At 47.8% G+C, this 70,521-nt stretch overlaps 2 protein-coding genes across 2 annotated transcripts; one reads left to right on the top strand and one right to left on the bottom strand.

The window, feature by feature from the left end:
• Positions 1 to 19,246: 19,246 nt before the first annotated feature.
• SYN2 (synapsin II) lies at positions 19,247 to 70,169 on the top strand. The gene is made up of 13 exons (XM_055557697.1): positions 19,247 to 19,308; positions 20,846 to 20,903; positions 22,179 to 22,270; positions 24,654 to 24,810; positions 29,745 to 29,834; positions 40,597 to 40,659; positions 41,092 to 41,234; positions 46,835 to 46,909; positions 47,386 to 47,488; positions 48,802 to 48,951; positions 62,544 to 62,604; positions 66,487 to 66,736; positions 69,220 to 70,169. Exons 1-13 carry the CDS (start codon positions 19,247 to 19,249, stop codon positions 69,353 to 69,355), a joined length of 1,440 nt encoding a protein of 479 aa, XP_055413672.1. The 3' UTR covers positions 69,356 to 70,169.
• On the bottom strand, positions 27,310 to 38,929 carry TIMP4 (TIMP metallopeptidase inhibitor 4). The gene is made up of 5 exons (XM_055558761.1): positions 38,275 to 38,929; positions 36,818 to 36,915; positions 36,283 to 36,397; positions 32,892 to 33,016; positions 27,310 to 32,273 (listed from the first exon to the last, which is right to left on the bottom strand). Exons 1-5 carry the CDS (start codon positions 38,411 to 38,413, stop codon positions 32,076 to 32,078), a joined length of 675 nt encoding a protein of 224 aa, XP_055414736.1. The 5' UTR covers positions 38,414 to 38,929; the 3' UTR covers positions 27,310 to 32,075.
• Positions 70,170 to 70,521: the final 352 nt, after the last annotated feature.

The raw sequence follows: 70,521 nt of genomic DNA, 5'->3' as shown, positions 1-70,521 counted from the left end.
GTAACAACATTCTAATACATACCTGAACTTGCAGGAAAGTAAGGGACTCTCCGCGTCTGAAAATGAAGACAAACTGAGCTGCCAGTGTGCCAGATGATGCTGTATCGGGCCTCTTGAGATATCTGTGTTGGTAACCTTGGAACTTGGATTTAAATACACACACAGGAAGAGAAAATGAAGACTTGAGTCTTCATAAGGCGAGCATTAAAGCTGAAACCCACAAGTGAGATGGGACTTTCAGTAACATGGTGGTTAGAAAAAAAATCTCCTTAATACATAGACACAAGAAAATTGTCTTTCTCAGCCTAGTCTCTGAGAAGAAAAAAAGTCTCTCTCAGAATTCAAAATGATAGGTCTGTCTGAAGTTGGGTTCAGAGTTTATATTTCTACTACCTATGTGATATGGATCCTGAAAGTTGATTAATTAACATAAAAATTATACTCAGCCAGTGATATACCCTGAGGTACCTAGCAGAATAAAACAAAAAACCCTCTTAAGGTGATAAAAGATCTAAAACTATAAGATGATTTTTTAATATGTAAAATTAATATATTTAAACAATTAAGAACAAATAAAAAATTAAAAATATGAGTTTAGAAATGGATACCATGAATAATGGGGCTTCCCAGGTGACTCAGATGGTAAAGAATCTGCCTGCAATGCAAGAGATCCGAGTTTGATCCCTGGGTTGAGAAGATACCCTGGATAAGGGAACGGCAACCCACTCTAGTATTCATGTTTGGAGAACCCCATGGACAGAGGAGCCTGGCGGGCTATAGTCCATGAGGTCACAAAGAGTCGGACATGACTAAGCAAATAATACACACACACCATGAATAATATAAGGTAGATATGACAAGTAGAGTTTAAACAGGAGATTAGACACTGCTAAAGAGAAAAACTGGTAAACTGGAAGATAAGGTAGAAATAACCCACAGTGCCTCTCAAGGAGAAAAAGAAAAGAAAAATATGAAAGCAAAATTAAGAGACATGGAGGATAGAATGAGAAGATGTAATACGTGTCTAATAATAGTTCTAGAAAGAGAGAATAGAAAGAATGGAAAAGAGACAATACTCAGAGGTAATGGTTGAAATTTTTCCAAAACTGATGAAAGACCTCAGTTAGGAAGCACATTGAGTTCCAAAGGATAAATAGAAATAAAGCCAATTCTAGACATACTGTGGTGAAATTGCATGGCAGCGAAGATTAAAAGTAGGTATTAAGAACATCCAAAGATAAAAGAGATATCCTACAGGAAATCACAATTGAGCCAAGAAGAGTGGCAAAATAAACAAAAGAATAATGCCCTCAAAAGCTTAGAGAAAAAAGAAATCCCACCCAATCTAGTCTTTTCCATCTAGTTAGACCTTTGTTCAAGAGTGAGGGTAAAATAGAGACTATTTTAGACAGATAAAGATATCAAATTTACATCTCAGAGATAATTTCTAAAAGGACTAATAAAAATGGATATTCTTCATGAAGCAGGAAATTGAGGACTTCCCTGCTGATCCAGTGGCTAAGTCTCCACAGGGGTCTAGGTTCGATCCCTGGTCAGGGAACTAGATCCCACATGCCTTGCATCCATCAATGAAGATCAAAGATCCCAAATGCCACAACCAAAGACCTGGCACAGCCACATAAGTAAAAGAACAAATAAATAAATATTTAAACAAAAGAAGAAGCAGGAAATTGAGGAAATTGAACACAAAAGGAAGTAGTGACATGAAAAAAACAATAGAGACTAGAGAAATAGGTAAAGTGAAAGAAAGTGAAAGTCACTCAGTCATGTCTGACTCTTTACGGCCCCAGGGACTGTACAGTCCATGGAATTCTCCAGGCCAGAATACTGGAGTGGGTAGCCTTTTCCTTCTCCAGGGGAATCTTCCCAACCCAGGGATTGAACCCAGGTCTCCTGCATTGCAGGTGGATTCTTTACCAACTGAGCTATCAGGGAAGCCCAGAGAAATAGGTATACATGTGAGTAAATCTAAAACAAATGAAAATAGAAAAAATGACAGTACAGAATAACAACAAAAATAATGATTAATTTAGAGAGCATGGAAATAAGGTGAAATTAAGATATTAGGCAATAATATGTGACAGGGAGTAAAGGGAGTAAAGAGAGAAGAACTGTGATCAGTCTTGAAATACACTAAAACTTGGGAGGACAGTAAAGCTACTGATTAAATTTAAACTTGATAAATAAAATGTGCATGTTTAAAAAAAAAAGTTGGTGGTAACCACACCAAGGATAGAAATAAAATGTGTAATTGCCAGACAATTAAAGGAAAAAGACTTGCACAAAGGACCCCATTTAAAAGTAAGATGAACTCTGCATAATTTATAACATTCAGAATAACCTAAGTATCCATCATTGTGAAAAAAGATAAGTAAATTGTGATATAGTCAAACAATGATAATAAATGAGCCAAGGTTTTATGTATTACCATGAAAACATGTCATAATTATAAGGTTAACTGGAAAATGGCCACTTATAGGCAGATATAGAATAGCACAACTTATATAAGGTCCTCAAATAAATGTTGTCCCATCAGCTGCCTGAAAAGGAAAACAAAACAAAAGAAACTTGAAAAGTAGTAATTTTTCTGTTGACCCCTTGTTATGAATGTTATCGTATAGATTCTTGCATTGGGATGGGGGGTGGGGTTTAATGACCTAGTTTTATATTTCCTACACATAAATAATAGAGAGACAGGCTTTTAAGTCTTTAAGTCATTCAAGTGAACATAGACACATATCAGAACTGTTGACATGAAGAGGGAAACTACTTTTGGCCTCAGGATTTCCTCTTTATCCTGGAAAAAAATCCCCAAAGTATAATACAAAATCAAGAACCTGGGAAATAACATTTAAGTAGATATCTCTCTTCCAGAGTATGTGTCTTAAGATTTCTGTTTCATCATTCCCAAGATTCCAAATTGTTAGCTTCACGGGTCTTCAGAGGGCCCTCTCCTGGTTATTGGCAAACCAGGAAGCAAGGAACTGGCTCCATCCTACCTTTCAACCTTATCCTCACAGCCCTTCTGGCATATGTATATCCTGATTATACCATCACAACGCCACCACTTAGCAGAGCTTTGTGAATTACACTTTCATGCTGCAATACTTTTGTTTAAGTCACTTTTCTTTTTGAAGTGTCCTTTCCACATCACATATTGAAATTCTACCAACTCCCAGACTGTCAGAGCCTAAAAATGCCTTTAGAAACTGTGCTTAAAGGAGGGGCAAGAGAAGGGAAGGGGATCAAGAGGTACTGGCTAGGAGGTGTAAAATAAATAAGATATAAAACTATAATATTATAACTTTAAATAGAATATAATCTATAAAAATATTGAATTACTGTGTGGTACACCCCAAACTAATATAACATTGTAAATCAACTATACTTCAATTTAAAAAAAGAAAGAAACCATGGGGTTCAGTTCAGTTCAGTCACTTAGTTGTATCCGACTCTTTGTGACCCCATGAATCGCAGCACGCCAGGCCTCCCTGTCCATCACCAACTCCCAGAGTTCACTCAAACTCATGTGCATTGAGTCAGTGATGCCATCCAGCCATCTCATCCTCTGTTGTCCCCTTCTCCTCCTGCCCCAATCCCTCCCAGCATCAGGGTCTTTTCCAATGAGTCAGCTCTTCGCATTAGGTGGCCAAAGTATTAGAGTTTCAGCCTCAGCATCAGTCCTTCCAGTGAACACCCAGGACTGATCTCCTTCAGAATGGACTGGTTGGATCTCCTTGCAGTCCAAGGGACCTGCAAGAGTCTTTTCCAAAACACCACAGTTCAAAAGCATCCATTCTTCAGCGCTCAGCTTTCTTCACAGTCCAACTCTCACATCCATACATGACCACTGGAAAAACCATAGCCTTGACTAGACGGACCTTTGTTGTCAAAGTAATACCTCTGCTTTTGAATATGCTATCTAGGTTGGTCATAACTTTCCTTCCAGGTAGTAAGCATCTTTTAATTTCATGGCTGCAGTCAGCAACTGCAGTGATTTTGGAGCCCCCCAAAATAAAGTCTGACAGTGTTTGCACTGTTTCCCCATCAATTACATATGAAGAAAATACAATTCAGATGAATTCCTAAGCTACACAAAATTTCTGTTATTCACCCTGTAATAAAAATTTATCACTTCTTTCTCTGTACTATAACACAAACAGAAAGTCACAAATGTGGAATGTCTGGGACTTTATTTGTCCTAAATTAGCAATTGAAGTTTAAGTATTATAATTCTAAAAGAGCACAAGAAATTTTCATTTTTAATTGTGGTAAAGTACATGTAATGTAAAAATTACCATTTTAACCATTTTTAATGTACAGTTTAGTACTATTAAGCATATTCATGTTGTTACGCAATCAACTTCCAGAACTCTTTCATCTTGCAAAACAAAATCTTTATATCCATCAATCACCAAGTCCCCACTGAGCATAAGAAATTATAAAGAGGTGTTTCTTCCTGTAAGATGTGATAAAAGAAATAAAAGAGCTTTAACATATGTATGTCTTAACTAAAAAGCAAAACTGAAAGTTCAGTTTCAAGAACTGTAGATTTTTTTCTTGAATGCCACTGTGGGAAAAAAGAAGGGGATTAATACTTACAATGGTTGATTATTAGTGAGAAGGTTACTAACCTGTACCTAAAGATGTTGGTTGTCTCTACTATCCTGTATTCATTTTCCATTTTTTAGGCTATATTTTTATTACAAAAATTATACTTCCCAAGAAGCCATTTAAAAATAGTAATAGGAATTGTTACTCTTAATTGCTTTTATTACAAATTTTTATTTTGAAACTAAAATAGAAAAGCATGCATGAAAATCTAAATCCTCTTTAAAGTATTTAAAAATCTAAATTCTCTTTTTATGGTTTTTAAAATAATTCCATATTTTAGAAGTAGTGTGAAACAATGATTAAGATCTGCTCTGGAGTCAGTTTGCCTGATCTCAAATCCTGAATCCAACCATTAAGTAGTTATATGTCCTTGAACAAGTTAATTATTCTCTGTGCCTCGGTTATCTTATCTGTACGATTAGGAGATAATGCTAACTGTCTTATATAACTGATATGAGGGTTAATTGAATAAGGTGAGTAAAGTCACTAGTCAGTAATTAGTGCTTCAGTTCAGTTCAGTCACTCAGTCATGTCAGACTCTTTGCGATGCCATCAACTGTGCAGCACACTAGGCTTCCCTGCTGCTGCTGCTGCTGCTGCTAAGTCACTTCAGTCGTGTCCGACTCTGTGTGACCCCATAGACGGCAGCCCACCAGGCTGCCCCGTCCCTGGGATTCTCCAGGCAAGAACACTGGAGTGGGTTGCCATTTCCTTCTCCAGTGCATGAAAGTGAAAAGTGAAAGTGAAGTCACTCAGTTGTGTCTGACTCTTAGCCTACCGGGCTCCTCCATCCATGGGATTGCCCAGGCAAGAGTACTGGAGCGGGGTGCCATTGCCCAGGCTTCCCTGTCCATCACCAACTCCCGGAGCTCGCTCTAACTCATATCCATCGAGTCGGTGATGCCATCCAACCATCTCATCATCTGTTGTCCCCTTCTCCTCCTGCCTTCAATCTTTCCCAGCATCAAGGTCTTTTCCAATGAGTCAGTTCTTCGTATCAGGTGGACAAAGTATTTGAGCTTAGCTGGTATCAATTTTACTATAGTTGATATAATTCTGATACTTGGACTTTGGGATAAATAATCTCCTGTACTTCTGTTAACACTGTTTTAATTCTTTGTGGCAGAGCTGGGTAAAGTCTGGGTCTATAGTCTTTCATTCTCCTACTCTTCACCCACTGCTTTGCATACTGCTGGAAAAATAGTAGGTACCCACGTTGATAAATTGTTGTTAAATGAATAAATGATGAAAATATTTTTAAAGGTTTATAGAATATATTTCATTATAAAAACTGGATGGTAGACTATTTCAAAGGAATGTATGGAGACACTAAGGATACAATTATTGGTTTTTAAAACTATCCTTTGGGCTTGTTGAATGTGAGGGCCATGTATCCTCAGTGACTCATTGGAGGTGGTTGAGAGGATGGACAAATTCATTGCAGAGGAGAGAGCCTGGAGAGTACCTTTATAGTAATACTTCGATACTAAGGCATGAGCTCCTGTCCAAATCCACCCTGAGCTAAACTTGGTATAACAAAAAGAGCTCTGTTGCGACGAGATCAGAGTTCCCACCGGGTTCCCACTCATGACCTTGGCCCATCTTTCCCCTTAAGCCTCAGTTTCTTCACCTATAAAAATGAGAATGTAGCATCTGAGGTCTGTTTCTCCATTCAAAGCACCTCTGCTTCCATGTTACTAAACCCTGGTGCACCTGGGAGCCCGTGGCATGTGTCTTCCAGGACAGTGACAGTTCTCCCAGCCTGCCAAAATTCAGTCGTCAGTGCCCATTCTGGTGAATAATATCTCCTCCTGAATTGGTGCCAGTTGGAAAATTGTAGAATGGAATGTGCCACCTGGGCTTGAATTTGGAAATCCGAAGTGTTGCTGCCTTGAGGTACAAGGATGTTTCTGCCCAGCCACAGTGGTGAGTAGGCTGACAATACCAGTCGTGGCAGTTTGCACTTGGACTGAGAAAAGAGGGTCAAGTCTCCTTTGCTAGTGAGAGCAGAATGAAGAGAAAGCTGTGTTCTTATTTCCTTCAATCTGCTGTGTGAACTGTGCACCGGTGATGTAGTATCACAGACAGAATTAATGCATCAGCAAAGTGATAAAAATTAAAACTTTATTATGCTTCTGTGATGCTTGAAGTAAAAGTGAAAGTGTTAGTCGCTCAGTTGTGTCCGACTCTTTGCAATCCCATGGACTGTAACCGACCAGGTTCCTCTGTCCATGGGGTTTCCCAGGCACTGGAGTGGGTTGCCATTTCCTTCTTCAGGGGATCTTCCCAGATCGAACCTGCATTTCCTGTGTGTCCTACATTGACAGGCAGATTCTTTACCGTCTGAGCCACCAGGGAAGCCCTCTCTAATGCTTGGCTGTTTATATTCTTTATTGTACTTGATCTCACAAGCACTTGGAATGGAAATCAAGTCCTCAAATTCTATAATATCCTATAAACGACCATATTTCTGTCTATATTTATAAATGCCTGAGCAGCATTCAGTGAATTCATTTTGTTGAAATGCTCTTCATTTCAAAGAACTCACACAGGCACATTGTTTAACCCAGGGATTTTTACCAAAAAAAAGGGAAGAAAAGGATATAAAATGTGTGAATGGGTGCTGTGCTAGTTACTTAACATATTAATTAATTCTTTCAACAAATATTACTGGGCTCCTAACATGTACCAGGCATTATAATAGAGCTGGACAGATGACTGACACTGCAGTTATCACACCAGCAAGATCTCTGCTCTCAGAAAAGTTACATTTTGGTTGGGGAGATGAGTAATAAATAGTCAAGGTGATTTTAAAATAACATCATCTGTGATGAGGAACTAAAGAGCCTCTTGATGAAGGTGAAAGAGGAAAGTGAAAAAGCTGGCTTAAAACTCAACATTCAAAAACTAAGATCATGGCATCCAGTCCATAGGTAGGGAAAAAATGTAAACAGTGACAGACTTTATGTTCTTGGGCTCTAAAATCACTGCAGATGGTAACTGCAGTGATGAAATTAAAAGATACTTACTCCTTGGAAGCAGAGCTATGACAAACCTAGACAGCATATTAAAAAGCAGAGACATCACTTGGTTGACAAAGGTCTGTCTAGTCAAAGCTATGGTTTTTCCAGTAGTCATGAACTGATGTGAGAGTTGGACCATAAAGAAGGCTGAGCCCCAGAAATTTATGTTTTTGAACTGTGGTGTTAGAGAAGACTCTTGAGAGTCCCTTGGACTACAAGGAGATCCAACCAGTCAATCCTAAAGGAAATCAGTCCTGAATATTCATTGGAAGGACTGATGCTGAAGCTGAAACTCCAATACTTTGGCCACCTGATGCAAAGAGCTGACTCATTGGAAAAGACCCTGATGCTGAGAAAGATTGAAGACAGAAGGAGAAGAGGGTGGCAGAGGATGAGATGGTTGGATGGCATCACTGACTCAATGGACATGAGCTTGAGCAAACTCCAGGAGATAGTGAAGGACAGGGAAGCCTGGCGTGCTGCAGTCCATGGGGTCTCAAAGAGTCGGATATGACTTAGCAACTGAAAAACAACTACAAAACAAGCTTTAGGATACATGGTATAATAATTCATAAAATTTGTACCAGAAAAGAAAATGGAAGCCTCTCCATCCAATTTTCTTCAGTCAAGGATAACCTTGACAATAATTTGCATCAGAGCAGTGAGAAAATTATATTTGTCTCAGTGCACTTAAAAATCTAGATGCATTCACTCTTTGTAATGGTTAACTAATTGCATCCAGTTAGGTATTAAAAAGCACAATATATGATAAAGTAATATTTATTCCTGGACCCAAAGTAGAAAGTCTATGATTGCTTTACAGATGAACACTCCCAAACATTTATGGTAGCGATAATACAAGTTCCACAAAAATTCTTATTTCCCAACTCCCTCCATGAAGCCAGAATTATTACTCTGACACCAAAGACACCACAAAAAGTAGAAAACCACAACCCCAAATCCTCAATAAACATAGTTGCAACAATTCTTAACAGCATTTTAGCAAATTGGATTTCATGATACATAAAAAGGATCATGTGTCATGACCCAATGCAGTTCCTCCCAGAACTCAAGTTTCATGTAACATTTGAATATCAATCAGTGTGTCTCACCATACAGCAAATGTAAAAAGAAAAGCACAGCCTTTGAGATTACCTTCTTCTCTTTCCACTTTTTCTCCTCCTCTTCCTTCCTCTTCCTCTTCCCATTCTTCTTTGTCTTCTTTGGCAGGAATTCCTAGCAGATTTCAAGTTTTCCAATACAGTATTGCTTACTCTCATGCTGTCCATCAGCTCTCCAGAACTCATTCACCTCGCATAATTGGAACTCTGAACTCTTTGATCGACATCTCTTCATTCCCCCCATACCCCCAGCCCCTGACAACCCCCATTCTATCCTCTGCTCTCAGTCTGACTATTTTAGATGCCACATGTGAGATCACGCAGTGTTTATCTTTGTGTGTCTGCCTTATTTCGCTTAGCGTACTGTCCTCCAGGTTCATCCACGTTGCAGCAAATGGCAGTATTTCCCTTTTTTAAAAAATGGCTGGATCAGTATATCACATTTTCTTTATCCATTTGTTTGTTGGTGGGCATTTAGTTTGCTTCCATATACTGGATACTCTGAGAAAAGGGTGATTTCTAAATGGACCAACACACAGAAGCGGTAGTTTGACAGGAGGTGGTTGGGAAACTGTGAATGGCAGATTGGCCTACTGGTGGCATTCAGTGTGTGAACGACAGTGGGACAGGGCAGCTGCATGTGTTCATGCAGGGTGTTGACTGACAAGGGCATCTGACCAAGGAGACGGGTGAAACGCACATTCTACCTGCCAAGCTGCGTACCCTGAAGCAGGAGTGTCCAACTGGAGGAAGGAATGCCTTTTCCTAATTCACGCAGACTCTGGGGCCATCTTGCAGGAGGGAAACACTGAGAGATTAGTTTAGCATAGAAGAATGGGGCCAGATCAGGAAAGGACCCGTCTGTGTATCTAGAAATGGATGGCTTTGATGGTAGTGGTGATCATGGGTATAAGTTTTGACCTGACACTAGAGTTAAACCTGGGTATTTCTCAAGGCCAGGATCCCTGTTTTTCTGGCATAAAAATAATCACATCTTTCAAAATTATATTTGCTTGAAGATTTCTCCAGAGCATACATTAGTACCGACCTACTTTAATATCAAATCAGCCTGATTTAATTTTATAAGCTAGTCAGGACTGTCCTATGACTCCAAAGCATTCTGTTCTGTAGCTCCACTGTAATTACAGACAAATGCATCTAATCTTCCCATCACGTGTTGTCCTGAGTTACAGGATTCTGTTCCTCCCCCCGCACCAGTGTTTGATAATCTTGTTATCTTGTGATACTGCGTCATTTAATTATCCCCTAAAATAGAGATCTTCAGAAAATCTGCTCAGAGAAAGTGATTTTCTGTTCCCAACTGGTCACAGCTGGTGTGTTTACTCAGGAATTAGTCATTTTCAGAACTTGGCTTTTTTTCCTGAAGGGATCTCATCTGCCATCTAAGTCGGTTAAAGCCTTCCTGCACGTCTCTGGAGGGAATTTTATAAACTCCAGAGAAGAACTCAATAGGTGTCCTCAGAGATCTACAAGCCCAGGACTCTTGTCAGACTGAGCATGGTTACTCTGTCTCTGCTATTAACCTCCAAATGTCTATCTGTATTCATTTCAATAACTCCATAAACGTCTCCTGAGCATCTACAGTGTGTCCAAGAGTCGGACAGGCATTGAGGCCACAAAAATGAGTGGAGCACAGTTCCCATGGATGTCCAGGGGATTTCCCTGGCAGTCCAGTGGTTAAGATTCCATGTTTCTACTTCAGGGGGCATGGGTTTGATCCCTGGTCAGAGCACTAAGATCCTGCATGCTGTGCTGCACAGCCAATATAAATAAATCTTGGGCTTCCCAGGTGGCATTAGTGGTAAAGAACCCACCTGCCAATGCAGGAGATCTAAGAGTCGCAGGTTCAATCCCTGGGTTGGGAAGATCCCCTGGAGGAGGGCATGGCAACCCATGCCGGTATTCTTGCCTGAAGAGGAGGAGCCTGGCGGGCCACAGTCCATAGGGCTGCAAAGAGTTGAATATGACTGAAGCTACGTAGCATGCACAATTCCCATATAAAGGAATATATAGTTTCTAAACTTGATCATCCCAAGTGCTGAAATTTAATTTTATTAGCTCTGCCTCCTACTAACTGCTGCTTTTAAGCAAGTCACTTCATTTACCTGATCTTCATTTTCCTACAAAACCAATAACATTGAAATGAGTTCCTGTAAGGCATGAAATATTGGGAGATTACTTTGGTTGTCTGGGATAAATGATGCATATAGTATGTCATCTCTCAAGGTCTCTTTCCCTCCTTTAGACCCTTCTGTCCCCTTTGGACCTTTACAGACTGAAGAAGATTCATTCTATCAGCCCTTCCTAAAACCAGAGACTTTTCATTTTGTTTTCTTTTTCTCTGGGCCATTTCTACTTCCCTCATGTCATTTGTGTTTAGACAAGTGGACCTGATATGCCGTATCACAAATATGAAAGTACTGTGACTTGTACAAGATGAAGTCAGCGTAAAAGAAACCCTTTATGCTGAGTTTCCAATAAACTTTCTAATGATGATCAACATTTTTTTTTACCTTTCAATCTCTGTCTTTCTGTGTTTTTCTCTTATATCTCATAGGACCAGTGTCTTAAGGAAACAGTTTTCTGTTATTTCAGGTTCTTTTTTTGAATCGTAGTTGAACACTCATGATCCCCTGATAAAATCATTTTCCACTGAATATGTTTTCTTACACTTAGTCACATTAAAACTCCTCTGCCACTTTACTGCCCACGTCCACATCTTCTTTCACTTTATCCCTAATCGACTTGGCATTTTAATCCCTGGAAGAGCTGAATGCCATCTGCAAACTTGGCAATGCATTCTTTCCCAGATCATTTATATGATTGTTAACGAAGACACCATGCAGCTTGCTTTCCATCTAGGAAGTTGCAGAGATTTTGATTTAACTACTTAATCACTGAGTTAATAATAATACCAAGGACCAGCCGCAGAACATTGCCTTTATCCAGAAAACTATTCACTTTTTCCTATTTTTTTCTTATTCCTAAACCAATTATCCATAACAGAAGTTTTTCCATGTACTAAAAGAGTTTTATGACTTATGAATTAGAATACAAATCCAAATTGGATTTAAGAACCCCTTTCCCTGGGACGGGAAGATCCCCTGGATAAGGAAATGGCAACCCACTCCAGTATTCTTGCCTGGAGAATCCCATGGACAGAGGAGCCTGGTGGGCTACAGTCCACGGGGTCGCAAAGAGTTGGACACGACTGAGCGACTTCACTTTCACTTTCAGTTTACCAACTAAGTGACTTCCCTGGTGGCTTAGATGGTAAAGTGTCTGCCTACAATGTGGGAGACCCAGGTTCAGTCCCTGGGTCCAGAAGATCCCCTGGAGAAGGAAATGGCAACACACTCCAGTATTCTTGCCTGCAAAATCCCATGGACAGAGGAACCTGGTAGGCTACAGTCCATGGGGTCGCAAAGAGTCAGACATGACTGAGCGACTGACTGAGCGACTTCACTTTCTTTTCTTTCTTTACCACCTATTTTACTTCTCATTTATGTCTTTGTTCCAGAACATCTGTATGAGGTGTCTGTCCTGTACCACTTTCTGTCACATAATTAAATCCTATTTCTTAACATCAGTGTTGTTTGCCAGCTGGCTTCTAAGTTCCTAGGCCTAATCAATCAGATGCCCCATTGAGTGGCCTGATGAGTGTTGTGCAGTAGCTGTTGGTTTGCCGTGTACCAGGAAGACAGCAAATCTTGACATCTCATTACTGCGGCTGCTTCCCAAATGATCTGGAGCCCTGGTTGGCTCCCTCCCATCTCTTCTGCGTCCCAGACAATGTGGCCTCTCAGATCGTAGGCACATCTGATCATGTCACCTCTGCTTAAAAGCTTTGGCAGTGTCTTGGGAGATAGTTGTGAAAACTAGAATATAGACTCAGAAAAGACACTTAATATTCAAGTTTTCCCAACTGTCTCCCAAGACACTGCCAAAGATTGTAAGCAGAGAGGTGACACAATCAGATGTGCGTAAGATCTGAGAAGCTGTGTTGTCTCAGAGACCCCGGTTCGATTCTTGGGTCGGGAAGATCCCCTGGAGAAAGGATAGGCTACCCACTCAAGTATTTTTGGGCTTCTCTTGTGGCTCAGACCATAAAGAATCCACCTGCAATGAAGGAGACCAGAGTTCCTGGGTTGGAAAGATCCCCTGGAGAAGGAAATGGCAATACACTCCAGTATTCTTGCCTAGAGAATCCCCATGGACAGAGGTGGGCTACAGTCCATGGGGTCGCAAAGAGACAGATACAACTAAGTGACGAAGCACAGAGATGCTTTAAATTATTATTAATTATTAAATACTGATTGTTATTTAAAAAGTTGTTACCCTAGGATAGGCAAATCTATTAAAAAAAAAAAAAAAGTAAATTAGATGTGACCAGAGACTGTGGAGTTGGGAAGGGGTGAGGGATGGACAGTTACTGCTTAATGGCAGCAGAGTTTCTATTTTGGATGATGAAAACATTTTGGAAATAGTGATTTTGGTTGCACAACACTGAATACACTCAATGCCACTAATTGTACACTTGAAAATGGTCAAGATGGCAAATTTTGTTATGTATATGTATTTTGCCACAGGGGAAAAAAAAAGTTTTTAAGCCATTACCAGTTAGAGATATTACTTAAAACTTTGCAAGAAAAATAACATGATATTTGGGATTTGTCTTAAAACACTTAAACAGAGAGTTCCCTGGTGGTCCAGTGGTCAAGACTCCAAACTTCCACTGCAGAGAGCGTGGGTTCAATCCCTGACCTGGGAACTAAGATCCCACCCGCTGCACTGCACAGACAAAATATTAAGAACAAACAAAGGTACTCAAACAGGAGTCCCGACAGCAACAGTCAAGGTGATAAATGGAAAAACTGGCCAAATGTTAGTTACCGAAGATAGAATTTTCCATAATAAAAAAATTTTTTTTTATTTTATATACAGAATTTTTAAAAAGGTCTTTTGGAGGCTAGCTCTTACATCCTAACTTCTCAGCCTGAAGTCTAAAGTCCTTTGATGGCCTTCCCTTTTTCAAGGAGCCTCAAGTCTTGCTGCTCAGCCTGCCTGCCCTGCCCCCAGGCAGCTAGGCACTGCAGAGCTCTGTGCGCAGGCAACCACTGTGCTCTCTCCTTGTATGGCAAATTCCTCCTCATTCTTTAAGACTCAGCTGCATCCTGGAGCCTTCCCAGGCTCCTGCAGGCAAAGAGAACTCCTCCTTCAGGTTCCCACAGCGCCTTGTCTACACCCCTGTGACCGCTGGCTTATACCACGTATTATCATCTTTTATTCATTCTTCTGTTCTCCGCTAACCTGCAAGCTTCATGAAAATAGAGGAAACTTCCTTTTCACTGTACATCTTCCTGAGCTATGTGAAGCTTTCATTGCTGTTGTGTTAGTTGTGTGCACTAAATATTTTTAAAGGAAAAGATTGGAAGGTGGGGATGTGAATATTCATTATAAATCTTAAAAGTTGAAAGGGTCCTTAGCGATTACCCATAGGAATATTGGTCTCTTTCTAGACTGTGCTTTCTCTACTTGGCAACTACTGATGCGTTTTTACATTTCCAGTACCTACCACTGGGTGTTCAGTGCATTGTTGCTGAATTTACTCACAGATCACATCCTTTCTTTCTACAGATGGCAGAAAGCCAACTCTCTAGCTTGGGGTGTGTGGACACACACTTTTTAGAAGAAACGGTGAATTTTCAGACATGGTTTGTCAGGGCAGCAAATAAGCACCTGAAGGGCTGTCACTGGGCCAGAGGAGTTGACTCAGTGGGTGGCTGCGCTGGGAGCGAGGCACGTCTGCAGTACACTTGCTGCCAGGGGGTGGCGGCAGGCACTCACAGACTCTCCAAGATGGGCAGGCCTGATTCACCCTTTGAGTGTAGGGTGGGAGATGGCCTCCTCTACTATTCCTAGTTTATTTTCTAACTTCTTGATGCCTTCAGATACTTGGCCAAAAGAATAGGGCCCGAGTTAGAGACAGTAAGAGCCAGAAACTAAGCGTCCTGTTAGAGGTAAACGTCCAGATCAGCGCCGGGCGCTACTAGGCACACTTTGTTTTAGTTGCTCAGTTGTGTCCTGCTCTTTTGCGACCCCATGGACTGTAGCGCACCTGGCTCCTCTGTCCAGGGATATTCCAGGCAAGAACACTGGGGTGGGTTGCCATTTCCTTCTCCAGGGGATCTTCCTGACCCAGAGATTGAACCCGTGTCCCCTGCAATGACAGGCAGATTCTTTACCACTGAGCCACCTGGGAAGCCCCTAGGTACTTCATTAGTGCTCTCATCTTCTAGCTTGAAGTTTTGATCCCTGTAAGAAGTTTAGGCACCCTGGGGGGATTTACACTCCAGACTGTTTTCAGGTCCTTTAGTTCCAGTGTGGATGGAAACTGAGAACAGATTTTCATGTGGGGAAGAAGAGGGAAGAAAGAACATGACACCCTGGGACGTGCACATGCGAGAAGAAAAGGAGGAAACGGCTGGACCTGTAGAGGCACAGTCCACTCAGTCCTGAGGCGGCCTGTTCTGGCTTTCTACATCTCTCCAGCCAACACCATCACTCCTAACATCTCCAGTGAAGAAACAAGCCCTGATTGTGAATAAGGAGGAGTTGGAAGGAGTTGGAAATCTATAGATAGGACGATTCTATTTGTACAGGCCTTAACTCAGAGCACATAATACGACAAAAGAACATAATCAATATTTAAAATCCAAGATGATGAAAAATCCAGGTTTGTATTCATATTCCTTGCTTTGAAGTATTGCTCTATAATCTAGTGGTCTGAGGCTGGAGTTGGGGAGTGATGACACAGGTTATTAGATAACTGAGTTTGAAAGGTAATATCAGATGATGAGGCCATGAGCCAAATATCATGAGTAGATGATAAATGAGACAAAAGTTCAGAAGAGAAAGAATCCTGTTGGCTGTGGTGAGATAGCAATAATCCCTGGTGTGTGAATGTTTGTTGCATTTTGCCAATTGTCAATCCTAAAAGAAATCAATCCTGAATATTCACTGGAAGTACTGATGCTGAAGCTGAAGCTCCAATACTTTGGCCAACTGATGTGAAGAGCCGACTCATTGCAAAAGACCCTGATGTTGGGAAAGACTAAGGGCAGGAGGAAAAGGGGGCGACAGAGGATGAGATGGTTGGATAGCATCATCAACTCAATGGACATGAGTTTGAGCAAACTCCAGGAGATAGTGAAGGACAGGGAAGCCTGGCTTGTTGCAGTCCATGAGGTCTCAAAGAGTCGGCCATGACCGAGCGACTGAACAACAACAACTTTATATTTGCATAATATTTCAGAGTTTCCAAAACACTTTCATGTCATTTATTTTTATCTGGCTTCATTAAATCTTCACAACAGCCTGGTATTATTAAATGAGGTAAAATACATAGAATATTTGGGGCTTCTTAGAATAGTGGTTAGTATGTAGTGAATGTTTACTAATATTATGAAAATCATTATTAGCCCTATTTTATACTTGACAAATCTGAGGCTCAGAAAGGCTATTACTTGCCCAAGGTCACACAGCTGAGAAGTGGTAGAACTAGGCCTGAACTCAACTCCTGTTTCTAAACCTTTCTCCATTTTCCCATGCGCAAAGAGGGAGTATTTAAGCCGGGCTTGCCAAAGTTGGGCCAAGTTTTGAGGTGGCCTTAGCGGAATCATCTCTGATGAGGTCTCCTCAGCCTCATGAGCCCTAGTTGGCTGGTGGATGGGAATTCCTGAGTGTGTTCTGTGCCTTGAGTAAGAAGAGTTAAATCTAGAAGCCTCTACTCATTTTAGCAGTGAGGGGAGATGGTTCATTGCCTCGTCCCTCAAGGAAGCTGCAGGCCATTAAACTCACATAGATCCTCAGCTGGTAGGCTTGTTAAGAAAATGTGACAATAGGGGGAAATTGACAACCCAGGCACCATAGATATTTTTAGTCTGTGCTTCAAGGATGTACATCTTGGTTTCTGTTTAGATTGAGCACAAGGGAGTGAACTGGATTGATTTGACAAGACTGGCAGTCAGAAAGTCCTTACTGAGACCCTTCTCTTTGCCCAACTTAAGCAAGGGACTGAGGGGAGTAATTAAGGGAGGTGAAGTAACTTTCCCAGATGCTCAAACACTGTGGAGTGTGGTACAATCTTTTTCTCGGGTGGGAGGCAGTGCGCTGACAGCAGTAAACTTTCTATTCCCTGCACAGCACTTCTGCAGTAAATTATCCTTCTGTGTGCAATGCGGTGACTGCAGTTACCAACACTGTATCATACACTTGAAATGTGCTAAGAGAGTAGATCTGAAGTGTTCTCAGTGCACGCTCACGGACACACACACACACACACAGGGTGATAATGTGAGGTGATGGGTGTGACAGTTAACCCGATTGTGGTTATCCCATTTCACAAAGCATACATATATCAAGTCATCACGGTGAACACTGAAAATATTACAATTTTATTTGTCAATTATTCCTTAGTAAAGCTGGAAAAAATAATCTTATGAGTATAGTTTTAATTGTCAGCCATTGTAGCTCTGTTTGTAATAGCAAAAACAGTCCAAACACTGGAAATGGAATTGAACTATTACAAAGAAAGAAGTCTTATCAATATGTGCTGAAAGCATATCACTAAGATTTGTTGTTTTTTTTTAATTGAAGTCGAACTCACTTGCAATATTAGTTTCATGCATACAACATATTAATTCAGTATTTTTTTCAATTATACTCTCTACAAAGTTATTATAAGGTAGTAAGTGAAAAGATATCCCACATTCATGGATTGGAAGAATTAATATTTTAAAATATATATGCTACCCCAAAGGACTGATATATTTTTAACTGCAATAAAAAAATTATGGGGCAAGAAAGAAGAATGTATATAGCATGATGCCATGTGTATGTTCGAAGCATACATGAAGGCAAATATATGCATACATTTCCCCACACTGGAAGGATATACTTGCAAGGGGTAATGAGGGGTATGTGTGATAAGAGGAATGGGAGGGGAAAAATGTGTTTTTCATCTTATACTTTTAAGTTCTTTTGAAAATAGAGTTTTTGGTTTAGCCATCTGACATACTTTTTTTTTTTTTCTCATTTAAGCCACTTACCAGAAGTCACAGAACCAAAAAAGTGCACAGCTAGGATTCCCACCTGAACTGTGATTCTAGGCCCTGTGATCCAGAGCCCTCTGGATCCTAGCACACTGATTCCTAACAGTGCTCTCTTAGGATCAGGAAGTAATTCTGTCACTTGTTTGTAAATTACAAAAAATTTTCCACGAAGACACCTGGGAGAATGTGCTCATCCTCAAGAAGGCTCTGTTGCCTGCCACCTTGGCTGCCACCAATGCCTGCTCCATTGCCTGCCACCTTGGCTTCTGTTCTGTAGGACGTGGCACAGCCAAGAGAGGTCAGTGACCTGGAGCCAGGAAACACAAACTGAGATTTCCAACAGGGCAAATTACCTTCAGGAAAAGACATTAAGATAATTGGAGAGGTGGGGGTGGGGAGAAGGCCTGAAAACAGGGTCATTAGCCAACTTGGTCAACGGGCAGGTGCAGGAAGTGGCAGATAAACACAGCCAGAATCTATAATTATACCTTCAATATCAATGTTCAAAACCCACAAAATAAATGAGTGAATTTAAAAACTTGGCAGCATCTAAGTACCTAGATATAAACTACTGGTGTTAGGCTTAGCTCCTGTGAACTTCTCTGTGATTTCGAGCATATTATTTAGCTGCTCTGGCTTTCTTTCCCCATTAGTCAAATGGACAGCACAGTCTATCCTGGCCACTTCACAGAGTTGTAAGGAACAAATAAGGCAAGACACTTGCTTTGAAAATGCAAACGTCATACCAAATGAGAGGTTATTGTCTATGCCTCTGGGATATACCTCACAGAAGGAGACCTCTTTTCTCATTAAACTTTTTTTTAATTGGATCTCAAGTTCTGTGACAGATTTTTTTTCAAGTTGTTTCCATTAAATAGTACTGATTTTTAAAAACTAATAACTTAAAACTGCCACACACAAAACAAATGGTCCACAAAACATTTATTCTCCTTTCCTGCTGAAGGGTTTACGATGCATTGTTATCATTAACCAGTCTTTTACTATTAAACTGAAATGACCAAATGAGACGAGCAGTTCTGAGACCGTTCGTCCACCACTGGTTAAGACTGGGGTGGCAGGTATTTAGAGATGGGAAGCTGGGAGGAAGCATCAGGAAAGCATTGCTGGTAGCAAGGTAGACACAGCTCACCAACACAAGCGAGGACCCTCATGGGATCATTTTTTATTCCAGTTACTTCTGTTTAGAGTTGTGGACAAAGACCTACAGAGTCCACAAGATCCCCAGAGCAGTGATAGAGCAGTGCGTAGACTATTACTTAAACCCACAAATAAGATGTGCTACATGCCCTTTGCCTGAGGGGCTTGCTGAGCTATGAATATTGAGCGGGACTCTGGAAGCAAGCTGATGAAGCACAGTAAGGAACTGGGGCAGAGGTAGGGAGATGAACTTCGGTGATCCAGTTCTAGGATGGCTGAGTGCCTCTGAGGAGCAATTTGAGGGTAGCCAGGGACTTGGACAGGACAAATGACAACTTCCTGGAACAGACTGTTCCAGGACCAGAGAGGAAAGGAAATAGCCTGGCCCCATCCTGGGCAGTTCACAGGAACTGAGGCGGGAAGTATTTGAAATGGAACTAGCGCTCACAACTTCACGCGCTTTCTCAGTGGAAGAAGGAAAATGGGACAAGAAACTTGTGACGCAGCATACACGTCAAGTCACTTTTCCTAATGGTGGGAATGAAGATGGCAAGAATGAACGAGCAGAGGGAGATAGTGCTGTGCAGGGCCGACAACTCTGGGCTCAGACTAGCGCGTCACTCACTTGCTGTATGACCTTGAATACGCCAGTTTTTCCTCTGAGTCTCGGTTTCCTCATCTCAAAAATGAATGCCCTTCTTCCCATCTCAAAAGTAGTTATGAGAGTTAAATGAGATGTTTTTGAAAGCAACTAACATATAATTCCTAGAATATGATTCCTAGTAAATGTTAGTTTAGCCCTTTGTTTCGGAGAGGGACTTTAGAAAACCTCCAGTGAGACGTGCTGATTTGAAATTTCAAGCACTGGGAAAGCAAGGCCAACCTAGGTACGGGGTGGAAAGGCCCTTTTGACAGATGGAGAAGCAGCCTAAAAAGTCAGATAAGAAACTCTCATGAGAGGAAGGGTAGGTGAAGGGCAGAGTAGCACTGGCTATAAATACAAGCACAAACTCAGTCCTCTTACCAGCAGCTGGACTGTGAGGTTCCTCTGGCTTGTGACAAAAGGGGAAGACAATAAGTACGGTTTATCTAGGCTTGACTCATCCCCTTGACTGTTCAGAAACACAGGAGAGGTTTTGTGTTCAATTACAGTACTTTTCCGAAGCCTCTCCACCCCCCGCCCCACTATTTTTCTGGTATAATTAACTCTGCTTCATTCATTGACTGTCCTTTCCTCCTTGTTTTATTGGTTATATTTGCTTTTTAAATTATCAATTACCTCAAATCCTTTCTGGAAGTATGGGTATGAAGGGGTAAAATAGTTTTAGTTTCTTCAGAAACTAAAATTCCAAGGGTGGAAACCAACTAGAAAACCAGAGTGAAACGCAGGATGGGGATAAAGATAAGGAGACTACAGTGAGGCATAAACTGACCTGGTTTTTACCAGGAGTCTCACCAGGGAAATCCTACTCCTGGACTTCTCTTGTAGCCAAAACATGACAGCAACTGTTTTCATAGAAGCGGACAGCCTGAGAGTGAGAGGCCTTTTGGTTTATTTTAGAGAGGAAAGGCCATGGTTTGCCTGGAGGCTCTCTCATGGTGATCTGGTAGCAGGCTAAGGTCTAACACTGACCCAAGTCTCTTGACTCTCATTCTGGGATTCTGTGTGCCGTGGGCCTCCTCATCTTTGTGAGAGTGAATTTCTGATGACAAACACCTGTACAAAACTAATAGGTGTGGGTTTGTTTGTTTGTTTGTTTTCCTTTTTTTCCAGGGCCAAGTGCTTTCGGGGCAAAAAAGTCCTTGGAGATTATGATATCAAAGTGGAACAGGTAACCACCCTGGAGCCCAGGATTGCATCTGCATCATCGTGGGGCCCTCTTGACACTCTGGAGTGAACCATCTGGTGCTGCCAAGTGAAAAGATCAGGATCTATCACTAGCTTCTAGGCTCTCTACCTCCTCCCCCTACCCTTTCCAGGATTTCTCTCTCTATGAGACCTGGTCTTGAAGCCTGCATCTTTCAACTCCCCTGACTTCTCTTCGTGGCTCTGGGGTCTCTAGGGAGGCAAGCAGTGTAGCTCTTAGGGCCTCTGGGGGTACAAGGTCCTCGGGCTGAGGAACACTGTAGAGGAGCGTCTTCTGAGGACACGGCCACACCTCCACTGTGGTGGCAGGGTCTTGCTTGGTAGATACATGTCTGCCACTCAGGTGTGCAGCCTCCAGTGAGGCCTCCTCTGTGCCCAAGGCTGCACTTCAGAGAGAACTAAACAAAGAACACCTCCTGATTTTAATGCAGTGAAGTCCTGAAAGGCTCATTTTTTTTATCTTCCCGTACCCTTTGCTTCATGATAAATAGAGATTAGGTCCATTTGAGTTGGGGGGAGGGGGGATGTCCAGTTTACACAGAGCATGTATTTTCTATGTAACGATAGAAGCTACTCATCATTCCTTACACAGTGTGCTGGGATTTACAGATTTACTCTTTCTATCCATTGCTGCATTCAGTTCTTAAAATAACTTGTTAGGCAAAGTTGATAAAAATTATTTCCATCTTATCGATGGGAGAAACTGTCCACCAGGAGAGAATAAGTAACTTGCCTGAACATCTTATGCATCTCATTGGGCCAGAGCAGTACCAAAACCCGATTTCCTAAATGAAAACTTAGTGCTTTTGTGTTGAGACTGAGAAAGGGCATATTTGCCTCAGTTTGCATTCCTGCTCTGCAGAGAGGCAGCACAAAAGATGCTGGGTGGGGGGTCGGAAGCCCTGAGTTTTGCTCCTGTCTCGGCCAACAGTAAGCTTTGTTTGTCCAGAAAAGTCACTTAACTGCTCCTTTGGTAAATAAGGATAATTATTTCTGTCCCTCCTGCCTCATAGAATGGCTATGACAGTAGATGGGATCAGTTTGGGAAAATGCTTTGCAAACTGTAAATACATGTTTGGTGGAAAAGATACTGCTGCTGCTGCTTTATGGGGGGCGCCTCTCAGAGTCAGGACTGTAGGGCTCACTCCCCTACTGCTAATTTTATTTAGTTATGTTCTATCATAGTAAGAAACACATAAGGTGAAATCCATGCTCTTAATCCCCTCCTGTTATTTTCCAGGCGGAATTTTCAGAGCTCAACCTGGTGGCCCATGCGGATGGTACCTATGCCGTGGATATGCAGGTGCTCCGGAATGGCACAAAGGTGGTCCGGTAAGGTCCTTTCTGTCTTCAGGGTCACTGCCACCGTCTCTGGCGTGCCGTGTGTAGTGTACCGACCTTGATGACGTGCTGTGTGGCGGTGGTGGAAGGAGGCAGAGAACGCTGGCTCTGGCCCTTAGAGATGTCTTAGTTCCATGGTAAAGGAAGCTCCGTGGACGCAGAGCTCACTTTGCAGTCACTGGATGGTTCCGGTCAGAGGTGTTGGAGGACTCCAGCCCCACTTCAGCCAGTGCCGCTCTGGACTTTTTATCTCTCAGTGTATTTCCCCTGGAAAACACGGTTCCATTGCTTTAAAAGAAAAGGGCCCGGGGAGGTGGAGGGGGGGGGAGTTTAAAAGTCTCTGCTCTGCTCCAGCCTCCCATTTTACATGGATTTGCTTCCATTCACTCAGTGAGTTGGCAGCAGAGCCCTGTATACTATGTGAATTCTCTTAACGCCCTTCCCAGTGTTCTTCTATACTCCAAATTTCTGGGAACTCCTACGTCTTGATAGGAAAGCCTGGGTCAGAGGGATATTGACTGTGAGTGGAAGAAAATTTGTAATTACAAAGCACTTAAGCTGCAGGTGAGGTGCTAGGTGACATGTAGACGTCATCAATTGTAATACAACAATTCTGTGTGGGAGGTGATGAAGATTCCAGGTGAGGGAGCATGGTTTCCACATTGTTATTCTTTCCCAGGACTCAGCGTGGTCTCAGGGTTCCAGGCATTAGGGTCTTGCTCCAGGAAGAGTCCTTACTTCACCCTTTTCCCTTTTTCAACCTGCACTGCCCTGACCCCGAGGCCACCAGCATCCAACCGGACCTGGTCTGTGACAGGGAAGGCAGAACTCAGATGTCTGGAGCCAAATGTCAGGAAGTGTGAGCTCATCCATCCTGGAGACTGAGGAAGACAGAAAAGAGCTGCCCACCCATGGTTGGGGAGCACTCAGGAAGCTTCTGCTAGAGACAATGGTGGGCTCCCCCAGCTGCAAGTGGAGTAGGTCACGGGGATCCATGACACAAATGGGTGGCAACAAGAGGGCCCGTATCAGCGTGCTGGGAGGGATCTGGCAAAATCAAGGCAGGCCTTTCCCATCACCAGTGTGGGGACCCGGCGCTGACTGCAAGCTTGGAGCTCAGTTTCAGTAACCGGGATATAAGGTTTGGTCTCAGGCATATAGATGGAGCCAGTTTCCCAGAACTCGGGTGCAAGGAGGTTGGCACACACGCCATCTGACTTGATGCTCACTCTCCTGAGTGACTGAGGAGGGGTCCTCCCACCTCTACTTTGAAAGACTGATCTCTGAGCCCAGGTGGGGCTGGAGCAGTAGGCGGGAATTGGGTGGGTCCCAGGGCAGAGAACCAGGTCCATCACTGCACATGTGTGAAATGGCCGAGGCCTGGAACCTTGAGGGGAGATGCTGCCACAGAACCAACTGTCTGGGAAGGTGAGGTTCCTCAGGAGTCAGGGCATGAAGTCGGGGCCCTGATCCTGTGGACCTCTGCTGTCTGGAGGTGAAACACAGGGAGCCTTCCTGTGCCTGGGAACACACTGTACTCTCAGCTTCCTGTAGCCAGTTGCTCAACCTCAGCTCTGTGGAAACATTCGTGCCCCTCCCTAAATCTGCTTTGGAGGAATAAAACTGGGGTGTCTGGCATCTGCTCTCAGCCAGCCTGGACCCTGGCTCACCTGGGGAGCTGCTGAGGGCATGGCATCTTTAAAGAGCAGCTTGAGGAGTCAGAGCCAGACGCTGAGGTCAGGGATCTTTGGGGCAGGGCAGTGAAGTCAACCAAGTGTGGTATCTTCAGAGTCTGCTGGGACCCCCTCGGGGTGCCAACTCCAGAGCCACAGGAGCTTCCACTCTCATCCACAGGGACATGGAAAATTCTTGTTGACTTAAGGTGTGGGAGTCTAAAAGTGTTTCTTCCCCCCTCCCTGAGGGCTTCTGCACCTTAGAAAAAGTCAGTGCTTAACCCAGAGGAATTGTCCAGTTGCTAAGTCATGTCCGACTCTTAGCAACCCCATGGACTGCAGCACGCCAGGCTCACCTGTCCTTCACCATGTCCCAGAGTTTGCTCAAACTCATGTCCTTTGAGTCAGTGATGGCATCCAACCATTTCACCCTCTGTCACCCTCTCCTCCTCCCACCCTCAATCTTTCTCAGCATCAGGGTTTTTTCCAGAGGAAAAGAATTTCAGAAATCTGTTCAAATCTCCTTTGAGAAGTGCCTACATAATACAGCATTTCCTAGTCCATAAGAAAACAGTCATGACAAAATGAGGGTCTTGGCTCAGGGAACCCCGTCCCTGTCTTGGGCTTTGGAGATGGGAGACAAGAGGATATGTGACCTGAGGTGCTGGTTGGTGGCAGACTTGCTTCTACTTTCTTTCCAGGTCCTTCCGGCCAGACTTTGTGCTCATCCGGCAGCATGCATTCGGCATGGCAGAGAATGAGGACTTCCGCCACCTGATCATTGGCATGCAGTACGCAGGCCTCCCCAGCATCAACTCTCTGGAGTCCATTTACAACTTCTGTGACAAGCCGTGGGTGGTGAGTGAGTCCCTCTTCCCTCAGGTAAAAGGGCAGCATCCTGATCCTCCGTCTCCAGGTCCCTAGAAGGATCTCTGTTGATCCAGACACCATGAGGGGCCAGCTGAGAAGATATGGGAGGAGCTTCAGCTGGGGCACGGGGTAGGGCAGGCTCTCACAGTAGGACTTTGTTGTCATGGGCTGGGCTGCCTCTGCTGCAGAAAGGACCTTTGGCCTCATAGCAGAGTCACACAAAGATTCTGTGAAGGAGCCCTTCCAGGTCTGCAGCCATCAGATACAGCAATAAAAACACCTACTTCTTGCCTCCAAAAGATCTAACCATTGGAAAGGCCTGAGGCCAGTGGGGACCAAGGGGATGGTGCACCTCAGAGGGATGTCAGTGTCAGAGTCCTACCAAGTGTCTCAGCAACCTTAAAATGAGATTCACCCACACACATACCAAATCAGACACTTTTATGCTCTGGAAGTGCCCTCTGAGATAATCAGCTCTCATTCTTTCATGGCAGAAATGTGACCGTTTTCAGAAGGAAGGTAAGGAGTATAAGACCACTTACGATGTGATGCCAGCTTTGGAGATTTTCCTACATGAACTTCATTTAATCCTTATAATAGCTTTACAAGGAAGTTGTTATTATCATTATTATCACTTTTTACAGAGAAATGAGACCCAGAGAGGATTCAGTAACTCACCAAAGTTTCAGAGCCAGGATTTCTCTGACACCATCCCTCACATAAGCTGGGTTACCATGTGAGGAAGAAGCTGGTCTGATGTTCTCTTCCTGGGCTAGCTGGAAATCTTGGAGGCAGTGGAAGCCTTTGAGCAGAGAGAAGAGTGCAGCTGGGAGAGGAAGTGGCCTGAGATGGATCTAGGCTGCCCCAGCCTCCCTCTGACTGCCGAGGGGATCCAGCTCCTAGAACTCTGCCGCTCCAGGCTGCTCCTCTCAGAAGGAAACACCTGCCCCTAGTCACATCCTTCTCTTCTTGTTTTTCAAGAGTTATTTCAGCTCTCACACACTGGCTTGCCAAGGGTCATGGCACTGGTGGCTGATTGTGGAGTTCCCAGACCCCAAGCTTCTCCCACTCAGGGAGCTGGAGCAGGGGTGTTTTTTTTGTTTGTTTGTTTGTTTTTAACCAAAAGGACCCATCACCTCTGCTCTTACACCTGAACTCAGTCTTCCTATTTCCTTGGAAGCCAGGGAGACCTGACTGTGTGAGAGGAAGACCAGTGAGTGAGGAGTCGAAAGATCTGGGAGCTGCTGTAGCAGCCCCTCGTTCAGCCTTTCCCTCTGTCTGGCCTGAGGACTTGGAGTCCGACAGTTCTGCAGAAACCAGCTGCGGGAGTTAATGTGATTTGAATGCTTTGCTGATCACAGGAGAGTGCGTATGAGGCCGTCAACAAGTTTCCCCTTAGTCACACGGCCTTCCGTGCTGCCACTCATGCCCTGGCCCTTTCCTCCCTCACCCCTTCAATACTTTCTAGAATTTGGCTCCCTCATAGCCACACAGGGTGGTTCTGCTAGTATCGGCTTTTCTTCTGGGCAATCTCACTAATCAGCCTCCTGACTAAACCACTCTGTGCCCTGGTTTCTTTGTAAACTAGGAGTGAAGGCTTCCCCAGTGGCTCAGTGATAAAAGAATCTGCCTGCCAATGCAGGAGATGCAGATTCAATCCCTGGGTTGGGAATATCCCCTGGAGAAGGAAATGGCAACCCACTCCAGTATCCTTGCCTGGAAAATCCCATGGACAGAGGCGCCTGGTGGGTTACAGTCCATGGGGGGTGGCGGTCACAAAGAGTCAGACACGACTGAGCATAAGCATGAAACAAGGAGTAATCACAGTACCTGCCACCAGTCTGCCAGCCTGGTGTTATAGCCCCCAGTGTTGGGGATCAGAAAGAAACTTATTCCGTGCTGCATGTTCCAGAACTGTGCCGGTGGCCAGGGAGGGGCGGGTCAGAGAGCCTGGGCTGGGGCTTTGCCCCTCCTGGGATCTGGGATCTGGTGAGGGTTCACATTCTCACCCGTTCACAGTTCCAGCACATTGCCGTTGGCGTCGCAGGGGAACAGCAGGGCTCCCTGGCCACACACCAAGTTCTCCCTTCATTTTCACTAAGCAGCTGCCACACTAATGGCATTTTATATATTGTTCTTTGCCTGTTCATAGGGATGAACAAATCTGGTGACTGTGGAGGGGGCTTCCCTCTGAGACGATGACTTTGGCGTGTGTTTTCTAGATTTCTCTACCGTGGCTGCTCCTGGCATGAGAGGCCTCAGCCGTGTTGTGAAGGCTCCACCTTGTCTGTGAGCACATCAGCTATTTCATAGATTGCCCAGGGCAGGCACACGGGAAGTTTGGAAACAGAAGTAAGACCTATCAGTGAAAGAAGCATTCCAGGGAGAGCAAGAGTGCTGCCTGCCATATTGCTGCAGATTTATCTGAAAATCCTGTCACTCTATGTGGGGTTTTTTTAGAGGCAAATGCACAAGAGTTGAATTGAAGCATTTTATTTCCAGGAGGGATAAGGGTAACATATTAAATTCAGACTGATCTTGAAATCCCATTTCATCTGAGAAATCTTTCCTGATACATTGGATAAATGGTTATGCTGAGCATTATCTTCCTATTCATTGCCAATACCACCCCCAGCTCCAAATGCATTCTTTTGTCTATGTGGAGAGGAAATGACCCTTATCAGATATTACTTTTGTTTAGTTGATGACTGTGTGCTTGTGACTGAGGCTGAGCTTCCAAGGAGGCAGGGGTTAGATGCCAAGCCTAGTGCCCTGAGCAGAAGGGACTACAGAAGGTGGAGGAGGGTAGCATGAGCTCCCGGGGAACCAGCTTAGTGCATGGAACTGGCTGCCATCTTAGTCTTGACTGTGCCAGGACTCTGGGGACCTGCCGGGGGCCTTCTTGGCATCAGTGTGGTGTCTGTGTAACTCTCCCACATGCTGGGAAGATAGGGCCCCACATGCCTTGGTGCTGTGCCAGGGCGTGGGCTGCAGCAGGACAGAGGTTGTGAGACAGAGCTGGCATCAGCTGGCGGGGGAGGCTGGAAGGCCTCGGGAGCTCAGGGAGGTATCCAGACACCGAACAGGAGTCCAGTCATTCCAAGTGGCCAGCTAGGGCCTAAAGGTGAGGTAGTGGAGGGAATTGGAGAATGCAGGAAAGGTCTGAGGGGTGGTCTTGACAGTCAGAGAATGTGGAAGAACCAGAGAACACCAGCAGGGACGGCAGGGTACAGTGAAGAGCGCACTGGGCAGGATGGGATCTGGGCCCTGTCCCAGCACAGCCCCGACTCCAGGTGCGATGTGGGAGCCTGTGCTCCCCTTTGCTTCTCTGGCCTTGGTCTCCTCATTTGTAAGATGAGATGTCTGGTCTAGAGACTCTCTGAAGTCTCTTCCAATAATAGAATCTTAGGGCCTTGGTGGTCCATCAATCATACTTGCAGCCCCAGAGGAGGCCTTGGAGATCTAGAGCCACCAACTGCGTGTCACTGAGGAAAGTGACCCAGAAACTCCAGTGTTTCTCAGCATTTCAAAAATAACAGATTCTATCTCTACTCACAAAAGGACCACAGCCAATGATCACTAAACAGCAGTCTCATCATGGAGTTTAGGAGGAAATATAATGAAAAGATTTTTTTTTTTTTTTTTTTGGCGTGGTTAAAAAGTCTGAAGAACTGACCAAATTCAGTTGTCTATTTTATATATGAAGAAAATGAGGCCTGGAGAAGCGACATCATGTGCCCAAGGACAAGCAAGTTCAAGGCAGAACAAGAAGAATCAGAAGACTCTGGTTTTCTAACAACCCAGTTCTGGCTTTTATTGTCTCCCCGTACCAACACACGTGCTAACATCACTGATTGAAAACAGGAACTGGGCTTTTGAAACATGTTCTATCTTTCCCTTCTTTAGTAAACAGAAGGTTGGTTTGATCTGGCAACTCTTCCTTCTGGCAGTTCCAGGTATCAGTGGCTTGGAGTGTGAACCCAGTAGCACCAGAGAGAAGACGCTGGATCACTGCCGCTGCTAGTGCTCTGGGGTGGGTGTGTGTGGAGGTGGGGACTGAGTGTGAACGGACTGAACTGGGGAGTTTCCTGTGGGAAGAGCATGGTCTCTTTAGAGCCTGAAAGGCAGCTACATGAAGGAGAAAGAAGAGTTACGGGTTAGGACTAAAGGGGTCTGGCTATGAGTCTGGCTCAACTACTTTGTGACCTTGAGTGAACAACCTCTCTGGGCCTCAGTTTCTCCACTTATAAAGTAGAGGGGTGGGCAGGGGACACCAGGGACACTACATGTTTGCCAAAGGCAGACCCTGACATTTAAGTATGTGCACTTCACCCCTTTTCCCTGGAGCTGTTGGGGCTTCTCATACGTGAAGGATCCAGTGAGTTCAGTTCTTAGATGAGCATTAAGTCCAGAAGACAGGGTCTGTCTTTGCTGCATTCCATGATTTCTTTTCCTTGGCATTCGAATTTCCAAGACTGGGCCCCTTGTTCCCCCATCCAGCTTCATCACTTGCCATCTCTAGAGATGATGACGGTTAAAGTTATACAGACCCAAATTTCAACCCCAGCTATCACTTTTTTTTGCAGCACTGTGGCTTTAGGCAGTCACCTACCCTTCCTGAGCCTCATATGTAAAATGAAGATGATAAAGACCCTAGCTCATCAGTTCGATATGAGGATTAAATGAAATATCATTAACACTGAGTAGGCACTGAATGAATAGTAGCTCACTCTCTCCCTTCCCCAGCAGAAGCATATGTTCCTGGAGAATAGAGGGTGGGACACCTCTTTTATATCCTCAGAGCACTTTGCACAAAGCCCTCAGTGGAGCAGATACAGAATAAATATTTGTTCAATGGATTGCCATTTTGTCTGTTCCAGAAGCTGTCTGGGTAAACTGAAACCTTTGCTTCTCTTTTGCAGTTTGCCCAGCTGGTGGCCATCTACAAGACACTGGGAGGAGAAAAGTTCCCGCTCATTGAGCAGACTTACTACCCCAACCACAAAGAAATGGTAGGTGACTGAGAAGGGCCATCAGTCTCAGCTGTCTGCACTCTGAGCTTAGCCGTGTGCTGGCTGTGGGCCTCTGAGGTGTGCCTCAGCCTCTCAACCCCAGAGAATCTATTGAGGTTGAACTGCAGACCTGCTTTGTGAGGCCACAGTGTCTGGGTTTTAGCTGACAGCCCTCTGTCTCCGAAACTTGGGGACAGAATAGGAAAGAGCAGAAACAGGGGCGTTTTATCAAAAGCTGAGAGTAACAACCTAGATGGATCAACAGTCAGAAGAGCCTGCTGCTTGCAATTCTAGCCACAAGTCACAGACGGTTACATTCCCTCACCACGTGTCAGCATCCCAATCCAAAAGGTGAGTGGGCTTAATGATTCCTGGCCAGGATAGCTAATATGGCACTTGCATGATTTCAGTGAGATTCTTTAAGCAAATAGTCTGTGAGGAGTGTGGAGTGCTCCTCAGATGTAAGCTTTTGTTCCTGATATTATTCACCAGCACTTCCATTCCCTGGGCTTCCTTAAAATTCAGATAAGGGTTTCACTCTGCTTTTCACTCTACCTTCTCTGAGGCCATCCCAGGATGGCAGAAGGAGCAGAACGATGGGATAGATGGTTGGTACAGAGGCTGCCTCTAAGGGTTTCACTCTGCTTTTCACTCTACCTTCTCTGAGGCCATCCCAGGATGGCAGAAGGAGCAGAACGATGGGATAGATGGTTGGTACAGAGGCTGCCTCTAATGGTTATCCCCCTTCTTCATCTCTGGCCCCACGTTCTCTGCCCCAGGCCTGCGTGGTCAGTGGGTAATCCTATTCAACCCACCAGTGGAGACTCTCTGCCTTAGCTTTCCAAGTCTTGTGCTCCAGGACAGAGATCTCCAGAAGGAATCTCCATTTGCACCATTTCTGTGGAATCTTCTTCTGGTGTTTCATGCATGCCCCAGCTTATCAGCAAGCCGTATAGAACCTTGGGGCCTTGGAAAGAACTACCTTCTCCATCTTTACCAGAGCTTCCCCAGGAGAGGCCCTGGAACTTTAAGCACTTGTCCCTGATAAATCCTTAAGACCCTCATCAGGGCTTTCCCTTTCACGACAAGTCAGGAAGGCTTGTAGAGGCAGAGGAATCCTCAGGGGCTGTGCTTGTAGATTTCAGGGCATCCAAGAGAGGACTGAGCAGAAGGCTGGGCGAGGCGCTCTCAAAGCTGGCTTCGTCCTGCTGTAGCATCTAGCAGGCTGAACACTTGAACTGTAACACTTGTGAAGTATATTCCTCACCTACATCCTCTCCCCCAAGGGCCCTTGTGTTCTTTTTCTCCTGTCCTCTAGCCTAAAATTTGCTCTCAAGAGAGGACACCCACCCCCCACCCCCAAGATCTCGGTGAGGCTTGAAGAGGGAATTTCAACTCTATAAGAGAAAGGCTTTTTTTTTTTTTTAAGCTTAAAAAAGATTTTGAAGTAGTAATGAAAACATTAGTAATCTAGTAGAGAAGGACTTTCTAAAGGAGACAGAGAAGAAGCCTTTTGGACAGCAGTTGAGGACATTAAGTATAGTTAACCTGGACAGACAATACCCAAGTCTATTCTTGCTAACTGGGCCAGGCCCTGTGCCAAGAATGGTATAGAGGGGATTACACTGTAGGCTTCACATTGAATGACTCCTTGTCCCCCTTTGTCACCCCCCTAAACAGATTGAAAGTATATCAGAGGATCAGAATGAGTTGAGACAGGAGGAGTAGATGAAACACAGCCAGAGGATGTTGTTCTTTTCATTTCTCCAAATCAGCCTGTTTATGATACTGTCACCCACGTTCTGCTCTTCTATCTCACAAGCCCACCCCATCCCATATGTATAACAGTCATCATTTCTCCCCTGTCAGATCAGTTAAGATAAAAAGAAAGCACATTTATCTGGGGAGAAAAAGGAATAGTCCTAGCTTTGAAAAAAGAAACTAAGCCAGAATCAGCAACAAATACCAGCTCAACTAGAAGGTTCGGAGGCAGGGATAAAGGGCTGAGGGTGGGAGAGAAAAGTCCTGCTGCTTTCCCTAGCCCTTGGCCTGACGTGTACTGGACTGGGGTCCTGGACACAAGCTGCCACATGCCCCATCCCTGCCCTCATGCTGGCCACACCGTCCACCTGGTACTTCCCCTTGTCTGGCATCCATGAAGCAGGTGGGGACAGCCAGCGACCTGCCAGGAAGGAAAAGGGCTTGGTCTTTGGGACTCTCAAAGGGTTGTGGCGATCCGTCCTAGGGCTGGATGATGTCAACAAACTCCTTCCTGAGGGGCAGGCGTCCCTGGTACCAGCTACAGCTGCCATCAACATGCTTCATGCAGACATAATGCTGGGCCTGGTACCCGTAGAGCTTCCGTTCCAATAGCCAGTCTGTCCAGAGGCACTCGTTGGGAGCCGAGATGGTGCAGGGCACCGCATAGCAGGTGGTGATCTAGAGCCATAGTCACACAACATCCAGGTGAGTAGGGTGTCCTTTTTCTATTCTTGCCTTTCAGACTCCTACATGTTCTTACAGCCTAGCTCAAATGCCCCCTGGCTTATAAGGCCCTTGCAAGTCTCCAAATTTCTCCCTTAGTTCTCTTTCCCCTGTACTCTCCACATACAGTATTGCCTCCCAAAAGGCCCGAAGGCCCTTACTCTACCACTGACCTAAGCAAGTCACTTCACTTCCTATAACATGAATTTCTTCCCCATAAAATGGAAATCTTAACTCTTCATAAATTTGTTTTAAAGACTAAATATCTTAAATAAATTAACCATTACAGGTCCTGACAAAAAGACTAGACTCTTTAAGTGGTAGTGTATTATCCCAGTGTGTCTTATATGATGGCTGCCTTCTCAGCCAGAATGTAAGTACATTGAGATCAGGGACTATGGGCCTTGTTGCTTTCCCACCCCCAGCTTTGAACGATGCCTGATCCATCACAAACCTCAAGTATAGTACAGCAAGTGAATAGATCACACACACAGGAAGGAAGGAATACATGAAGGGTGAGGCTGCATGGCCCTTCCCCCACCCCCGAAGACCTTGGAAATGGACAGTCCTTACTTGGCAGCCACAGTTGAGATGGTAGTGGTGATTCAGACTTTCTCTCTGCAGAAAGGACAGGTTCTCCCAGGGCTCAATGTAGTTGCACAGATGGACAAAGACTTTCCCATCACTGAGGATCTGACCTTAAAGGAGAGATAGAGGAGAGCCAACATGAGGAGTCTGCTTGTGGAGCTCTAGGAGTTCTTGAGGGAGCCCAGGATCACAGCCTCCTCAGTATCTTGTGGTGGAAGTGGTGACATGGGGCTCAGTGAAGGAGCCAGAAAAACCTCTACTGTCTTTATATCAAAGCCATTACCAGATGATGTTTGTATGAGGGAGAGTTGTAGGGCAAAGGGCTTTCCATTAGCATGGTGCAGACAGAGGAATGTGGGCTTTAAGTCAGAATCTTGGCAGAAATCCCTTCTTTTCTATCATTTACTAGTGTGTGACCATAAGAAAGCCATGTAACTTCTCAGCTGAAAAATGAGAATAATAAGGTTATTGTCAACATTAAATGAGAGAATGTCTATGAAGTTCCCAGCACAGTTGTGGACCCACAGAAGATGTTCAATACATAGTAGGTCTCTCTTCCTTTTCAACCTTTTCCAACCTTTCTCCTGCTCCAGTGATATCTTGGTGAGTCTGTCCCCTTCCCCTTCTTTACATATCACACTCTTTCCTATTTTCCAAATACCCTTTTTAGTACCACCTTGTCTGCAAAGCCATCCCTGGCCATACTAGCCCTCACCTCTCTTAGAAGTTCAGTCATTCAGTCATTTACTGGCTGAGCAACTACTATGGCCTGGTACCAGGAATACAGGAAATAAACATGACAGGATTTCTACCCCTAAGGAGCTAAAAACTAGTAGGGAAGACAAATTGTTGTTGTTCAGTTGCTCAGTTGTGTCCATTTCTTTTCGACTCCATGGACTGCAGCATGCCAGGCTTCCCTGTCCTTCACTATCTCCCAGAGTTTGCTCAAACTCAAGTCCATTGAGTTGGTGATGCCTTCCAACCACCTCATCCTCTGTCATCCCCTTCCCTTCTCCTCCTGCCCACAATCTTTCCCAGCATCAGGGTCTTTTCCAGTGAGTCAGCTCTTTGCGTCAGGTGGCCAAAGCAGTGGAGCATCAGCTTCAGCATCAGTCCTTCCCGTGAATATTCAAGGTTGACAAACAAGTAGAAAATGATACTGTTGTATGATTCTATACAGGATGTGGTATAAGAACAAAGGGAACACAGTTATTTCTGTCTGTGGAAGGGGTGGGGGCAAGAAGGGTGTCTAAGATGATACTTGGGTTGGGCGTTGAAAGGATGGGTAGGAGTTCAGCTGCCAGACAAGTTGGGGAAGGACTTCTGGACACTGGGACGGACGGGCACAGCCCTGCAGAATACCTTTTGCAACTGCAAGTAGTTTAAGCTCCAGGGGAAATGAGGGGCTGGGAACTGCCACTGAGCAGTGACAGGAGGCAGGGCTGGGGAGGTCAGCTGGGTCTGCTCTCAGAGGGTATTAGGCAGAAGGGCTGCATCTTCTGCTGCAGACCATGGGCACCAGGATGAGTTTTCAGTAAGTCTATGCTTTGTCATTTGACCCCACCTTCGGGTGGACTTGATCTCCCTGAGGCAGCCAGCACGTGTCTGCATCCCTGATGCACTACAGCCCCTAGCAGAGGGCAGGTGCTCAGGAAGGAGGTGGCCCCATCAGCTAGTCCCGGGACCTGGAGATGCCAGGGGCCTGTTCTGCCCCTGCTCTCCCATCCAGAGGTGCCCGGTTCAGCACAGTTCCACATCCTCAGACCTGGGGCCCTCCACCTGCGTGGCCTCCAACACCTGTGACTTCTTAGAAATTTGAACTGTGAAGGAGCTCCTTGAGGACTGTGGCATGTTTAGTGCATCTCCACTTGCCTGCCCCAGGCCAGGCAGTGAGGAGGTGGTCATTCATTGCTGAAGGCATGGACAGAGAATGGAATTCCTCCTTCTATTCTCCCCACCAGCTGTGTTTCTCTTTTCCTGGCCTTCTTTCTAAATATGTTTTATCCTTTAGGGAAAATTTAGATCCCACTTACACAATGAAGGCGTCCCTAGTGGCTCAGATGGTAAAGAATCTGCCTGCAATGTCGGAGACCTGGGTTTAGTCCCTGGGCTGGGAAGATCCCCTGGAGAAGGAAATGGCTACCCACTCCAGTACTCTTGCCTGGAGAATCCCGTGGACAGAGGAGCCTGGTGGGCTACAGCCCATGTGGTCTCCAAGAGTCAGACACCACTGAGCGACTACACTTTTACTTTCACTTTACACAGTGAGGCTTCCCTGTCTACAACCACACAGATACCTTCCCTGAACAACAAAATAATTCAGTATTGCATTCATTCAGTTATGGATTAGATTCTTGTGAGGTACTTTAACTATTTTATCCCAGTCAGTGCCGGATGAGGAGATCTGCCTGGGCCCAAGGTCTTGGGGACAAAATCATATTAGAATCAAGGCTGCTATTAGGTCCTGTGCTTTATTTACTGCACTTCCAGAATAAGGCCTTGAGTGTGAGTCAGTCACAAACCAAGAGTGTGACCCATCATGGCTGCCTAAAGCTGATGCTATCATAGGCAACAGTGACTGTTATGTGTATGTTGTGTATATGTGGGGGTGAGGTTGCAAATGCACAATCCTCCTTTATTCTGTGTGACTAAGACCTCCCCTGCAGTGTGGTCCCCGGTTCAGGGTCCAGTGCTGCGGAGGGATGGGGACAGGCTCTATCCCGCTGAAAGTGGCCAGGACAGGAAGGAGTCTGGGGACCATGGCCAGCAGAACCTGGAGCTAGAGTGCATGTATCTATTGTCCTTAGGCCTCTGAAGGGTCATCCTGGAACAGAGGGCAGAGCTGAACCCACCAGGGGCAGTTTCAGAGTGGCATAATTTGGCTCAAGATACCAAAAACCTTAGGCTTCCCAGATGGCTCAGTGGTAAAGAATCCGCCTGCCAATGCAGAAGATGCAAGAGAAGTGGGTTCGATCCTTGGATCAGGAAGATCCCCTGGAGGAGGAAATGGCAACCTGCTCTAGTATCCTTGCCTGGGAAACCCCATGGACAGAGGAGCCTGGTGGGCTACTGTCTATGGAGGTTGAAAAAGAGTCAGACACGACTAAGCATGCACACACCAAAAATCTTACATCACTTAAAGCTGTTTGGAAACAGAACCAGCTACCCTAGGCTGGGACAGCAGCCTGTGAACTAGGAAGGCAGTGGCACTGACAGGGAGGTTACCAAGGCTTCTCCCAACTCAGGCTGCCTTGAGTAACACAGCTGCTTGTGCCCAAGAAAACGGCTCAGCTTGCTGCCCAAGGTCAGCCTGGCTCCTCCCTGCCTGCCTTCCTAGGGCAGAAACTCATAGGGCCGCTGCTGGTCTTTAACTTACCAGTCAGGAGATACTGCTTCTGGCTGTTAGCTTCTAGTTTCACCCCACAGAGGGAGGAATCAAAAGGCGTATAAATATACTGAATATCATTGACTTTCTCAAACCCTTTGAACATCTGAAAGGTAATTACGAAAGAGCAATATTGAGTCAGTGAGTGTACTTTATATCTTAACAGGAAAAACTTTTTCTTAATCTAAAAAAGTTAAGTGAAAGTCTAGTTCAGGACTTGTTGCACACAGATGGCACCGCTGGGTCTTATCTCCCTAAAATATTTAAACCTTGGTTTATTCCAGTGAGAAGGTAGGCTCCTCTAGCAGCCCCACACACAAGCACAGAGGGCCTGTCCTGCACTGTCCTCTGGCTCCTATGGCCTGTCTTCTACATGTCATCCACTCTACTTCAGTATCTATACCCCTAGCATCACTGAGCCAGGCCGTCCGAACCACCAGCCCCACAGCCCCACCCCTCCCAGATCACAGCCCCCAACTCCTCCTAACAGCCCAAGGGGGTGACGCCCTGTCCTGCCCCCATGTACCTTTATCTGTTTGATTTCATACCGGATCATTTTTTGAGGGTCAGCAGGGTCTGTGCTGGCAGGAACTACCTTCTCACTGGAGATCTTGGCCCGGATAGCTGCACAGGAAGAGAAAAGAGGGGACCTTCAGCAGCTGGTGGGAGCGATCCTCCTGGGATCTGGGTGACCTGTGGCCCCCTGGAGAATTCTGAAGGGGGGTTCTGGGTTTAGGTCTCGGTGGGTTGTGAGGAAGATTCCACAATCCCTGGAACTTCCAAACCCCTCGGGCCTACCAGGTCCTCGAGTCTCTCCGCTCTGCCTGCTGCTCTGGGGAGTTGAGTTCTCCGCAGCCCAGACTAAGGCGGGTGGAGACGGGCAGGGCTGAGGAGCCGCATGAGGGCAGTCAGTGTGTAGTCATCCACTGCTGTAGCCCAGGACCTCAGAGAGACCCCAACCGAGCTGACGTTGGCAAATGTTTATTGAATTAATAAATATCCTGACTGTGCATAGAGGTAGTTCATCTCTTTGTTGTTCGAGTAGTAATCAAAACCTGTTTATGAAGTTCTTCCTCCGTGCCTGGTCTAACACTGGGTCCTAGGCCCACAAGCACGGTTAGGAAAGGGCCCCCACCTTGCAGAACTCTTGGTTTAGTGGAGAACGCTCTTACAAAGACCAACAGCACAGCACACTAGGAGCACAGAGATGTTGGAGATGCTGTGGTAGCACCAGGAGTCAGGAAGCCTTCAGAGAAGAGGAGACTCCCTGGTTTTGAAGGATGAATAGGAGTTTGCCAGGAAGTTAAGGGTTTTTGAAGAAGGGCATTCCAGACAGAGAGAAAGGGTAAAGGGGCCGTGGTGACAACCTCAGTTATAGGCTTGGATACAGAGGGATGTTTATCATGAACCCCCTCCCCCCCCCAACCCCCCTAACCAGTGGATCAGAATAATCACTGGATAGTTCCGGAGACTTGTTGTTCAGTGACATCCCATAACTGCAGTAGGCAAGGGAGAGGGGATCGCTGTGGAGCCCTTTACACTGTCTTTGGACTCATTCTCTCAGTTGTAGCTGACTCTTTGCAACCCCATAGACTAGCCCGCCAGGCTCCTCTGTCCGTGGGATTTCCTAGTCAATAATATTGGACTGGGTTGCCATGGCCTTCTCCAGGGGAATCTTCCCGACCCAGGGAATCGAACCCTTGTCTCTTGAGTCTCCTGCATTGGCAATTGGGTTCTTTACTACTGCGCCACCTGGGAAGCCCTACACTGTCTTTGATTCTCTGGCAAGTCAGCGGGTCTCGGCGCTTGCAGGGTTGCTATGGCGCCGGCCGGGCCCAACCCACCGGTCGCAGCAGGAGGCAACTGGGGCGGGATTTGAGCTCCACCCCTTCCCTCGAGACTCCAGGTCCGCGGCGTGGCCCCACCTCGACCCCACAGACCCCCACCCACTGCTGGGGCCCTCTAGGGCTTCCCCGGACTCACCGAGCGCCGAGTGGCAGACGTGCTGCTGAGGGTGCGCCGGGGCGCAGCTGCACGCCTCGCCCAGCCCCGGCGGCCGCAGCAGCGCCAGCAACCGCAGCAGCAGCGCCCAGGTCGGCACGGGCCGGGGACTCTGGGGCATGTCTCCGCAGGGCTGCGACTGATCCTGCGGGGACTGTCAGACCACACTGCCCCTCCACGGCTTCTCCAGAGCGCGGCGCGCCCCTCGCCCTTGGCTTTATGAGGTGGACCTAGAGCCAAGCCCGCCCCAGAGGGCTCCGCCCTCCCTTGGCCGCAGGCCACCCTCGGGCTGCCGACCCGCGGCCCTCCTGGCCGGCAGGCTCAGTAAGGCGCAGGGGAGAGCCGCGAGAGTCCCCAGTGCTGTTTCCCTGCCTGAGCCTTCTCGAAGTAGAGGGAAGGCACCGGGAAAGGGGATGGCGTCAGAACAGAAGGACAAAGCCACAGAGACAGATGCTTGGGGAGCACAGAGACCAAGGGGCTGTGACTCAGGCAAAAGGAGCAAGAGTGCGGAGAGGTTCAAACAGAGAGTGAGACAGGCAGAGTCAGAGAGAGGCAGACAGAATTACAACAGGCAAGAGAGACAGCGACAGAGAAGGCCGGACCTCTTGCTGAGCTGCACACTGGGAATGAGACAAACTCCTCAGGGCTTCTTTCAGCTGCAGGAAGTGTTTTCAATGCCCTATTTATGAGGCTCCAAAGCAACAGCAAACAGTAATGGAACAGGACAGGGAAAGTTGGGTGTGTGTGTGTGTGTGTGTGTGTGTGTGTGTGTGTGTGTGTGTGTGTGTGTGTCTTGGCTCTATTGGCTGGGGGGTGGGGAGAGACAGCGGAGAAAGCAGCCAGTGCCTTAGAAACCGTTTCGCGTTCCCCGAGCCCATGCAGATGGCGTGAGGACAGTGCTCTTTGAGGGGCTCAGAGCATGGGGTGGCCCATCACTCGGGGCAAACCTGGGCCCTCAAAGCCCTTTCTCTGCTCTTGGCCACCCTGATGTCCTGTCTCAGGGCCCCACTCAGCCGAGAGACTGCATCTTGTTATAGAGGGCAGGCGGCTTTGAAAACGAGTGAGGCACTCGTGGACTGGAGCCTGTGTGCTATTTGATGGGGAGCGTAGTGCTCCGAGGCTGCGAGCAGAGACCCACGGGGCGGTTGGAGGGAGTCTCCCCACAGTCTTGCACAGGACAGGAGGAGGCTGGGTGCCGCTTCTGTCCCTCAGGAGCTTCACACCCTTGCCTCGAACTGAACTTGAAGCTCCTTGCCCCAGCCTCAGCTGGCCGCAGCCAGGAGTGCTGAAATCCTCAGGTCAGGCACTCCCAGTATCTGGTCACACTCAGGATTCCCACAGGAATCTGACTTTTCGTCAGAGTCAATGGTGTATCCTCTGAAAGACTTCTTTTCGTCTCGAGGTGGTCATAATGTTTGCAAAGAAGGCAGCTGAGAGAGCACTGACCTGACTTAGAAAGGACGAGATTTGGCGTCCGGGTTGGCTCTTCGTGCAACCCCAGCCAAGGTACAGTCTGATGTGTGATTGGACAGGCTCTCGAAAGCCTCCCTTTCGGCCTCTGCCCTTGGCGGATATGAAGGCTGAAGCCCAGGGAGGCGTTGCCGAGAGACTGGGATGCAGGTCTCCTGACATCTGGTCCCCTCTACCACGTTATTTCTCCCTTGGCCATTGTGTAACAGCTTGACATCCTGCCTTTGGGGGGTGGCTTTTCTTCTTTTAAGTCTTTGTGGTTTCTCTGTTAAGATACGGCTATCTCAAGGTAGTGGTGAAGGACAGGGAGGTCTGGCGTGTCACCCTCATGGGGTCGGAAAGAGTCAGACACGACTGAGCCACTGAACAACAAGGTAGCGTTTACTCTCTTAAGCATCTCTTTTGAATGGTAAACATGCTGAATTCTTACGTTAGCTATCTTCCAACCCAAACTGGGCAGAAATATGCCTTTGCATTCTGAGCTGTGTTTGGTGCTGAGTTTGAGGTGTTGGTGAGCAAGGAAGAGAGCGTGAGAGGGGAGAAAAGCCAGGTTTAGTGCAGGAAAGCTGGACACATGAAGGGTGACGCAATGAGTCTTAAAGATGCAGAGAGTACCAAACAGGAGAACGGGCTCCTTGTAGTTCTGCCACTAATATGCTCTGACCTGAGGCAAGTCACTGTCACTCTGTTTTTAAATTTTTAAATTTCTGATGCAAATAGGTTGCACTGGTTCTTTAAAGAGCCCTTCCAAGGGTGTTCCCAAGAGAAATATTTGTAGGTTTCCCCAGAGAGACAGGTACACTCTGACCAATTCAATCCTTTCTCTGCTTTCAGCTGACTCTGCCCACGTTCCCTGTGGTGGTGAAGATCGGCCACGCTCACTCGGGCATGGGCAAGGTAAGGCCAGGGCCGCTGTGCTCTGGGGTTGAGGCTACAATGGGAGCTTTTGCGGGAGCCTGGTTGTGGACTGTTCTTCTGCCTCAGTTGCAGATGAATTCTTTCCGAGGCGAAGATGATATGTATGGCCCCTCTGAAACCATGAGTGTTACCCAGATAGGCCTCTTGTAGCAAGCAGAGTGCAGGCCACCAGACTGTCCCTGTGCTCATTGCAGCAAATGTGGCTCCCCAGCCCTGGGAAGGGAGGCTCAAGAGTGGGGACCTCCTAAGATGTGGCACCCAGGTTTGCCTCTGGGTGTGAGCATCATGATGAGCCTGGGGGCCCAGGGCTCTTGTGACTCTCAGTGTGTGTGTGTGTGTGTGTGTGTGTGTGTGTGAGCGTGCGTGCACGCGCACCTCCCTTTCTGCCTCTCTGCCTTCCTCCACCATTAGGTCAAAGTGGAAAACCACTACGACTTCCAGGACATTGCCAGCGTGGTGGCCCTCACCCAGACCTACGCTACCGCAGAGCCTTTCATTGATGCCAAGTATGACATCCGGGTCCAGAAGATTGGCACCAACTACAAGGCTTACATGTGAGTGGGGTGGGGGCCCCCGGACGCCCGTCACTGTCTCCTCAGCTCAGGGACGGTGCTCAGCCTCCGGGCAGCAACCAGCTCTCAGTTTGGCCTCCCCTGGCCCCACGAGGTAGAGAACACAGTGAGGGTGCCATGCACATCGGGGCATCTTGGCCTGGCTTCGTTTCAAGGCACAGGAGGGGTTCTCGAACTGACAGGAGGCAGAAAATGAATATTTATTTTCATTCACCTGTAAGTGAAACCCGATGCTCTCCGCAGTTGTGAGCAGACTGGAGTAACCGCGGTAGTTAGTACACAGACGTGTGGTTTGTCACCAGCGGTCATCACAGAGGTTTTTGTATCACATACGCTTGTGGCAGATACCTCTAAGTACCAATTGCTTTTATCACTACTTACAAGTCATGGGAGTTAGACTTGCAGCTACATTCATACCTGTAAATACATTTGTTATTTACAGAAAAAGACATATATTTTTACACTAATCAGAGATTTATTTTTTTTGATAACTTTTATGATAATTACTTTAAATCATTGAGTTCTTCTGCTGTCCTGTGTATTTTATTTTACACTTATACATCTTCAGTATTTCATACATCGAAAGGAATCTGTAGACTTCATGAGGCTGCCAGAGCACAGAAAAAGCTAAGAAACTATAAATATGTAGCCCCGTAGACACTACAGAACGTGAAAAGCATTGTGGTTATGAGAATAGGTGACTATTCCATGTAACTGGGTCCATTTGCCAAAATGAGAAGGGAAAGGCTTCCTGCGATAGAATTAAGAAAAAGAAAAGATTTCAAGACTACCCGATATTCTGAAATATACATCCAAACACAAATGGCTTACAAGTCCAATTTTGGAAATAGTAACTTCACATTTTCCCTGATAACTCAGTTGGTAAAGAACCCGCCTGCAATGCAGGAGACCCCAGTTCAATTCCTAGGTAGGGAAGATCCCTGGAAAAGGGAAAGGCTACCCATTCCAGTATTCTGGCCTGGAGAATTCCATGAACATGGGGTCACAAAGAGTCGGACACGACTGAGCGACTTGCACTTTCACTTCAACTTCACACTTTAAAAAAAAATTAAGGTAGTATTTTTCTTCACAAAGAAAGAACATCACAATCTATGAATGTGACCTTTGCCACACTGGACTTGAGCTCACATCAGGATGTAGCAGCTTCCCTCCCCTTCACCCACCTATTTTCATTTTTCTTTCCTGGTCTTTCTTTTTAGGGTTTATACTCCCTGCCCCTCGAGAGAGTTAGGAGCCCTGTCCCTGTGCGCCCTTCTTGTAACCCCTCACACACCTCTAGCTGAGCACTCCTCACACATGGGCGTTTGTACGGCGCTCCTCTGAGCTCTCTGGGTGGTAATGACAGAGTCATTGAGGCAGCCCTGCTTCCTGGTGCAGCAGCAGACTCCTAGGAGGCACCCAGTGAATATGCAGAGAGAAGCCTTGTGGGGAACGAGGCACTGAATCCTTTTTACAACTTTATTGGCCAGATTCCTACTTTCTAAGTTTATCATTTTTTATTTAAATCTGTTCTGCTTCAGAAAGGAATTTAAGGTTGCTCTAAGATTACACACAATGTGGACTTCCCTGGTGGTCCAGTGGTCAGGACTCTGCACTCTCACTCCTGAAGGCCCGGGTTCCATCCCTGGTCAGAAAACTAAGATCCCAAGTGCTGTGCATGGCCAAGTAAATAAATAAATAAAATAAGGAAGCATGCACAATATAAGACAGGAAGATGCAGGTTCAATCCCTGGGTCAGGAAAATCCCCTGGAGGAAGAAATGGCAATCCACTCCAGTATTCTTGCCTGGGAAATCCCATGGACAGAGGAGCCTGATGGGGTACAGTCCATGGGGTCGCAAAGAGTTGGACACGACTTAGCACAATTTAAAAGACCATTATAAAAACTAGCTAAAAATAGTAGGAAAAGCCATGATTTTGGTACTGATGAAAGCAGATTTCCTATCCTTTAATTTTAAAATCCCATAAATAAACAAAAAAGCATCGATGATGGTAGAGCAAGAGTGTCTTGATCCTTAAAAGGAGGCACCACATTTTTAAAAATTGAGGTTTCTGAAAACAACTTAAATGGAGCATAAGAAAAGAGAATCCCCAACCACTGATGAGGGGTAAGTGATGAGAGCAGCTTTAGAAAATATTCACTTTTACTTGTGAGGGACTGTCAGTTATTTGGGCAAACGTTTAGGTTTTCTCAGCTCCTCTTCCCCAAACTTTTGGCCATCTTCTTGCTCTCAGAAGAAGGAACTGACCTGACAGTAGCCAAGGTAAGTTTTGAGATTCTTCCCTTCTGCCCGAGCCCTCACCTAGAGACCAGGAGATGGCTAGGCTTGGTGGGAAGAGTGCACCACCCCTGCTGCTGTCTGTCAGCAATAATGTGGGTCCCTCTATGGACGTCGGATGGCCTGTGAGTCCTGAGTGGCCATTGAGCTGTCCCTGAATGGCTTCTCAGGTTCCCCTCTGCTCCCATGTGCCCCAGGTAGCCTTCATAGATCTGTGCCTGGCATCCCATTGTTAGAGAAAGGTGTGAAGTATAAGGGGCTTTACTATTACTCACTCAAAAGTTTCGGACACCCTATTATGGACCATGCCTTGTGCTGCAGACAAGGAAGTGAGGGACTCTGCCCAGCCTGGTCACAGGAGCACACCTATGAAGCACCAGTGCTAGGAAGACAGCATTATTTTTTCTCTGATCTGTCTTTGTGTTTCTGTTCACATACAGCAAGCCACTCAACTGTGAGTTGTTCATCTTTTCTGAACTAGGCAGTGGGGTGTAGGGGAAAGCGAAACCCAGTGAGGGCACCAAGAGTCCTGGGCTTGTTGTTTAGTCACTAAGACGCGTTCGACTCTGCGACTCCAGGAACTGCTGCACACCAGGCTTCCCTGTCCTTCACTACCTCCTGGAATTTGCTCAGACTTATGTCCTTTGAGTTGTTGATGCCATCCAAGCATCTCATCCTCTGCTGCCCATTTCTCCTCTTGCCTTCAATCTTTCCCAGTATCAAGGTCTTTTCCAATGAGTTGCCTCTTTGCATCAGGTAGTCGAAGGATTGGAGCTTCAGTGTCAGCACCAGTCCTTCCAATGAATATTCGGGGTTGATTTCTTTTAGGATTGACTGATTTGATCTCCTTGTAGTCCAAGGGACTCTCAAGAGTCTTCTCCAGCATCACAGTTGGAAAGCATCAATTCTTGGCACACAGCCTTCTTTATGGACCAACTCTTACATCCATACATGACTACATCCATACATATACACCTTGATGTACGGACCTTTGTCAGCCAAGTAATGTCTCTGCTTTTTTGATATGCTGTCTAGGTTTGTCATAGCTTTTCTTCCAAGGAGAAAGCATATTTTAATTTCATGGCTGCAGTCACCATCCACAGTGATTTTGGAGCCCAAGAGAAGAAAATCTGTCACTGTTTCCACTTTTCCCCATCTATTTGCCATGAAGTAATGGAGCTGGATGCCATGACCTTAGTTTTTTCAATGTTGAATTTTAAGCCAGCTTTTTCACTCTCTTCTTTCATCCTCATCAAGAGGCTCTTTGGTTCCTCTTCATTTTCTGCCGTTAGAGTGGTGTCATCTGCGTATCTGAGGTTGTTGATATTTCTCCCGGCAGTCTAGATTCCAGCTTGTGATTCATCCAGCCCGGCATTTCACATGATGTACTCTGCATATAAATTAAATAAACAGGGTGACATACAGCCTTGATGTACTCCTTTCCCAATTTGGAACCAGTCTGTTGTTCCATGTCCGGTTTTAACTGTTGCTTCTTGACCTGCATACAGGTTTCTCAGAAGACAGGTAAGATGGTCTGGTATTCCCATCTCTTTAAGAATTTTCCACAGTTTGTTGTGATTCACACAGTCAAAGGCTTTAGCTTAGCCAATAATGTAGAAGTAGATGTTTTTCTGGAATTCCCTTGCTTTTTCTATGATCCAACAGATGTTGACAATTTGGTTTCTGGTTCCTCTGCCTTTTCTAAATCCAGCTTGTACATCTGAAAGTTCATGTTCTGCTGAAGCCTAGCTTTAAGGATTTTGAACATTACCTTGCTAGCATGTGAACCTAGTTTGACTAGATATACAATCTTGGACGAGTCAGCTAACCTTTCTGAGTCTCAATCTCCTCATCTGTAAAGTGGGGGCAAAAACTGCAGCCTACTCACACCAGGGAATTTTCAGTGAGGCTCTGGTGAGGGATCTGGGATGGAGCAGCCTTGGAAGGGAATCAGCACTGTACACATGTAAGTCATTGGGCTTGGCTCTCTGGGCTGGCGCAGGGCTCTGAAGAACCTGCCACATGTCTTGGTTCCCAGTGTCTGGTATTGGATCTCCAGGGAGGAGACTCCTGAGAACTGCTGAGCAGAGAATCACATCATCAGTCTCCAGTCATAGTGAGTGACAAGGCCGGCGTGTGTAGGGAGTGACTGGGCTCTGTCAGTGGATGAGCGTGGCTCTTCTGTCCCTGGGCCATCCCCTTCCTCTTGACTGTGTCTCAGTGAAGACTCATTTACAGTTTACTTAAAACCTGTATAATTTGGTCCTCATGGCAACCCTGTGTTTACACAAGGATAAATAAGGCTCAGAGAGGTGAGGTGATTCACCCAAGGTCACCCAGCCAGTCAAGAGCAAATCCAGAACCAGAAACCAGGTCAATTGCCTCCTCCTTAGTCCAAGACCAATTGAGTCTATGTAACGCGTGGCCACAGATGGAGGACGCAGGGCACGGAAGAGAAGGCTTGGGGACTCGACTCCATGGGCTCCACATGAGGGATGAGGCAGCTTAAGCCCGAAGAGGCCAGCCGGCTTGTCCACAGCCACAGTGCTGATACTGTAGGCCCTCAGTGTTAACTGTTGAAAGAATAAGTGAGCTAGTAAGGAAGCCTCGGGAAGATACTCACTGGAGCCTTGAGGGTGTTTCCAGGACCAACAGAATTCAGCTTGTGCATACCAAGGCAGCCCAGATACCAAGTGGGTAGGCTGATGGGAATACTAGACACAATTTGTTGTTGTTGTTTAGTTGCTCAGTTGTGTCTGACTCTTTGCAATCCCATGGACTGCAGCACGCCAGGCTTCCCTGTCCTTCACTATCTCCCGGAGTTTGCCCAACTCATGTCCATTGAGTCAGTGACGCCATCCAACCATCTCACCCTCTGCTACCCTCTTGTCCTTCTCCCCTTAGTCTTTCCCAACACCAAGGTCTTTTCCAATGAGTCAACTCTTCCCATCAGGTGGCCAAAGTACAAGATACAATAAGACAAACCTCAAGTGTTTAATAGATTTGTGGACAGAAGACTTACCTCAGATAACTAAAGTTAAAAGTAGACACAGGATTTGAAGAGAGGTGGAGGCAAAGTCCTCTAGGAATTGTTAGATCAGGGAAGACTCCAGGGCACCAGGGCAGCCCAGGTTGCCCTTGTAGAAAGGAGGAGAGCATTACGGTTGGGGGGTTGGCAGCGGAAGCCAGGCTCTCGGGTCAGCAGACAGGCCCCAGGCTCTGGGTGGGAGAGACAGGTGGGGACAGCGACCATGAGCCGTCACTTGGCGGGGCCTTGTTGCAGGAGGACGTCAATCTCAGGGAACTGGAAGACAAACACTGGCTCTGCAATGCTGGAGCAGATCGCCATGTCAGACCGGTGAGTGAGGGGAGGGGTGCAGCTCCCCTGTCTGGTGAGGGCGGCTTCCATAGAAGAGAAGGTATAAGAAATGAGTCCTGCCCAAAGGGGGTCTCTAATCTAGCCAGACAGATGGAACACAAAGGCCCAAACACCCAGTAAGAAGATTAGGCAGGACTGGAGATATGATGGAAAATGATGGAGATAAAGACTGGACTTGCCATAGATGCTCCAGGGCAGGAGGAGTTACTGTGGGCTGAACAGCTGAGGGAGGCTGCCTAGAGTAGATGAGACCTGCTCTAGGCTTGGGAAGGTGGAGAGGGTCTAGAGAGCAAAGCAAGAGGGTGCAGTAGATTAGGCAGTGTGCTTGATTGATGGGGGGAGGTCTGGGGGGTGCAGCCAGGAGAGGTAGAGGCCGCCAGGATCGCATGACCACAAGTGGGCTAGGTGGGAGCTAGTGCCCCAGCCTCAGGACACTTTCCCCCACCCCACTCCAGGTACAAGCTGTGGGTGGACACCTGCTCTGAGATCTTCGGTGGCCTGGACATCTGTGCCGTCAAAGCTGTGCATGGCAAAGATGGCAAAGACTATATTTTTGAGGTAAGTCTGGCCCAAAGAGTATCTCAGTAAGAGACGAGCCCCAGGGCTGGAGGCCAAGCTCTTGGCTTGAGAGCTGCACGGGTGCACGGACTGCAGTTAGGTTAGAGTCTCCTGAGCCACGGGAAGGTTCCCGGGTGACACAGCTGGGGAGTGTGCAGAGCCAAACAGCTGCCAGTAGAGCTGTGGTTTCTAACCAGCCGGGCTGACCCACACCATTGGTGAGAGATGCCAGACCCGCGTTCCTGGGTCCTAGCCTGCCACTCCTCCAGGGAGCCTTCAGTGGTTTTGCCATTCTTAGTCTCAGGAAGCTGGCCTTGGGAATCACTGGATCCAGTCTGCTCTGCCAGTGAGAGACTGGAGGCCTGATGCCACAAGCAAAGCCACACAGTGAGTCGGTGTCTCAGCCTGGCTAGAACTCAGGTCTCCTGGACGCAGGAGATTCTTCTTAGCCCTTCTCTGAGCCCTGGAGACACTTGACTCACCCTGGGCCTCTGGCACAACCTTGCTGACCCTTTTCCCATGTTAAAGGGAGAGTCAGTGGCCATATGTGTCCTTCACACACATTCCTGTCCAGTCTTCCTGGGAGCAGGAGAGGCTCCTTGCCAGGTGTTGGTAGTATTTACAGAGGATTTATGTCTGGAGCCCAAAGTGGGCTTCAGAATCTACTCCATGGCCTGCTCAGCATGTAACTTCTACATGGTCATACCACCCTCCTCTTGGTAGGCCTTGGTTTTCTTATCCCTGAATGAGAGAGTTGAACTATGGCGTCTGAGATCCTGGGCAGGCAGACACTTCCTAAAGGAGGAAAACATTGATCTGGACCTTGACATACAGGAGGAATTGGCTCGGTGGTGAAAGTGAAGGCATCTCAGGTCATGAGCAAAGGCAGGAAGCCAGTCGTTTAATGGGCAGAGTATCAGTGGGGCCAGAGGTTGTGTGGGAGAAGAGTTACAGAGGAGAGAACTGCCTTCTAACCGGAGTTAAGGGCGTGGCCTTCCGTGTTCCTGCTCCCCTGTCTGCCAGCCTCAGAGCCTGGGGCTGGACTGTCTGTCTGCCCTCTGCCTCTCCCCGCCACCCTCAGTCGCCAGACTGAAGTCCCACTGAGCCCTGACCTGCATGAAGTCTGGGGAGGCCCAAGGCCAAGGCTGCAGGAGAAGGGAACGGAGGCATGCAAAGGAGTGTGCCTCCAACAGAAGACACAAGCACTCACTTCACCCCAACCTACCTCTACTGGCTTAAGTCCTGCCCGTTCTGAAAGACTGTCCCAGGCCGTGGATGTCTCCTTTCCTAACCGGGTTCCCTTCCTCCCCCAGGTCATGGACTGTAGTATGCCGCTGATCGGGGAGCACCAGGTGGAGGACAGACAACTCATCACTGAGCTGGTCATCAGCAAGATGAACCAGCTGCTGTCGAGGACCCCTGTCCTCTCTCCTCAGAGACCCTTAACCACCCAGCAGCCACAGGTAAGCAGAGAGGAGACACAAGGGCAGCCACGAACCCTTGCCTAGCCTGCTGCTCCAGACAGCAGTGGCTCTAAGACGGAACAGAGGTCAGATGCCCACAGGTCTGGATGGGCTCTCTGGAGTCTTTTCTTTCTCCGTCTCTTTCCCTTCCCTCCCCTCTGGACACCTGATTATCTTCCATCACCCCTTATAGAAACTTTCTCATTAGCAATCTGCAGGATCAGCTGTATAACTGTCCAGAGATGGAGTATCAGATCCCTCCCCTCTGAACTTGAGGACTCCAGGGAACCAGACCCTGTTCCCTCTGGGACTTGTCACCTGGAGTTCTTTGAGGAAGGGCTGGGTCAGGTCTCATTAGCTGCTCAGTGCCCGAGAGGTCTGTCACACTTGTAGAGAAAGAAGGGTGTTTCTGAGACACCTGCTGGTCTGGAGAGGGGGAGAGTCGGGTCCCTCATTCTGGGAGAGAGTGACAGGTAGAACTCAAATAAGAACTCTGCTTTCCTGCCTAGGGGAGACGAGACAACTTCCTAGTTGCCTGTGGTGTGTGACTCAGGTCAGTCACATCCGCAATGACAGTACTCCAGCCACAGGTCTAGTGGGAGATCCACACTGAAGCTTTGGTGGAACCTCAAGCTCTGTGGCTCTAGAATGGGCCAAAGAAAGGCAAGGACCCTGGGCCTGAGGGCCTTTAGTCCCTCTAGGATGTAGCTCCTTTTTCAAAAATATTGCCAAACACTTCCCTCCACTGTGTAATAGGGTTGTAACAGCTTGGAACAGTGAATCCAAGAACTGAGTCCTAGTTTAGCTCCAAACGGCTGTGTGACTTTGGGGGGAAGTTACTACCCTTTCTAGGGTTCAGGTTTTATCACTTGTAAATGAAAATCTCTCAGCAATCTTGCTTTCAAGATCCTACTTCAAACATTTAAGGAGGTGGAGTCGAACTCAGAATGTGGGCTTTGATGCAAGAACTCTCCAAGTTTGATAGTTTACTGGCTTTGTGACCTTCAGCAAGGACTGTATCTCTGACTCAAGAGAGATCTGAACAATAGCACCTGTATTCTAGGGTTGTTATAAGGATCAAATGAAGTAAAGAACGCAAACTATGGCATAGCATATCATAAATGCTCAATAAAGGCTACCTGTGTTATTACGTAAGCAGGCAGCCTCTGGGTGTGGGTTCCCTCCAGTCTTCGGCTTTGAGATCATCTCTCCCTTTTCTGAAGATCAGTGCTTTGCTGGGATTATGCTGCAATCAGGAGCCAAGTAATTGGATTCTTGAAATCGTATGGTAAGAAAGAAGAAAAGGAGGGGGAAAAAAGTATAAACTTGTCTGGTTTATTTAGTATAGAAGCAAATTACCCCCACATTTATCTTCTCATCATTTGAACATCACAGGATCATAGCAGAGAAACATAGTTTACAGTCATAACAATGGACCTGAACCCTCAGGAAAGGATTGCATTTTAGTCACTGTTTCATACTCTGGTTAAGAAGGCCAGAAACATAATGCATAAGAAGTGTTTCTGTAGAAAATGACTATGATAAAACAACATGGTAAGCGGTAAGTCAGTACCCTCTCTCAATCTGTCTCCTCCGCCCTTTCTCCACCCCCCATTAATACAAGATGATATCTAAATACCTTTTGAGCTTTAAAGATCTCTTTGAGTAGAATTCTCCTTCCATCCTGACTGATGAGAGCTTATGGGCTAACGTATGTCTGTGCTGTCTTTGTGCCCAAGTTGAGAGTAGCCCCATGAGGCAGGATGTTGCCATAGATTAGCTTTTGTGTGTGTTACACACCTTCTGTAGGGCTTCGCTGGTGGCTTAGATGGTAAAGAATCTGCCTGCAGTGGAGGAGATCAGGGTTCAGTCCCTGGGTCAGGAAGATCCCATGGAGAAGGGAATGGCTATCCGCTCCAGTATTCTTGCCTGGAGAATTCCATGGACAGAGGAGCCTGGCGGGCATCCATCTCCATGGATGGCAGAGTCAGACACACTGAGCCACTAACACTTTCACTTCTTAGATGGCTCACACTGTGGGGACCTCCAAACAAGTACAAAAATCTGTTCCTGTGCTTTAGGAATATAGTCACCAGATAATAATATAGGGTAATTAGGGTAACACACCTTAGTTGCTTGTTAGAGATACAAGCCCATTATTTACGTATTGTGCTTAACTAGAGGTGATAGAAGGATTTTCCTGGTTGAAATAATATCAGGCCTGCAGTAGATTTTATGATTTAGTAAATCTGATGGCATCAAGGTGTCTTCTGGTCCTAGCTGTCTCAGTGATGGGATTGGCAGATGGTTGCTCATTCCTGCCCTATAGGAAGACTGACAAGAGTCCCCTTTCCCCCTGACCCCCTGAGAAACAGAGTATCTGGTAGCTGCTTAAAGACTTTATGACAGAGTAAGACAGCCAATGTTGCCCAGGCAAGATAAACAAAAATGGGCTGCTCTGGGGCCCTGTGAGGGTCCCTTCAGGACTTTTATATACGTGTGCACACTCTCTTGGCTCCTACAGCTCCTACATTCTGACTAGACTGAAGGCTAGGTCAGGAGACCTGAGTTCAGTCTGTCCTTGCCACTGACTCATGAGGTCGTCTTGGGTAGATTTCCTTTTCTTTCTCCGTCTCAGCATCTCTGTGTGTAAAAGGAAGGGTTGAACCAAGAAATTCACTAAGATCTTTTCTAGCAATAAAATTTAATTATTTGAAAATTATAAAATTTTAGTAACAAAGACTTTCTCCCTAAAAAAGTGTTTTCACCCAATGAAAGCATTGATTCTTCTTTCATGTGATTCCCTTACTTTGTGAACATTAAATACTTCAACTTAAATATTTTAAAGAGAAAGCCTTCAGAGTCGAGGCAGGAAACCTGGTAAGGAATGAGCTCCCCTAACCACAGGGGCGCCTGTAAAAATTCCTTATAGCAAAGCCCTTGTGGCTTCAGGGTGAATTTTTCTCCACTGAGCTTCACAGTTGAAGTTACAACAGGATATTGCAGAAAGCATAGCGTGCTGGGAGTCAAGACACTCAGGGGCCAGTCTCCCTCTGCCAGGACGTTACGTGACTGTGGGTGAGTCACTTCCCACCTCTGGACCTGCTTCCTCACCTGTAAAATGGAACTGGGATAGATGATCTTTAGATCCCTTTCAGTTCTGAGGTCACATGAAACCTGAGGTCAGCCCACCTGTGAAATCCGAAGGCAAGTCCTCCACAGACCGCCCTTACTCCTGCCACGAGCAGAAAGTTTAGACACTCCCCCAAACCACCCTGAGGTTCGAGAATTCTCTGGAAGGACTCACAGAACTTCCTGAAAGCCACTGTACTCACAGGTGCATTATGGGAAAGGGCACAGATGCAAAAATAAAGGCCCAAGAAGGCTGCCTAGGGCAGAGTTTAGGAGAGTTCCAAACCCAGAGCCTCTTTTGTCCTTAGGATGTGTTAGTCTCTGGCCTCTATCACTGATACGGCACAGGGAGTGTTGCCAACCAGGGAAGCTCACCTGAATTCCAGTGTTCAGGGGTTTTTGAGGTTTCATTTCATAAGCTTGCTTGATTGATTGACCATCTCCTTGAACGCAGGTGTCTCCAACTTTCCCCTCCCTGGAGGTCAGTCTAATACCACAGGGCCTGAGGGCCCACCCTGAGTCACCTCATTATCATGCACCATCAAGGGTGGTCTGAGGGGCCCCCACCTTGAATAACACAGACACTGCTGTCACTCAGGAAATTCCAAAGAGTGTAGAGGCTACTTCCCAAGGCAGGGAGGGGGATTGTGAATAAGGGCCAGATCTTTCTTTGGGCAAGGCCAAATTCTTTACTGCATACATAATTAAATTAATTTAGCAAATGTCTCTCAAATACTTTCAAGCCTTATTTGTCCGTGTTTTCTCTGACCAGCGTAGGCCTAGGCCAAAGTATGTGCTTAAAATTAGTTAGTAGACTTGAGGCGACAGGGATAAATGCAACATCTTCGTACCATCCTAGCTCATGCCCACCATGCCCTCACCACACTGGTACGGGCTTTTGTGTTACCTGCATCCTCTCTCTGACGTGCTGTTTCTGTTTTTGTGTGGCTGGCTTCTTTGTAATCATATAACTGATTCTTCCTCAACTGCTGTGTCTCAGGTCTGGCAGAGGCATCCTGGCTACACTAAGGAGCGGTGTATGTGTGGTCTGCCCAGTACAGTCAGTCGTGGGTAGAAAAGTCCAATGACAATAACAAAACCAAGTCTGTCTGCTTTTTTATTATCACTACGTGGTAGCCATTCTATATAAATGACAGTGATAAACCACTCCCACTTACTTCTCCCTTGATCTGCCAGTGTAATACATATTTGTTGGACGAATTCCCAGTTGGAATGTGTCTTTAACAGCCCTGGCAGCACACTGGACTTGGGGTGGAGATCTTCTGAATGAATTTGGTAGAGTCCAAATGGAAGAGATGCAAACCAAAGCGAGTTTACTTGGGCCTCAGCCAGGGCTTTGAATGGCAATCTGAGCCCATGGGTGCTGCCACTAACTCTTGTCCGCTCCTCACCACCAGGCTCCCCAGTCCTGGCCTCTTTCTTCCATAGCTCTGGCAGCTCAGGCTGCGAGAGCCTCTGACCTGTGTCATAAGCCCCAGATGCTCCTGCTTGCCCATATTCTAGGTCAAGACCAGGACAGACTTCTGTTCAGTTCAGTCGCTCAGTCGTGTCTGACTGTTTGGACTGCAGCACACCAGGCTTCCCTGTCCATCACCAGCTCCCAGAGCTTGCTCAAATTCATCTCCATCGAGTCAGTGATGCCATCCAACCATTTCATCCTCTGTCGTCCCATGACTTATGACTAGCCGTTGTTGACCTTTCTCCCTTTCTCCCTCCCTCTCCTTGCCTACAGCTCCCCCATTAGAGCTTTTGTTTGTTTCCGTGACTCTAAAAGAAAGCCTGAAGGAGGTTAGGAGTAGGGGAGGTGAGCAGAGGGCCTCCCTTACCTTGTCAGCCAGCCACCTAAGTGGAGTAATTGTAAGAAGCAGAGAGCAAAGTCATGGGGCTGAGCCCAAGCCAGCTGCCGGGCCCAGTTGAGAGGAATAGGGGCAGGGGTGTCAGAGGCACGAAGTCGCTGAGAGCAGGAGTGAGTGGCAAACCCTTATCATCTTGGCCTCTCCCTGGCTGGCCTGCCAGCTTCAGGGCTGCCCTTAGAGACCCTCTACTTGGAGTGCTGTTCTCAAGGTGGCAGTGACACCTGGTGGCCAGTGCTGGCCAAAACCTCCAGGCTAAATGCCTGCAGAGCCTCCCCTCTCAGGCCTGCTCTCCTCTCCCCTTCTCACTCCCTGTCCGGGGGCCTGTCGTCTGGGATCTGAGCTGGGCCTCATCACATCCTGGGTCCCTGGAGGGGGTCTGCTCCTGAGACCCCAGGAACCACAGGGGCAGAACTGCAGGTGGACAGACCATTTGGGTCACGCCCGCAGAGAAGGTGTCTTGGGGCTCTTATTCATGTGTCTAGTTGTTGTCATTTCCTATCACACGGCTCTCCTTTTTATTCCCCAATAAAATCTTCCAGAGCCAGAGGACTGAATTGCTCTTGAAGGGATTTCAGACACCCCTGGTCTTTCTATCTGGCTGTGGGTTAGACCCCTGAGGGTCTAAGATGCTAAGATTCAGCCTTTGGAAACATGAATGCACATAATGTGTCCAAGAAGAACATGAGGCTCTGCCTCGATCTTGAGCTGATCACAGCTCCAATGTCGCTTCCCATCCGGGAGTCACAGCAAGGCAGGTGCTCAGAGGAGAGAGACCCAGAGGTTGGGGCATTTGGTAGATCTGTTCTATGAGCAGAACTGAAAAGGGCTGCTGTGGAGCAGCAGAATTCTCAAGGAGCCCGTGACTCCATAGCCTCAGCTCTCTGACAGCTGTCATGGGGCAGATCAGGTGCCAAAGGCAAGCCTATTGGAAGACGTGAGTAAAGTCTCTGATGCTGAGAAAGGAAACGGCTGCTTGGGGAAGCGGTACGTGGCTGCCATGTCACTGCTGATGTCCAAGCCACTCCTCAGGCACATGGTGAAAGGCTGGGCTGGAGGCTAGGGCTGTTGGAACAGGCAGCTCTTAACAATCTCCTTCCAGGTCTGAGACACTGTGATCCAAGCCGTGTGCTAGCCAGAGACCTGGGAAAAGCAGTAATGAGCGTCCCAAATTGAAGGACTGGGGCCCGATAACCTCTGGCCTTGGGCTTCTGGTGGGACATTATGCAAGTCCTTTTTCACTGATTCTCTGGCCTAGAGAGATACTCAGAAATGTTTCCAGCTAGGCCTTTCCAGCTGCAAAGGGCTCTGAAGTCTCTCCAGTACAAGGGGACCCAAGATTGAGAAGGGGTCCAAGATTGGAATCTAAAGGGCTAGGCGGTTAGGGAGGAGACACAACTCAGACCCCAAACACAGGCCTCAGAGGGCTTCACTCAGCTCAGAAAAAGTAAATTTCAGGCAAAGAAAGGCCTTCCTGCTTCCCACAGTTGGACTGCTTTAGGGAATTTTTTCCCCAGTGAGTGTAAGCTGAAAATGTGAGATTTGAGGCAGGTTCATATAAAGTCACTAGTGACCAGATCCCTTAACAGACTATTCAGGGAAACTGACTATTTTGAGGCTGTCTTAACTTGTAAGGGACATCTTTAATCACTTGTCGCTGACATTCTGACCTCGGGTGACCCAGCCCTCGGGGCCCCCTTAGGTCTCATGGACCACCCCACGGGACCTTTCTTGTGTCCGTTGGAAATCACTGATCATGGGAGGACTGCAGTCCAGGACATGCCTCAGCCCTCAGAGCAGCAGCTCCCCTCACACGAGGAGGAGGAGCAGGTCCCTGGGTGCTTTTTGTAACCTCTCAGCAGAAGGAAGGTGGGCTCTAGGGACTGCAGGAGTGATCCTAGAGAGGTCCCAAGGTGCCTGGAAACATGCCGTCCCCTTTGCTCCGGCTGAACCTACAACCTCCCGACCACATTCCTTCCTGCTGCCTCATTCCCCCTGGGGTCCTGGACCGGGGGAGCAGGGCCTGGGGAGCTGATCAGAATAGCTCGGTGGCGTGTCCAGCAAGAAGCTTGGCCTGGCCTCTTTCCTGGGGCCAGACCCTGAGACCCTTTCCCAATTTCCTGTCTCAGATATGCTGAGCAAGCACAGGCTTTCCTCCGTGGTGGGGGCCGCTGGACTCTGGCCAGCAACCCTCAAGAGTTGAGTCACTCAGTGTCTTTCCTTCCTCAGCTCTCCAGCCTGCTGGGACCTCCGATAGGAGCTCCTCTCTCACAGCTTGTCTGCTGAAAGCCACAGGCGGGCGAATGAAGGGTGCCTTTGGCACAACCCCACAAATCCTCTTCCGTGGACTTGGTTTCTCTCCCAGACTAGTGATTTCCTTTCCAGTCAGCTCAGGAGCTAACATTTACTGTTTTTGAAATGACTTTACTGCGTCTTCAGGGGCCTTGCTGGAACACGTCAGTGATACACAGAGGGCAGCCCAGCCCCGAGTCCACACCCTACCCTGCCCACCCTGAACTCCTGTGCACTGCGTGTGCAGCTGACAGAAAACCGCCAGCAGTGTCTTCTCCACTGATGCGTGAAATCCTACCATTAAAGCTTCAGTCCTCTGGACTGATAATTTATTATTATTCAAATAATAGTAATGATGCTCAGATCATTACTTTACGTGGCACTTTGCGGTTTACAAAGCACAGCCATTATTCTGAGCCTCACAGCCTTTCTGTGAGATGCCTTAAGCTGGTGTTTCTCTCTGTTTTACATATCAGCAGAGAGAGAGCAAACGATCTGTCCAAGGTTTTTAGGCAGGAGAGCTGGGTCTTCTGGCCCCCAGTTCCACAGACGTTCTGCAGTGCCCTGCATTGTGCCCTTTGGATGCTCCTCCAGAGCTCAGGGACGGTGAGAAGTGGGGGAGCTGGCCCTGGGGACCCTGTGCAGGGGGAGCCCTTGCCCTCCTCCTCCTCAGCCCCACACTGAACCTTCCAACCTGGAGGCACCTCCACACTTCACCAGCTCTCTCTTGCTGTCCCCTCCCTGGCTTCCCTGGTCACCGGCGCCGGTGGCCTCAGCACAGTGGAACCCGAGCCCAGTCGGCTTGGATGGGGAGCAGCAGCCCACTGTCCTCAAACCCTGCGCCTGCAGGACTCCTCTGCTCACACCCTGTAGCCTTGGCTTCTTGCTGGGCTCAAGGCTCCACAGCTAAGAAAGGCTTGGCTCATACCTCAAAAAAGTACACAGAGGACCTAATTGGGAGCCCAGAGCCTGTAGAAGTCACCACAGCCTGTGACTGCAGAACCCCACCTCCACCTGCCCCCCCTCCCCCCACCCCGCTCCTCGAACAGGAGTTTGTCCAGGCCCTTTTGAACACTGCTGCCAGGAGGCTCACTCCTGCCCACGCCAGCCCTTAACCTTGATCAAATTCATGTCTGGTCCTCGGGGTTTCCCCAGTTACCACATTTACTCCTTTAGACTTGGCTCATTTGGGAAACTGAGACTCATGAGATTAAGTAATTTGCCCAGAGTCACATGAGGGGAGATGTCATTTCACACTTCTCACCATCCTGTCTGCTCCACGTACCCATTTTATTGCGCTGGTGTCCACCTTTAAAAGAGGCACCCAGACCTGGTGATCACTGCTCTGTCGTGAGGCTTATCCATCCAAAGAGCAATGGACTGGTGACCTCCCCTTGTTGGGACACTGATGCGCCTCCAGCTGCAGCGTTGCCTACTGACACCCTCTGAGCCTCTTGTCTTTCTGTCAGCCCAGGCTTGTTTGGGGGTTTTCCTTATGCTGCTGCAAGGCCATTTATCCTCCTCCTTTGTGTGCAGCTGGGCACAAGCGCTGGACCTCGCATTCTTACCTGTTTGAGTCAACCCAGTTTCCTGAGGGAAATGCTGCTGCTCAGTCTGGCCCCGAGTTCCTGCTGTGGGCTGGCCACAGGCCAGGCTTTGGCAGTGACGCCAGAGTGGCCAGACTTCTGTGGAATTCGGCATCCCAGGCGGCTCTTGGTGACTGGAGACAGATTCCGTGGTAGCCAAACCCCACAGGGAGCAGGCCTTCAGCCCCAGCAGACAGAAGGCTTGTGGGTGGGGCCAGAGAGTCTCAGCCTGGCAAAGGCCGGTCCTGGGGGACTCTGCTCCCTCCTCCCATCACCCCTGGGAAGTCTTCAGTCCACAAGCTCCATGGGGTGGGGGCCAGAGAAGCTCCCCAGGCGCCAGACCAGGGTGGCGCAGGCACATTCCCAGGCTCCAGCGTGAAGGACAGCTCCTGGGAGTTCTTCCTCTGCAGCCTTTGGAAGGGAACTTGTGGGCTCAGGTCACCATTGGGGGTCTCAGTCGTATAATTCTGAGGCTACAGAGAGGAGAAGCAGGGCCAGGCTTCATGGTGTCATTACCCTGGTAGCTCATGCTCTGAGTTCTACCATCAGAGCTTAATCGAATCTGTGGGAGTTTTCGTTTTTCCTGGAATCATATGTTCTCAGAGTTGAAAGATGAAGCGTGGTGTTCATCTAACCTATCTCGTATTTCATAGAGGTGTACTCCCTGCTGTATCTCTGTCAGGTAATTTTCTAGCCTCTGCATGAACATACCCACCCTCCCAAGATGCCTCTTCCACTGTTTTTACAATAGGAAGTTCTTCCTGTCATTGAAAGTTTACCTTTCAGCGCTTTTGCCCGCTGGCCCTGATTCTGCCCTTGTGCCCTGTGGTCTTCCATAACTTTCTCTGAAAATAGCAATTCTCTGGGAGGAGAGCATCTTAAGCTGCTCTGAGCAGAGTCTGAGGTGTTTCATGGGCAGCTGTCAGGGGTACAAGGTGAGGCCCTGGGGGAGGGGACCAGCAAGAGCCAGTCTAGTGGTTCCACAAACTGCATGAGTTTCTCTGTCTTTCATCTGAGTATCCATCTCAGGCTGGGAAAGATCGAAGCCAGGAGAAGAAGGGGACGACAGAGGACGAGATGATTGGATGGCGTCACCAACTCAATGGACATGAGTTTGAGCAAACTCTGGGAGATGGTGAAGGACAGGGAAGCCTGGCGTGCTGCAGTCCAGGGGTCACAAAGAGTTGGACACGACTGAGCGACTGAACAACAACACGCCATCTCAGGCAGCGAGACTGTGACACCAGTGACATGTCAGGGAGCTCAGAGGAGACGGTACCGTCACAGCTGAGTCAAGTTCCCCAAAGCCCAGAAACAGGAGCACGCCGAAGAGGGTATTCCATAATGAGAGTGAGACCTGAGAGATGACAGAGCATCAGAAGGAAGGACCCCATCGGTCTCACTGTTACTGCCATCTGTCGTGTCTTATGTAGCACCTGCCAGGGACAGATACTCGTAGATATCTCAATAGACAGATGCATAGGTAGTAGATCGATCTGTGGATAATATCCCTTTATATCATAGAAACCATTGGAAGAAAGATAGGTGCAGAGGGGGAAAATAGTTTGCCCAAGGCCACCAAGCTAGTAAGTGGGAGATTTAGGTTTAAACCCAACGTCTTCCTAACCCCAAGGCCCAAATTCCACTGTGCTGCCCAGTCTTAAAGACTTACTGTCGGGGACCCAATGGAGTGTGTGTGTGTGTGTATGTGTGTGTGTGCGCACGTGTGTGTGTGTGTTGGGCAGTAGGGTTGATAGGCCGCTCGGCTAAAAAGGCAGCCCTGGTGTCCCGTGTGTCCATTACCACACACCACCCTATAGTCTCCTCTTCCAACTGGCAGCCAGGCCAGGGGAAGGAAGAGCTCACGGTGGGAAAGAACTCTGGGGCCTGAAGTGTCACTAACTTGACTGGATTACGCAGTCTTGATGGAGATCATTTCTGCTTCTTTGAGGATTGTTTTGAATTTCCCTTCTGCACCGAGCGGGCAGGCACGGGTAGCAAGCCTCATGTTCTAATTCTCTAACCTGAGCATTTTCAGAGCTGTTCATCAGAGTTATCCCAGATACGGGGTGGTTTGACATCTATGGTTTAATGACGTCTTTCTCTTGAAAGACTTACACCCTACTTCATTTTGGACTTTACTGTTGTCGTATGGTTATTTATCTAATAAGCAGTCAGTAAGGACCTCGTATGTGCTCAGTCCTGTGCTTGGTGACATTGGTAGAATGACGATAGTCTTAAACTTTCCAAAATAGTCCCAATCTTAACTATTTTACCTTTTAAATACATAGTTACCAAATCAAGCCATATATCCCAATTTTTCTTTGGAAAAAATGGGCACTGTAACTGTTAGGAATTCATGAGAAGGTGAAGACTCACATCGTCCTTGCTGTCACGGATCTGGTGATAGAAACATCATCCCAGTCTTCAAGAGGATAACAAGACAGTCTGTTAAGTGCTGTTATAGCATTTCAGAGAGGAAACCACAATCAAAGGGGGCAACCAGAAGAGAGATTTCACACATGAGGTATAATTTGACTCAGACCTCCAGGATGTGTGGGATTGGATTGGTTGAAAAGGAGAGAAGGTATTTCTGGAGGGTACTTATCATAAACACCGGAGTAGCCTAGACTAGAGAACAAGCAGTGAAGGGTCAGGCTGGAAGGAGCAGGCACGTTTAGAACATGAGGAACAGAGGCTCAAGGGGCCAGTCCAGCCATGACAAAGCAAGTTTCTGGTGTCAGCCTGAAGAATGCAGACGTCATCCTGTGGGCGACAGGAAGAGGTCAGACTGCCTGGGCTCGCGTGCCAGCTGCCTCTGTAATACCTGACTTAGCTGGGCCTCAGCTTCCTTATCTAAAAATCAGGGATGTTGATACCTTGGAGAGCTGCTGTGAGGCTTAAGGGAAATACTGCATAAAATTGTTCATCATGTTGCCTGGCACGTGTATAGTGTTAGCTGTAAATTATTTAGAGCAGTGAAAATGTTACTTGCTCAGTTGTATCTGAGTCTTTGTGACGCCGTGGACTGTAGCCTGCTGGGCTCCTCTGTCCAGGGAATTCTCCAGGTGAGAATACTGGAGTGGGTAGCCATTTCTTTTTCTAGGGGATCTTCCTGACCCAGGGATAGAACCAAGGTCTTCTGCATTGCAGGCAGATTCTTTATCATCTGAGCCACAAGGGAAGCCCATTTAGAGCAGTAAAGTGAGACAATTAGAGAAGGAGTTTAAGAGGATAATAGGTATCCAGAAGATGGATTGGAAAGGAGACTAAAGAATTGAGAGACTATTCTAGTAGTCTAAACAAGAAATGATACAGGCCTGACCAGAGTTGGTCAAGAGGAAATAGTGAATCTTGGATGCCAAGATGGAAAACCTGGTGAGTCTTGATGGCTGATTGGAAGGTGTGGGCTCTAGCTGGTTGGGTATGGGGATTTCAGGGTCAGGTGTGAGACCCACCTTGAAGGCCCCATGCAAGTCTTGGAAGAAGGGAAAGGGAAGTGTGAGCGTTCTTGCTGTAATCTGTACGAGATCGGGATGGACACCCTCTGGGGCAGTGGCACCAAAGACATTTCAGAGGGCCCCCCTGCCTTCTACTGCCTGAAATCCTCTTGGTAGAACAGCTGTAGGCAATGCTGTTGTTGAAAGACCGTGACCCTGGCGAGAGTGGCCCTTTTGCTCTCCCAGTAGTGGAGCTGAAAACAGGCCTGCAGCAGCAGGAAGGGAGATAGAAGGCCAGATCAGGGGCCCATGGAAATGGGGAACAGTTTTAATGTGGGAGTAGGGCTGGGGGGGGGGTGCTGTCACAAGGGAGAGGAGCACTGAAAGAGGAAGTGGGGGTGCTGAGGACTTGCAGGGCCTCTCCTGGCCTCGCCTCCAAAGCTCCGGCTTTGACATCACCGTCAGCACACTTGGCAGCCCCCTGCCTCGTGGAGCATCTCCCCTGAGCTGAATTCAGGCTCCACATGCTCCCTGCCTTCAGTGCAAACCGTAGATAAACTGAAGTCACAGGCATCTCTGCTCCTGTCGGGGCATAATCAGAATCACAGCTGGGAGGAGAGGAAGCCTGGGAGTGGAGCCATGGTGCTGGATAAAATGCAATTATGCTGTTAGAGAGGGAAAAACAGCTTGGCCTTGAGCACTTTTACAAACATTAAGGTCTTACTCCTTCCCTCTGGGTAAGGAGGGTCCTGGGAAACAAAAGAAGGCCCCCCTCCTTCAGGTCCCTCCCTGCGGGAGTTCCAGCCCAGCCCAGAGAGTGGCTCTGACCCCTGAGTCAGCCAACTCTGCAGGAGTTAGCGCCAAGCTTTAAGCCGTCACCTGGCCCAGCCCCCGCTGGTACTGGGGCTGATCCTTCCCCCAGAAGCCGGCGGTGAGTCCCAGGGTAGCTGGCCCTCAGGCAGCCCCCAGAGAAGAAGCCAGATGCTCTTGGAAGTTTCTAGAAAGGGTCTAGAAGGAAGGGAAAGGAAAAGGGGGTAAGGGTCTCGGACACTACCCGCCAAAGTGGTTCTCAGCCCCAGATTGCCTTCACTTAGGTCCCAGCAATACGCCAAAGGCTGAGAACCCCCTTGAGGTGTTTGCAGAACTGGTGAAGCCCTTGGGCCAGGTCCCAGTGGATCCCACTGCAGCCCTGCCACAGAGCCACAGGGTTTCTCTTGGGAATCTGCCTGGAGTTTCGTTTTTTATCTCTTTGCATTTTTGTCTTCCAGAGTGGAACACTTAAGGATCCGGACTCGAGCAAGACCCCGCCTCAGCGGCCAGCCCCCCAAGGTTGTTTACAGTATATTCTCGACTGTAATGGCATTGCAGTAGGGCCCAAACAGGTCCAAGCTTCTTAAAGCGATGGGTAGTTAATTTTTTTCAAAGCAGAAATTTTAAGCCAAAAACAAACAAGGAAAGAAAGGAAAGCGGGGAGGGCAGCAGCAGACCCTCCCACTGGTGCCGTTTCTGCGTTCTTTCAGTGCTGACTGGACTCTGTTCTTCCGACACAGTGTCCGCGCCTCTGTCTGGCTGTTCACCCGTTCCTGTTCGTGCTTGTAACACTCACTTAACGTTTCTCTGTATAACTTGTGAATCCAGGGCTGTTTGTCAACAGTGTACAAAAGAATTGTGCCTCTCCCAAGTTCAGTGCGACTATCCTCTGGGTGGTTTGGTAGTCTTTTCTTTTCTAAGTATTACACAATGCGGGGTGCAATAGGACTGGGGGTTGGGTGGGGTGGACAGGGGAGAAACAAAGACCACAAGATCAAACCTGACTCCCCTCCTTCTTCCCCCAGACTCAGATAAACCGTCCCTCTCCCCCCACCCTCTGCTTACCTCCATGAGTGTGCTTGGGATCTTCAGTGCTTTTTGCTTCCTTTCTGCATGACTCGGGTAAATAGCTAGAAGTTTACGAGATTTCCAAGGTCTCGTTTCCATCGCTTCATCCGTTGAATCTGAAGGCGTCTCTCTTTTTCTCCATTTGCTAAACTTTGGTGCATTTGAGTTTCTGTGAATAGGCTGGCTGTGCCCGTGGAGCTCTTGTGTTTTCTAGTGATGACATAAACTATAAAGAACAAGCTTATCTCCAGGAGTGTGTTCTGTATTCGACATCCCAGTGTACCTTTCGTTTTATTATTAACTAATTAGCTATGAGATTAGACAAAAAACAAATGGGGCCGCTGATGTGCAATATCAAAGTGACTTTGTGAGTATTTTTTCTGTGTTCATCTCAGTCCCCCTAAATTGTTTCTGAATTGGCCATCTGTGTGCTTCTGTGGAAGCGAGGCTGCTTCGTTTTCCCCAAAGCTTGACCCATGTACAGAGGTGATTCCTTAGCGATTTGGGAGCTGCTGAAAGTCTGGGAAGGACTCGATCGCGCTGCCTTTGGCCTCTCTCAAGGCATGGCAACTTGGGAGCAAATTGGAACTGTCCCGTTTCCCATGAGCAGGGTACACTGCCTCCTGAACTCCGAGGTGGGCGCCTGCTTTAGTTTTCAGCTGTTCCAGGAGCCCTCCTGAGTCTAGAGACTGAAGAGCTTCGTCTTCCCTAGGAAGGACTGTCTCAGATTTTAGCCCGTGTGTGTCCGGGGCCGGGGCTGGGAGAGCCTTCACCAATCTTGTCCTCTCTCCTCTGACATGCATCTCCTGGGCAGGGAGGCAGCAGTTCCTACACAAGGCCTCGGGTCAGTGCCTCCTCTTGCCGTCTCCTGGCCAGGCCGGGACGGGGCACCAAGTGGCCTCCTCTAGGCCCGTGGGCCAAGGGGTCTCACGCCAGTGGTTTGCCTTTTAGAAGTGCTTCGAGCCCTACTTCCACATTCCCCCTCACTGCCGCCACGACATGTCGCCTTTCCGGACGGCCAGGTCTGAGGATCGCCGGTGATGGTGGCGTGTGACATGGTTCCTGTGTCCAGGGGTCCGTGCCCTGCTTCCCGTCTTGGCTGCTGGCAGGTTCTGAGCTGCAGGGAAATGCACTGCGTGTGAATGTTCTCGATTGCGATTCCTCCCTTAGCTGATGTGGATGCCGACGGTAGTCCGTGTGCTGTAAAATAGATACATATATTATATGCAGTTCTGCGCTCCCAGGTGGGTTGCCTAAGAATCAGGTCCTTAAAATACCTCCCAATCTGACTAAATGATAGAAAGGAGTAAAGAAACATTTCCCAGGATGGAGGGATACATTTTATTTTTTTAATTTTATTTTTGTTCAAGCAGTGAGCTGATGATGGTGTTGCTTCTTTGCATGTGATCAGTGTGAACATCCAGGTGCTTTTCATGTGACATTCGTGAGCCACAAACACAAAGTTGCCATTTGAATTCAGTCGGACTGCAGGGCGGTGTTGGCCACAGTCTTGTCAGGTGGGAAAGAGGAGAACCAGGGCTCCCTCCCGCTGTCAGACGCGCGCTGACTGCATACCCTGACTGTCCTGTGCCCTCGGGCAGCATGCTAAGGACAACGCTGTGGCCTGAGGCATCCGTATCACAGTAAAAGAGTGCAGTTCAGGTGTTTTGTACCCATTTCTTTTCTTGATGTTGTCCCCCTTTTTTTGTACCAATCCAGCTGGGAGAACCTCATTTAATGCTGGAAGTGTGATTGAAGTACCTCTTTTTTGTGACTCTTGTACAGCTTAATGTGCAATAAAGGAAAAGTTTTATCTGTCTTCAGTGTTAAGTTGTAGTTTCTGGCTGTTCAAGCATCTCTGTACAGGTGGGAAAGCTCTCAGGTGTCTGGTCAAGAGACTGAGCTCTCAGCCTGTGGTACTTGACAAGAAAATGCTGGTACAAACGATGCCAAGCTTTGGAAAAGGCAAAAACGGGTTCACGTGAAATGATCTGCTAATCTGTCATCTTTACTAGTTATCTGATTTGAACCTAGAGCTTCTTCAACGTGCAAAATTCCATCTATTTATTTACTTGTTTATCTATGTGTAACTAACCCTGGTATGAATTGGTCATTTATGATAAAGTGGAATCAATCTGTATCATGTAGAGGGGAAACCAGCTTACAATCGTGGATGTACAGTGGTATAGATGTATGGTTCTGCCTGTCCTGAGGCCACAGGTATCCCTGTGTTTCTGGAAAACTGAGTTACAAGTCTTAGCTGTCCATTGAGTTTCTGTGAGCACATTCCTTCCAGTGGGCACATGAATGGGTACTCTGGGACTGAGACTAAGAAATGAGATCTCCAGGTTGCCAGACTGTTTTCTGTCTCATTCTGGGAGAAACGGGATCTTGGTCCTTTTCTGTGGGCGGTGGGAGATAGGGTGGGGGGGGGGCTACTTTGCCAAATGGTGCCCACAACATCTCCAGGAGAGAATGGGACTTGATTTTTGGAGAATTTCACCACACACACCTGGGAGGGACAGGAGCCCCTAAGGATGGTAAGTAAGAGGGAGAAGAATTGCCTAGACATGGAAGTTCCTAGTCATGGGTGTGAGTTGACGCTAAAAGAAAGCCCTGTTGGGGGTGTGGCAACCAGACACCCAGGCATGGAGTGGGTTGGGACAAAGGCCAACTCTAAAACAACACAGTGTAAGTCAGTGATTGTTGTAAGGCACAGAATACTTTCTGAAGAATGTTCTTGTCCATTGTCATCTTTGACACACTACCCTCTTGAAAGATAACTACGACTGGGTCTTAATTGTTCACAATTTTCTGGTTGGAAACACTGAGCTCCAGAGAAGTCAGCTGACTTGCTCAAGGACTCGCTGATAGACTGTGTCTGGGGTTTTCTGATCCCCAGGCCAGGACTCTTTCCACCACCCTACGCTGTATGTGCCATGTGGAACTTGAGACCCCCTAGTACCCCATGGGCCAGGTTGGCCTGCACCTGAGGAAGCTCTGCGGGAGAGGGGTGGTCCCTGTGTGTGGTCTGGGGGCTTTCTGTAGCAGAGCTCACCCCTGAAAGGGCTGCTCATCCCCTAGTTTCTGCCCTGTGCTCCCACTTCCACTGTGACCGCGTTGTCGTGAGTCTGAGAAGGCACACGTAGAACCATGTCCTTGGGGTAACCAGGGACTTCAGCCTCCAGGGGTGGCTCTGAAGGGCTCCAGCAGCTTCCTGTGACAGAGTTTATCCTCTGGTAATTAAATAACCACACCCTTCGAGACGTAGATTCTAATAAGGAAACCCTTTGATATGGTTAAATTATGAAGTTTTTCTTGTACTGAACCTAGGGGGCCCTGGGCAACCCCAAGGAATGCAACCCCCAGGCAAGGTGCTGCCTCCACGCCGGCTCCCCCCAGGACCATCAGTGCCACCTTCCTCCTCCTCCTCCTCCTCCTCCTCTTCCTCCTCCTCGGCTCCTCCGCGGCCGGGCGGCCCCACCACCCACGGAGATGCGCCTTCCAGCAGCAGCTCCCTGGCAGAGGCCCAGCCACCCCCGGCTGCTCCACCGCAGAAGCCCCAGCCTCACCCACAGCTCAAGTAAGAGACAGCTCAGCCGCTCCCCGCCTCCCCTCTTCCCGGGGCTCCCGAGCTGCTAGGAAGCACCTTCAGTCAGACCTCCTCCCACAGACACTTTTGTGGGGGGTTTTTGGGGGTTTGGGTTTCGATGGGGTTTTTTTTTTGTTTTGTTGTTTTGTTTTGTTTTTTTGGGGGGGGCATGGTCGGGTTGGCTGGGGAGGGTAAGAAAGAGGGAAGTGAAAGTCTAAGGTCTAGCTAGAAACTCAAACCCTCCCCGTTCTTCCTGGGGAGTGACAGACAATTAAGACAGTTACTACCCCCTCTCCCATTCTTGTACTAACTTAGGGTTTGCGTTTTGGGTTTTGTTTTTTTTTTAATCCTCTTTCCCACTCTTTTTTTCCATTCCTTTTCTCTCTGTGTGTATGTCTCTCTTTCTTTAAAAAAAAAAAAAAAAAAAAAAAACGAAAAAAGTTCTCTTTTCTGCCTCTGACTCACAGTTCATGGTATGCCAATCAGCAAGGCTGCCCAGAAGGAAAAGGGAGAAGTAGTTAGATCCATCTCAACTTTCTACCTTCAGCTTGGTCAGAAGGAGGTTGGCTTCTGGTGTGGTCATCAAAGGAGAGGCCCACATACAGACCCCGAGGGACTCCATCCTCTTGGGTTCCCTCATTCCCAACAGTGACCCCAGAGACTCCCACCACACTGTCTGGCCTCAGAAGACAGAACTGGGGGCCCCTGGGAAACAGCACAGCTGCATATGGGAGGGGTAGCACCAGAGGACTCAGCCCTGCCTCCTCTAGACCCGGGATGTGTCTCTCCAGCAGCCCAAATGCAGACCTCTGTCATCACTGTCAGCTCAGACCCCACCGCCCAGGGCAGTGGGAGTGGTCCGTGGTCAGTGGTCAGTAAAGAGATGAGACTCCTGGGACGGAGGACAGGGGCTGCAGAGTCTGGGGCTCTGATGAGCCACTCAGAGACAGTCTAGTCAGTACAGAGACGGGAAAACCCTGCTCAGAGCTCTGCGTTTCTTTGTTGAAGCCCTTCTGCTCATCAGTGACAGAGCCGGGTGAGGGCTCTGGTGGTCGATGACTGCCCTCTCTGAGTCTTTCAATCCTGTACGATGGGCAGGCCATCCCCCAGTCCAGCTCCCCAGCCCAGGACACGGGCACTTTCCACATCTCGCCTGCCCCACAGCCTCCCCTCAACCTAGTCATGTTCTGCTTGCGAGCCTTTTAATCTCTCCCTCCTACTCTTGAGCTGACTCTGGCCCCAGTCTGAAGGCAAATCTCTGGGTTTGTCACTGCCTCTGGGCTGAGCCAGACAAGTGGGAGGCTGGTCCTGGTGCCCTCGGCTCATGTGTGCAGAGGAGTCCCCGCTGCCCAGCGGCTGGCGTGTTGGGGCTCATCCCCACCCAGTGAAAGGCAGGGCACCCGTCCAGTCACTACAGGAGAAGAGATGGGCTCACACTCGTGTAGAGGGGGGTTTCTGGGGCAGCGCCTGAGTTCAGGAGAAGGCTGGAAGTGCTGAGACTCTGGGAAAGGAGTTCTGGAGGCAGAGGCGAGCAGGAAAGAGACAAGCTGAAGTCAGGAAGGAGAGCACATGGCCACAGGGACACCAGACCACGTGTCCCCTCCTAAGCGCTGGGCCTGGCCTTCCCCTCTACCTGTGGCCTTCACAGCTTTTCTATCTGAATCACTGGTGTCTCGGGGAAATCGGTCCCTAAAATGTGTGTAATTCGGGCTTTTTTCTCCTGAGGAAGCTACCCAGTAACCTCGTGTGGACCTGATATCTAGTTCTGTGGCCCCCAGACGCCCTGAACCTCACAACTGTTCCCCAAGCAAGCCTGGGAGGGCCATTACGTCCACTGGAAGGGTGGTCCATGGAGGCGTTAAGAGTTTGTGCCAAGTCCAGAAGTTCTTTAGGAATCAGAGAAAGAAAAGCAAACTAGAAAGAGCTGAAAAGGCCTAGAGATCATTTTACCAGACATCAATAGAACACAATTAAGAAAGCAAACAAGACTCCGAGAGAGGCACGTGGCTTCCCAAGGTCAAGAGTGAGTGAGGGCTGGAACCAAGACTTTGATCCAGGTCTTCCGACACCGGCTCCACTCGCTCCCGGACGGTTGGTGGGAGAGGGAGCACATGAGTCCACTGGCCCCCGTTCCTGCATTTCATCCGAGAGCGGGTGAGGGTGTGAGGTTCCTGGATTGGTACCCACCCAGTTGGTGCTTTAGCATTAAGGAAAAGAAAGAGCCTCAAGCCCCTCTCTTCTCCCTGCCTCCCCCGTGGCCCCATCCTTTCCTGCTCCAGCAGCGCTGCAGGGGAAGAGAAGGTGGGGCATCCCAGGGCTGGGAGCCCTCCCCACGCTGGCTCTCTCCTCTGGCTCCCGGTCTCCCTGGGGCGGGAGCGTGCGCTCCAATTGTTGTATCCCTGTGTCACCGTTCCTCCCTTCCTCTCCTGGAACACCACCATCTCACATTCTCTCTGGTTTTTATCTTCTTCAAGCAAGTCGCAGTCCCTGACCAATGCCTTCAGCTTCTCTGAATCTTCCTTCTTCCGCTCTTCAGCCAGTGAGGATGAAGCCAAAGCAGAGACCATCCGGAGCTTGAGGAAGTCCTTTGCCAGCCTCTTTTCAGATTAGCTCTGCAGACACACAGGGGGCCCCCAGCCCAACTGGGAAAGGCATCTGAGACACTTGCCAGCGACCGTCCGCCGCACTGGGTGGTGATGTCCTGTGCCCTTGACGTGCGTGGCCCCTTCCTCCGCTCCGTTGTGCTCAGTGGTGTGGTACAGCCCAGCAAAGGAACCAGGTGACGGTCTCAGGGCAAGGTGCCTAACCAGCGAGGGGCACCTGGCATCAGAGAGGGTCGAGCCCCCTTTCCCGTAGTCGTGAGAGTTTCCTCTGAGGTCCCCGCCTGCTGTGACTTTAGTGGCCTTACTGTGATAGCGCCGTCATGTCTTACTCTCCCTTGTGAAACCAGGGTGCCCTTCACCGAGGACAACTGCTTGCTTCACCAAGCTCAGATGCAGTGCTAAGCATGCCCCCCTCCCACTGTAGTCCATGCTGCCCATTTGGGAAGGAGAATATTCTTACCCTCCCCCAAATATTCTAGGCTGTACGTGTTAGGGACTCACTCACACCCGGATCCCTTGTCACACCTATTTAGCTGTTGGAAACACCTCTTCCCAACACACATGGTTCCTCGACTTCTGTGGTGGTGAAGTGCCTGTGGTCTGCTGACTCCAGCGATCAAGGACCTGTGGTCCCCGCTTCCCCACCCCCCCCACCCCGATCACCGTCCCCTCGGCGCAGTCCTCCTGAGTGGACCGTGGTGGTCTTGAGCTCCTCTAAAGCCGTGCTGTAGAGAATGCATGCCAGTACGCCAAGTTTTGTGTTCCTCTCCAAATAAATGTTAAGACTTTTGGTGTAATAAAAGCAGCAGCATTCACCAGCATTTGATTCAGCCGTGAGGTCTTCCCTAGGGCGCCCTGTTGACTGAGACGTTGGTGAGGCCCGCGCGCGAGTGTGCACGAGTGGAGGGCAGAGAAAGGGTGAAGCTGTCGGTGTGTATGTGACTGTCTCTGCACGTGGTTGAGAACATGACTGTCCCTCAGACGCTCCCTAGGCCACACTTCCTGACATCGCCTGGGCGAACCTTTTCCTCCAGGATGGCTGGACCTCCTTCAGTAACTCAGCCGTTCCACCAGTTGTTCGGGATGTAGAGCCTTTCCCTTAATAATAAGCATGGCACCCTTCCTTCCATAGCGGCCAGTCCAAGCCACTTGTCAGGTCCACCCGTTTCCTCC

Source organism: Bubalus kerabau, chromosome 20, assembly GCF_029407905.1.
Source record: "Bubalus kerabau isolate K-KA32 ecotype Philippines breed swamp buffalo chromosome 20, PCC_UOA_SB_1v2, whole genome shotgun sequence".
NCBI lineage: Eukaryota > Metazoa > Chordata > Mammalia > Artiodactyla > Bovidae > Bubalus > Bubalus kerabau.
Note: the sequence above shows the minus strand (reverse complement) of the source record. Positions and strands in the feature narration are given on the sequence as shown.

Excerpts from the sequence above, each read along its gene's own strand:
- SYN2 (XM_055557697.1), top strand. The coding sequence starts at position 19,247 with ATGAATATTGAGCGGGACTCTGGAAGCAAGCTGATGAAGCACAGTAAG. Across the intron at positions 22,271-24,653 it reads AATGGCACAAAGGTGGTCCG|GTCCTTCCGGCCAGACTTTG; the intron begins GTAAGGTCCTTT and ends CTTTCTTTCCAG. Across the intron at positions 48,952-62,543 it reads TAACCACCCAGCAGCCACAG|AGTGGAACACTTAAGGATCC; the intron begins GTAAGCAGAGAG and ends TTTGTCTTCCAG.
- TIMP4 (XM_055558761.1), bottom strand. The coding sequence starts at position 38,413 with ATGCCCCAGAGTCCCCGGCCCGTGCCGACCTGGGCGCTGCTGCTGCGG. Across the intron at positions 36,398-36,817 it reads ATGAAATCAAACAGATAAAG|ATGTTCAAAGGGTTTGAGAA; the intron begins GTACATGGGGGC and ends ATTACCTTTCAG. Across the intron at positions 32,274-32,891 it reads ATCTCAACTGTGGCTGCCAA|ATCACCACCTGCTATGCGGT; the intron begins GTAAGGACTGTC and ends CTATGGCTCTAG.